This window comes from Hemiscyllium ocellatum, chromosome 23, assembly GCF_020745735.1.
Source record: "Hemiscyllium ocellatum isolate sHemOce1 chromosome 23, sHemOce1.pat.X.cur, whole genome shotgun sequence".
Taxonomy (NCBI): Eukaryota; Metazoa; Chordata; class Chondrichthyes; order Orectolobiformes; family Hemiscylliidae; genus Hemiscyllium; species Hemiscyllium ocellatum.
Genome location: NC_083423.1, coordinates 30,639,431 through 30,711,519, shown reverse-complemented (window position 1 = coordinate 30,711,519; position 72,089 = coordinate 30,639,431). Strand labels below are relative to the sequence as shown.

General features: G+C 41.8%; 1 protein-coding gene across 1 annotated transcript; it reads right to left on the bottom strand.

The window, feature by feature from the left end:
- Nucleotides 1–26,896: 26,896 nt before the first annotated feature.
- On the bottom strand, nt 26,897–57,831 carry LOC132826601 (traB domain-containing protein-like). Its single transcript, XM_060842557.1, has 9 exons — nt 57,778–57,831; nt 48,906–48,948; nt 46,512–46,675; nt 44,014–44,154; nt 40,653–40,763; nt 36,613–36,761; nt 34,835–35,007; nt 31,353–31,464; nt 26,897–27,017 (listed from the first exon to the last, which is right to left on the bottom strand). The coding sequence occupies exons 1-9, from the start codon at nt 57,778–57,780 to the stop codon at nt 26,897–26,899; spliced, it is 1,017 nt and encodes a 338-aa protein (XP_060698540.1). The 5' UTR covers nt 57,781–57,831.
- Between the last annotated feature and the right edge of the window lie 14,258 nt (nt 57,832–72,089).

Here is a 72,089-nt window from a genome sequence, read left to right as displayed (position 1 = left end):
ATTGTATGTTTGGCTTACTCGTATACTGCTGTGAAGTCAATTAAACTTCTGTAGTACTGAAAAAATTGATGTAAAACACTCTAAACTAAAGTTTAAGGCCAGGGACATCCTCAGCAAGTTTAAAGAAAGTCTGTTCCAAAAAGGTCAACAATGAATAACGTGACTATAAGATTCAATTAATTAATTGTAAATCATCAAAAGAAAAATACAGGCACAGCTACAGTAATTAAAATGATAACTAAGCTGCTGACCAAACTTTTAAAAACACTGAACATAAATCCAAAACCCCCATTTTAGATGGCACTTGAGAACATAGAAAAGATGAAGCTTAAAGAAATCCTTCTATATTCAAGATAAATAATGAATTAAACAAAGTTGTAAACTAGAAGCAAACAATATTCAACAAATTTAACAATGCATACAACATGGAAATTCTTTGAGAAATGTGACACTGCAACTTACTAAAAAGATAAATCATAAACTATACAATGAACATTTACTAACAAAACAAGACTTTTGCAACAGAGATACCAATTGACATCAAGTTTTATCCTGAAATGTGAAACAAACCACTCAAACAAATTAGAACTAGTACATTAAACAAATAAATGGACTGAGCTTTTCATTATAAAAGTGTACCATTATTAATGAGATTATTATCACTAACTGCTGCAATAGGCCTGATTTAAGTTCTGTAAGTGAATGTGGTTTTGAGTGAGTTAAACTCACTTCTGTCACAATCTCAGACGTGTAATTAAATAACAGATTTCCTCCCAAAATTGCCACACTAATGTACCAATGAGTTAAACCCTGAGCAACCTTGTTTCAACTTTATTGAAGTTAATCTGAACATGACAGATGCAGAATACATATAGGAATTTGGGCCTAATTTGATAGTAATAAAAATTGTCCAGAAGACTACAGAAGTGGCCTTACCAACCTATTCCTATTTATTTTTGTAAATCACAAGAATTAGGTCCCCATTATAATGTGTTTAATGAAGTGAAAGTTGCTGTCTTACCTTTATAGAGATTTTGGTCTGCATCCTGTGACAATGGTTCTAGAGATACTTCCAGTACTGCTTGTTATTTGTCTATCCAGTTAAGTTCATCAACAGATAATGAAATGGTAACCATTATTCAACAAACAATAATTTTTCAGTTTTTCGCAGTTGGTATTTTATGAAAGAAAATAATAATGACAGAAAGTTGCATATAGGTATGTGCTTAATGGTCACCATTGTAAGCTATTCAATGATTGTGCACTTAAAATTGCACTGATATGAAAATATAATCTGTTGCATTAACAATCTGTACTTTGTATTAAATTAGGAACCATTATTAATTCTCAATGTTTATTATTAGCTAAATCTAATTACAAAAATAATAATGTTCCTTTACATACATAGACTGTAATTTATTGCCATTTGGATTGGTAAATGTGTCGTATTTTATTCTCGGGCCCTTTGAATGTCAATACTGAAACTGTAATATCTGTGTGTCAGATTATGTTATTTTGCAACAATGATAGGCTCTGGCTTTTGCTGAAGGAAACTATATGTAGAGTAGTTCAGGTTTATCAATGCAACAGAGTTAATTCAGGTCATTCTCAACACATGCTTGAGAGTAACCATTTAAAGAAAATATATATGGTTTTCTTTGTTTTTAATTTCCAGTGAACATGATTAGAAATGTTATACAACTTGAATTAAAAAATGAGGTCTGCAGATGCTGGAGATCACAGCTGCAAATGTGTTGCTGGTCAAAGCACAGCAGGTTAGGCAGCATCTCAGGAATAGAGAATTCGACGTTTCGAGCATAAGCCTGATGAAGGGCTTATGCTCGAAACGTCGAATTCTCTATTCCTGAGATGCTGCCTAACCTGCTGTGCTTTGACCAGCAACACATTTGCAGCTACAACTTGAATTAACCAATCAGTAAATAATTTGTATATGTAGATAACAGTTTAGTTATCAACGCAATTATAACTTCAGTCATGTTAATTAGTATTTACAAATTGCTGATCAGGAGTATCAAATGAAGATCACATAAATTTGCTTTGCATCTATATTTTGTCACAAGCCCAGATTAAAATTCTAGAATAGGTGATTTCTGATGAATCTTATCACATTCCAAAACAAAAATCTCAGCATCAGTACTTTCTTTGACCCTAAACCTTGTTTGCTGCAGTGAAATTACTCTGGTGTTGCCAGGAAATGTGTTAATTGAAATCTCCTCTTCCCTACAATGTAACTATATCAATTTAAAATTCTTTGATACTTGATTTCCCAAATAAACGGTGGCCCAAGTTGCAATTGTTTAACCAATGAGATGAAATTTCTTTTTCAGCTTTTCTCATCTTTAAAGTACATCATTAGTGAGAAAAGCAAAAGCAGCAAATTATTTGAAATTGAAGTATACTATAGGGAGGATATTAAAATAGGTGACAGAGGTTGCGATTGGAAAATTTAAATTGAAGTCCAAAGGTTTAGCAAAGAATAAGGGAACAGAAAGAATTATGGGATTAAAAAGGTAAAATTACCATCGTCCTACCTGAATATATGGCTAGTCTCCCATTACAGAGAGAGGTAGTGAGTTTAACCTGAGGGTCACCATGCCTTGAGTGAGGGAAGAGGTTAAGAAGGAGGGTCCTTCATGGCTGGTGTAGATATTAAACCCATGCACTTGATTAGATTACTTACAGTGTGGAAACAGGCCCTTCAGCCCAACAAGTCCACACCGACCCGCCGAAGCGCAACCCACCCATACCCCTACATTTACCCCTTACCTAACACTACGGGCAATTTAGCATGGCCAATTCACCTGACCCGCACATCTTTGGACTGGGAGGAAACCAGAGCACCCGGAGGAAACCCACGCAGATACGGGGACAACGTGCAAACTCCACACAGTCAGTCGCCTGAGTCGGGAATTGAACCCGGGTCTCAGACGCTGTGAGGCAGCAGTGCTAACCACTGTGCCACCGTGCCGCCCACTTGTTCTTAAATCTGCATTGCATTGCAGCATTCCAGCCAACTGAGCTAACCAACTCCCTCTGAGGGCATGAAGCATAAAGTTAAACTTCAATTTAATATTAATAGACTTGCCTCGGTATGACAATAATAAAATTATTCCAGATCATCTTGTTATAATATTAATGTTAGTGGCCTTGCAGAATAGGAGTTGAAAATTTACTAAATCATATGGCCAGACTGTAGGATTAAAAATAACCAGGTACATGGTATTACAATAAACTTCTTTTAATCACATTCCTCTTTGTTACTGGAATACTTTTCTCTTAAGTGGAATTAATAGAGATTCCAGTGGTGATTGATTCCTTAAAATGAAAATCAAAGGACTTTTCTTTCTTAACAAGATGCTTTTCTGTAACTTCCCTAATATACCCTCCACAACTGGATTGATTTTAAATACATTTCAACTTCCGTTTAACCATAACTGATTTGTAGAGACTAAAGCAACCTGAAACAAATCATAGCTTTATAAATATATAGAAATCACAAAGCTAAAAGTTTTCTGGACTTCAAAAGCCTTCGTTAAGGCTACGGAAAATGCTTTAGAATTTAGTGCACTGCAGGTTACTGTGAAACTTACTCCATGCTTACATGTTGGGCCAGTGCCTAGCATATGATGTCTGCTGTCTGAGAATGTTTAATTATGTAGCAGAGTTTTATGACTCCCAACAACCAGAGCATTAATTCAAAGTAAATTGAAAAAAAAACTTTGATTAGGCAAAATGTTCCAAATTGCATGAGCAAAAAGCAAAACTATTGAATGACATTAAGAAGAAAGAAAACACCTAATTGGATATCTTACAAACACATTTTGCACCTTTAACAGTGTGCATGGTTAACTGAAAAAAGGGAAGTTGCTGACTGTCATATCTGCATGATTGGCATAATCTTTTTTCTGCATTCTACCATACTGTAACCTCTAGGACTATTATGCCAAACATCATTATAGCCAGTAGAGTTAAAATTAAAGAAGCCAGAAAAAAAGTGCAAATAGCTTGAGCATCTAATAAAAGCTGTAAAGTTTATATCTTAATATTTTATGCTACCTCTGCTGACCTGTTCAGACAGGAAATGTCTTATAAAGCTTGCAGATTAAATAAAGGTGCATGTCTTCATGTACTTACACTGAACTATAAATACATAAGTGTCATTAATGAATGTTGGAATACAAAAATAATAGTATGGAATTTTAAATAAATATATTATATCAATGTATTAGCACTTTTCAAACTACACATATGTGGAATCACCTTGTCACTAAGGAAAATAATATACATTATTAATACTATAGCATATTATTTTAGTAAAATAATGACCTGCTATGATGCCTTTTAAAAGAATAAACAAAAGATTAAAAAGAAACTGTTTTTTCTTGTTTAGCGTAATTAATTTAAATAGATTGATTTCATTTATTTGGTGTGAAATTGCTGACTACGTCATCTGATTTAAGATTTCAGGCTTCAAAACCAGGAGGAATATAATTAAATCCCAAGTAGACTAATTCTCCTATGAACTGAAACCTGCTCCCTATATCAACAACGAGTAGAATACTGTTCTGCATAATCTCCAAAGCAGCATAGGTTATCAACAAATGTAATGTTTAATCCCAAGACATGCTATTCCATTCACGGAATGCTTGGAGTAAAGTTTTACCTTCATCAAAACCCAGAACTGCTTCTAAAAACTGTCGATGTGCCCTGAGACTAAAATAAGAATGAGCAGAGGAAAACTAGAAATTAGCACCAGCTCGCACTGTTCAGCCTTGCATTTGGTTAAGTATTCCTAATTATGGAGGAGTGATAGAATATCTTTGTTTGCTAGTTAAGGTGATGGCCAGAAGGAGGCAACTAGTTTGCAAAAGACACCTTCCTGTGCAATTTAGTTTGTGATCTTGGCAGATAACAGCTTGGACTTTTTGATGCCCTTAATAATCTAAGCTAGAACATTCCATGAACAAAGAAATCTTCCCAGTTCTGATGAAGGATCTCTGGCCTCAAAATGTCAAAACTGCTTTCTCTCCACAGATGCTGCCAGACCCGCTGAATTTCTCCAACTATTTCAGTTTTTGTTGCAATCTTGCCCGCATCAAGGCAAACATTAACAACTCAACCGAAAAAAAAACTGCTCATAAGTCACATTGGTGTTTGTGGTTTGGGCTGCAATAATTGTGACCTCTCCCCTCTGGCCATAGGAGTATCCTGAAGAACAATGATAACTCCTGATGTTGTTCTTGTACCACCCACTACCTGTTTACATTCTTCTTACTATCCAATGTAGCTCTACTGTTAAGGTGCAGGTAACTTAGTTGACTGCATATCTGGTTTATAATGCACAGTGATGCTGACATTATGGGCTCAATTCCTATACAGGCTGAAGTTACACAGAACAAAGAACAAAGACAAAGAAAATTTACAGCACAGGAACAGGCGCTTCAGTCCTCCAAGACTGAGCCGATCCAAATGTACTGTCTAAACCTGTCGGTCAATTCCTAAGCATCTGTATCCCTCTTCTCCCCACCTACTCATTTATTCAGACGCATTTTAAATGAGTCTACCGTGCCTGCCTCTACCACCTCTGCTAGCAACGCATTCCAATCGCCCACCATCCTCTGTGTGAAGTACTTGCTGGGTGTATCCCCCTTAAACTTTCCACCTCTCACCTTGAAAGCATGACCTCTTGTTATTGTTATTTCCTTCACCCTGGGGAAAAGCTTGTCTCTATTCACCCTGTCTCTACACTTCATGATTTTGTAAACCTCAATCAGGTCCCCCCTCAATATCCTTTTTTTCTCATGAAAATAAACCTAACCTACTCAACCTTTCTTCATAGCTAGCACCTTCCATACCAGGCAACATGAGGGATTCACCTTCTCAACCTCTCCTCTCATGTCAGGTATGGTCACCCCCAAGTTAAACTCATCCCTCTCAATTTTACATTAATTCTAATGTTACCTTTGGATGTATATCTGAGCAAGCTATCATTTTAAATGCTTTAATTGTTTCCCTGAAGTCTTTGCTTTTTCAAAATAAAGCTCTAAACAGCCATCCTTCAAAATGCTCAACTTGAAATGATTTTAAAGGAGGGCTTATGAGTTACTAAGCGAGGTGGACAATGGATATAAGTGAAGGTACCAGTTCTAGAGGACCACGCTCCCATTAGAGTGAGATGACTAGTGGTGAGTTAAACCTGAGGGTCTGTACACCTCAGGCAAGGGATTAGGTTGAGAAGACAGGAATTGAACACATGCTGTTGACAGTACTCTGTGTCACAAACCAACCATCCATTCAACTGAAAGTCACGGTATCTGCCACTCCAACTACATTTTTTACTTTATTCATTCATGGGATGTAGGTATCCCTGACTAAGCCCATTGCTACTTACCCTGGCGAAGGTGGTGGTATTTCTGCAGTCCTTTGGTGTTGGCACACTCAAGAATGTATTAGGGAGGGATTTCCAGGATTAATCCAGCAACACAGGAGCAACAGCAGCATAATTCCAAATCAGGATGAGGTCCTTCCTGCTCTCCAGCAGTTACACACACAATACACTTTCCCCAATGCAGCAGCTGGAATTGTAGCACTTCTTTGAGCCCAGCCAGCACAGCAATAGAGGCAAGCCAATGAAACTCCATCTGGACTGGAGCAGCCACACCCTTTGCCCATCCCCTCACTCTGAGTCCAGAAAAGCCCCAGTAGCTCCACCATCCTGCCCACCAACTATGACACAAGCCTAGCTACAATCCTACAGCCTGTTTGACACCAGGTGGGGAGGAAGACCAAGGCTCCGCAGCCAGTTAAAAGGTGTAGCCCCACCATGTGATGTCTGAGTGGACCCTGGAGGTGAAGATGGCACCAAGAAGATGTCACCAGACAGCAGCCATGAAATAACCATAGACAAGCGATAATTCAGCACGTGTCCTGGAACTCGATGAGCAAAAAGCCCCAAACCCCCAGTGCAAACCTTGGGCAACATCCCCCCTTCTCCATACTTGGAAGGCCCACTATATGAGGTCCAGTGGTAGGACATCATATTTTTCTTTAATGTTTTGAAGTAAAGTGAATTATAGAAATTTGAATATACATATGGACACATTCAAGAACAGTTTATACTCCCTATTTTCAGACTTTTGAACATTTAATCTCTCTCTCTGTCTGTCTGTCTCTCTCTCTGCACCTTCTCTCTGGCTGTAAGACTGTGTTCTACACTCTGTTCTGCTACCCTGATGTATTTGTATGGTACGATCTGTCTGCATAGCATACAAAAAAATACTTTTCATTGTATCTCGGTACAGATGACAAAAATAAATCAAACTCAAACTCACACAAACTTAAACACTTACTTCATTTACCAATGTGGAAATGTAGCCATTTAAAGTACTGTGCTATAACTTACACCTGTCATCTCAACCTGTTGCAACACGAGATTTTTTTGAATTTAAATGCATACCAGGATATACTACAAAGAAAATATAGAATAAGCAGTTTAATTTTAGTGCTTTATAAATCTTAAACTAAGTACATATACTTATTTATTTGTCCTTTACTCATCAATTCTCAGTAACTGCACATTATCTGCTCATGCCTTGGAAGCCTGGTTTGTGTTTTGAGTATGCTAGTTGTATACAGTGCATCAGATGAGTTTCTAAGAGGTGGGTGTGATACTTGGACTTGATAGTCATTATTTGGGAGAATGCTATCACACAGAGATGTGTGGAGCCAAAGCAAGTTTTTACTTAATGAAAAAAGAAAGTATTTTTCTCTATTTGTGAATCCTCAGAAATCAATGTCCCTTGATTTGACTTCTGGCATTATATCATTTTGCATAGTAACTATCTCCGTATCAACTCCACTGCTTTGTAAATCAATCTTCTGATGGAATTTCCAACCCACCAATGTCTCCTTGAAGGAATGGATTTGAGAAAAACAGATTTATTCCATCAATCTAATTCCTGAAGTTGCCTGTTGAATTCCTCTGCTAACTTCCTGAGATATGCACAGAAGTTTTCTGGATAGAACCACCTCTCTTTGTCTTTGCTTTATTTTCTAGTATTTTCTCCAAACTCAAAAATGTTATACCATTTTATCTATTGATTGAAAGGACAACGAACCCAGTTTCACTTTGAATGCATTCATGGCATTGACCATTTGTGCTAAGTCACTATCATTCCCTTGCAATTCACAGTTCAACTCATACAGTTTTAACCTTATGTCTATAAGGAACCTAAAGTGAAACAACGACACATTGTCTGACAGCTTACTGCACACCTCATTCATTAATTTAAGAGAAGTGAGGATGTCCAGTATCGGCAGGACCTTCCCTCAAGTTAGCCACTTCAGATTAGAATGGAGGATTAGTTCACTGTAAATAGCATCAATTTAATTGAGTAAGGATTTAAACAAATAATGCTGAAGAGATCTTGCTTGAATTGAGATTACAGTCTTACCAATAACTTTCATTACAAGAGGAAAGTCCGTCATTAATATTTGGTGGTGAATTATACAGTAGTTATTAACAAAAGAGGGGAAATCAGGATTATTTCTGCAAACTCCAAAAAAGTCCATTTTTGTACCAAGCATGGTTGGTGCACCACCAGTTCTGATGGAAACCAGTTTCAAATTGGGATTTTACTTCTAATAAATGGATTTTTAATTTGTTGAATATATATTCACTCCTTATTCTCTCTTTAAGGAGCAAAAGGATGAGAAGATCCTCTTCAGTTGTTGTGTCTTTAAAAACAATGTACACAAAAACAATCAACTGTATTTGTCATGTCGATGGATTCACCAAACCACAGTGGGAAGCATTCACAGTCTTTCAGGACTTGCTACAGTTGTCGATAGACAACCTTGGACAAAGATTCCATTCATCTTGCTACTGCACGAAGCACCGACATGATCTGATTTCTACTATCATTTCTCCTTTGTTCTTAAAATCTTTGAATACAATCATCTGCAAAATGTCATCAGCAAAAATTTCCATATGCCCTGAATCATGTGACTTGCCAAAGATAATCCTTCATTCTTTCTCATGCAGCAATTCCTATGTTCAGGAACCAACTGGATTTAAAATTGAACTTTATAGGTTTTGTAAATTATTCAAATTATTATTGCACCATCAGCCTCAGTAAAACAAATGAGCTGGAATTAACAGATTGGGATATGTCCTGTATTAAATTACTAACTTTAAAAGATGGCTTATATCAGCAAGAATCTGCACAGATGCCTTGATCCTCTCATTCAAATGATGCACTGAACACAGGCTATGTTTTTAGAGGTAACAGTCCGTCCATTTGCCACAGGCTAATACAGAGTACTTCCACTAAAATAAAAGAGAATAGAATTTCGGATGAACAGATTTACAGTGCATAATTGTTCTGCAATAACGTTTGACTATGAGTTCAAGGGGTCAAAATCTGCCTGTTTTAAGTTAGAATTACTTTAAGACCATAAGGAGAATTTAACATTAAATACAAAATTTACAGTTCAGTAGTATCAGTACCTATACAACCTCAGATGTATTAAGGAGACTTTACAGATCATCAAGGGATGGGTTGATGACAATTGTCAATCCAAAGTCTGTGAGGCCACTGGCACCCTCCAGACTGAGGTTGTTAATGTTGATGGAACGTGGAATTTCTAAATCCTGGTTGATAACTTTGACTGTCCTGATATAGATTGTCAATCCAAATTCTTTGCAGACCCAAAAGAATCAATCTGCAAGTTGCTGTGAGTGAACATCAGGGTGGGATGCTGCTTGGAAGCATCAGTAAACAGTAGCTCACAAACTAGGATATTATCTACTTGGACCCTAGTGTGCAGCCTTATCAAGTTGAACAGCTTGCAATCAGCTCTGGCATGCAAGTAGACACCTCAATCTTAGTCACCAAAAATGTTCAAGAGGATTGTGGAGAAAGATTATGCAAGCTAGACGCCTTTACCTTAAGTCAACAATTACCAGCAATCTGTCAGCGTAGAGCCTGAAATCAGCATGAAGTTTGCCAAGTCTGCATCTGTCATGTCAAGTTTGGATCAACAGTAAATTAGCTTCCTAAACTAAGTCTCCATGTGCATCAGACTTATATTCTTATCATCATCTTTTGTTGTAATGAAGCATGATCAAGAGAAACAACTGATCTGCTTCCACCTCCACTGCCTTAGATGAATATCAGACATCTCCTTGCAGGATAAAGTGCTAAACACAGGTGCATGCCTGTGTGCAGGGATCCCCAGCCTGTATGCTCCCTTGACTTAGCAGTGACTCTGTTGCTGGGTCACGTGAGCCAACTGGATGATGGCTGTGTCCCCATGGACACGCTGCACTTGGTGCTTGCTTTGTGCATGAGGCCAAATGGTCCTCCACTCACCGAGACAAGGATGCACATCGGTGAGACAAGAATGTCTCTGCGTGAGACCTCAAATTGACAGGCACTGGAGCTGACCAATGTACCTGGAAACAAGCAGCTAGGAATGGTGTGGACAAAGTAGAAAGAAGTCAAATGACCATCCAAGGAAAAGAGAGCTCAGTAGAAGGAACCATTGACTTTAGGCCAAAGCTATTCATTTGGTCTAACTGCAGAGGAGATTGTCAGTCAATATCAGCCACAATAACTGATGTTCAATCCAAAAGTAATATACAACTGATGGATTATAATTTATATATATGTGGGGTGTTGCATTTTGGAAAGGCAAATCAGAGTAGGACTTATTCACTTAGTGGTAAGGTCCTGGGGAGTGTTGCTGAACAAGGAGAACTTGGAGTGCAGGTTCATAGTTTGTTGAAAGCAGAGTTGCAGGTAGATAGGATAGTGAAGAGGCATTTGGTATGCTTTCCTTTATTGGTCAGAGCATTGAATTGGATGGTCACTTTGCAGCTGTACAGGACATTGGTTAGGCCACTTTGGAATATTATATGTAATTCTAGTCTCCCTCCTATCGGAATAATGTTGTGAAACTTGAAAGGATTCAGAGAAGATTTACAAGGATGTTACCAGGGTTAGATGATTTGAGCTATGGGGAGAGACTGAATAGGCTGGTGCTGTTTTTGTTGGAGCGTCAGAGGCTGAGGGGTGACTCTATAGTGGATATTTTCTCTGGGGTGGGGGAATGCAGAACTAGAGAGCAAAGGTTTAGTGTGAGAGGGGAAACATTTAAAGGAGACCTAAGGGGCAACGCTTTCACACAGAGGGTGGTGCGTGTATGGAATGGGCTGCCAGTGCAAGTTATAGAACCCTACAGTGTAGAAACAGGCCCAACAAATCCATACCAACCCATTCTCCTACCTTTATGCTCTGCATTTCCACTGACTAATATGCCTAACCTACACATAGCTAAAAGCTATGAACAATTTAGCATGGTCAATCCAACTAACCTGCACATCTTTGGACTATGGGAGGAAACCGGAACATCCAGAGGAAACCCATGCAGACATGGGGAGAATGTATAAACTCCACAGACTGGCACCAGAAGCTGTAATCAAACCCAGTTACCTGGTACTGTGAGGCAGCAGTACTGACCACTGAGCCACCATGCTGCACTCCACTAAGCCACTGTGGTAGCTGCTGGTAAAATTACAACATTTAAAAGGCATCTGGATGGATATATGAATGGGAAGGATTTAGAGGGATATGGGCCAAGTGCTGGCAAGTGGGATTAGATTAGGTTAGGATATGTGATTGATACGAGCAAGTTGGACTAAAGGGTTTGTTTCCATGCTGTACATCGCTATGTCACAATGGCTCTATAAGTGACGGTCCATATGGAAACTGATAGATGCAATCATCTCGATATAAATAACAAATAACTTAATAGAACTCAGCTATTTTTATAACATGCTTTTTTTCATTGTGAGCTTTATATGTCATTGAAAGGCATTATAATAGAACACATCATACTGCAGTCAATGTCTTTAAACATTAACTTTAGCTCCTGATAAATAAAACTTTCTGACAGGATTTTATTTCAACCAAGTGTGGTTGAATTTATTGAAAAAACCACCAGAGGGCAATAAAGGCCAAAACTCTTCCAGCATTTTATCCATTTGAATGTATCACACAAAACTAACACTTACTTGTACTGTTAATCATTTAATAATTATCATATTCGATACTGGTTATTCTTTGATAGGATTTAATCAATCTGAATAAAAATATAATAGCATTTTCCATTTTAATTAAGATATTCAGCATCTGAAATATTTCACTTTTACATTAATTTGAGTTCCTGTCAATGTAAACAATCCAATGATACTTTCATTTTGATGAACAGAGATTTCTCTCAGTGTCCTTACCAATTTTTAATTCTGAATAAACACCTAAAATGTGGACTGCACGGTCACGTAACTACTGCCAGTGAGATCTTTCTGTGAATCACCATTGTGTGTATGAAGCAACATATTGAAAATAATATCAAGGCTAATCAAGGACTTTGAGATATCCTCAGTATGGGAAACATATAATGGCAAAAATTCCACCTCAGAGATGGTGAGGACAGTGGTGAGCATGTTGGTAAAGATGGTGGTGAGCATGTTGGTGAGGATGGTAGTGAGCAAGTTGGTGAGGACAATGGTGAGCATGTTGGTTCGGACAGTGGTGAGCATGTTGGTGAGGATGGTGGTGAGCAAGTTGGTAAGGATCGTGGTGAGCATGTTGATGAGGATGGTGGTGAGCAAGTTGGTAAGGGTCGTGGTGAGCATGTTTGTGAGGATGGTGGTGAGGATGGTGGTGAGCAAGTTGGTAAGGGTCGTGGTGAGCATGTTGGTGAGGATGGTGGTGAGGATGGTGGTGAGCAAGTTGGTAAGGGTCATGGTGAGCATGTTGATGAGGATGGTGGTGAGCATGTTGGTGAGAATGGTGGTGAGCATGTTGGTGAGGGTGGCAGTGAGCATGTTGGTGAGGATCGTGGTGAGCATGTTGGTGAGGATGGTGGTGAGCATGTTGGTGAGAATGGTGGTGAGCATTTTGGTGAGGACAGTGGTGAGCATGTTGATGAGGATGGTGGTGAGCATGTTGGTGAGAATGGTGGTGAGCATATTGGTGAGGATGGTGGTGAGCACGTTGGTGAGAATGGTGGTGAACATGTTGGTGAGGATGGTGGTGAGCACGTTGGTGAGGATGGTGGTGAGCATGTTGGTGAGGATGGTGGTGAGACTGTTGGTTAGGACAGTGTTGAGCATGTTGGTGAAAATGGTGGTGAGCATATTCGTGAGGATGGTGGTGAGCATGTTGGTGAGGATGGTGGTGAGCATGTTGGTTAGGACAGTGGTGCACATGGTGGTGAGGATGGTGGTGAGCCTGTTGGTGAGGATATTGGTGAGGACAGTGGTGGGTATGTTGGTGAGGATGGTGATGAGCATATTGGTGAGCATGGTGTTGAGGATGTTGATGAGGTCTGTGGTGAGCATATTGGTGAGGATGTTTGTGAGAATGTTGGTGAGGATGATGGTGAGAGTGTTGGTGAGGATGGAGGTGAGCATATTCGTGAGGATGGTGGTGAGCATGTTGGTGAGGATTATGGTGAGCACGTTGGTGAAGACGGAGGTGAGCCTGTTGGTGGGGACAGTGGTGAGCATGTTGGTGAGGATGGTGGGGAGCATGTGTGTGAGGGAGTGGCAAGCATGTTGGTGAGGATTGTGATGAGCATGTTGGTGAGGGTGGTGGTGAGAATGTTTGTGAGGGAGATGGTGAGCATGTTGATGAGGACGGTGGTGACCATTTTGGTGAGGATGGTAGTGAGCATATTGGTGAGGATGGTGGTGAGTATGTTGGTGTGGGCAGTGGTGAGCATGTTGGTGAGGATGGTGATGAGCATGTTGGTGAGGTTGGCGGTGAGCACGTCGGTGAGGACAGTGATGAGCAAGTTGGTGAGGATGGTGGTGAGCATGTCGGTGAGGAAGGTGGCGAGCATGTTGGTGAGTGTGGTGACAAGCATGTTGGTGAGAATGGTGGTGAGCATGTTGGTGAGGATGGTGTTGAGCATGTTGGTGAGAATGGTGTTGAGCATGTTATTGAGGACGGTGGGGAGCATGTTGGTGAGGACAGGAGGGAGTGTGTTGGTGAGGATGGTGGTGAGGATGGTGTTGAGCATGTTGGTGAGGACAGTGGGGAGCATGATAGCGAGGGTGGTGGTGAGCTTATTGGTGAGAATAATGGTGAGTATGTTGGTGAGGGCTGCAGTGAGTATATTGGTGAGGATGGTGATGAGCATGTTTGTGAGGACAGTGGTGAGCATGTTGGTGAGGACAGGAGGGAGTGTGTTGGTGAGGATGGTGGTGAGCATGTTGATGAGGATGATGGTGAGCATGTTGGTGAGGACAGTGGTAGTGAGCATGTTGGTGAGGACGGTCGCGTGCATGTTGATGAGGATGGTGGTGAGCATGTTGGTAACGATGGTGGTGAACATGTTGGTGAGGACAGGAGGGAGTGTATTGGTGAGGACCGTGGTGAGCATGTTGTTGAGGACAGTGGTGAGCATGTTGTTGAGGACAGTGGTGAGCATGTTGGTGAGGACAGTGGTGAGCATGTTGGTGAGGACAGAGGTGAGCATGTCGGTGAGGTTGTTGGTGAGCATATTGCTGAGGATGGTGGTGAGCATGTTGGTGAGGACAGTGGTGATCATGTTGGTGAGGACAGTGGTGAGCATGTTGGTGAGGACAGTGGTGAGCATGTCGGTGAGGTTGTTGGTGAGCATGTTGGTGAGGACAGTGGTGAGCATGTTGGTGAGGACAGTGGTGATCATGTTGGTGAGGACAGTGGTGAGCATGTTGGTGAGGGTGGTGGTGAGCATGTTGTTGAGGACAGTGGTGAGCATGCTGGTAAGGATGGTGGTGAGCATGTGTCGAGAATAGTGGTGAGCAGGTTGGTGAGGATTGAGGTGGGCATGTTGTTGAGGACAGTGGTGAGCATGTTGGTGAGGACAGTAGTGAGCATGTTGGTGAGGATAGTGGTGAGCCTGTTGCTGAGGATGGTGGTGAGCATGTTGCTGAGGATGGTGGTGAGCATGTTGGTGAGGTTGTTGGTGAGCCTGTTGATGAGGATGGGGTTGAGCATGTTGATGAGGGTGGTGGTGAGCATGTTGGTGAGGGCAGAGGTATGCATTGAGCTTATAGTACAGTGTTTGGTTGCAAATATTCATGTGACTATAACGTCATGCTTCAATTTAAGATGGAGAACTTTAGGTCACATGTTGTGATATGGTGATACTATCATGTCTCTAAAGGTATACTGCACATTAGTTGTGAGACATACCACATTAAAGAGGTGACCAATGAGCCTCTCTGTGTAGCACAGGCTTTGACCTTGGAGTTCTGCCTTGCCAGAAACTATCAGCCAATCTGCTGTTCTGACTCTGAGAAATTGCCACGGGAGGGTCAGTTTTCAAGGCATCCAAACACTGTACTATAAGCTCAAGGTCCCCCAGACTAGAAGCCTTATCTCAGCTTCTTTAAAAAATAATGAACCAACAGGCTGCTTTACTATTGAAAACAGCCATCAAAGGTTATTCTCAGTTTGAATACAGAGTCCTCAGGGGTGGCACGGTGGCACAGTGGTTAGCACTACTGCCTCACAGCGCCAGAGACACGCGTTCAGTTCCCGCCTCAGGCAACTCTCTGTGTGGAGTTTGCGCATTCTCCCTGTGTCTGTGTGGGTTTCCTCCGGGTGCTCTGATTTCCTCCCACGGTCCTAAAAAAAATGTGCAGGCTAGGTGAATTGGCCATGCTAAATTGCTTGTAATGTTAGGTGTAGGGGAATGGGTCTGGGTGGGTTGCCTTTTAGGGGATCGGTGTGGACTTGTTGGGCCGAAGGGTCTGTTTCCACACTTTAAGTAATCAAAAAAAGATACAGCTTCTAAAAGATGAAAAAAACTCTTTTCTAATCGAAGACAATTTACTTGAGTTCAGAGATCAGTTGGTTGCTCTGCCTTGTCTCTTCAATTCACTGCCTTTTCAATTCAATACTCATCACTATATATGTTATTTGACTTGGATGTCAGCTATGTAGTGGTAGAAACCTTGTACTACAAGGGTCTCATAGGAACCATACCAAAATATTCCAAAATCACTCAAGAGGGAAAAGAAAAATAAAGCAAAATAAATAAAAGAAAGAAACAAACAGTGCATCTTTTAGTGATTGTAAAGATGTTGGCCAATTAGACCTCATAAAATATAAGTTACTTGACTGGGGCTTTTAGTCTGGTCTGATTAGGAAGCCCTAAAAAGGGTGTGTGCGGGAGTTACTAACACCCTCGTGCCTGACCTTGAATGAGGCAATACTATAGTCAAGGACTGTTCATGTATAAATCAGGGGTGACTTCATGATGGGATACCTGTCGTAATGGAGTTACTTTGCATTCTACTTCGAAAAGAAAACACTAATAAGCAACATTTCATGGAAGGCAAACATTTCCTTCTGCTTCATGTAATGAATGGTATCTTTACTAAATTACAGCAAATCAAGAAACATACACAGCTTTACTTTGCAGATCAAATGATAAACAATTCCAGGATGAAACTTCTGAAAATCTTACTTAATAATGGCATGGAAATGCTTCAAGGAAAACACTCAACCTTTTCATGGATGATTTTAAAAATCCAGAAAATATCTGTTGACTATTCAAAGGGGGCTGAGATAAAAGGTAGGGAGGAGGGACTAGGGGGAGGGGCGATGGAGGTGGGATAGGTGGAAGGAGGTCAAGGTGAGGGTGATAGGCCAGAGTGGGGTGGGGGCGGAGAGGTCAGGAAGAGGATTGCAGGTTAGGAGGGCGGTGCTGAGTTGAGGGAACCGACTGAGACAAGGTGGGGGGAGGGGAAATGAGGAAGCTGGAGAAATCTGAATTCATACCTTGTGGTTGGAGGGTTCCCAGGCGGAAGATGAGGCGCTCCTCCTCCAGCCGTCGTGTAGTTGTGTTCTGCCGGTGGAGGAGTCCAAGGACCTGCATGTCCTCGGTGGAGTGGGAGGGGGAGTTAAAGTGTTGCGCCACGGGGTGATTGGGTTCGTTGGTTCGGGCGGCCCAGAGGTGTTCCCTGAAGCGTTCCGCAAGTAAGCGGCCTGTCTCACCAATATAGAGGAGGCCACATCGGGTGCAGCGGATGCAATAGATGATGTGTGTGGAGGTACAGGTGAACTTGTGGCGGATATGGAAGGATCCCTTGGGGCCTTGGAGGGAAGTGAGTGTGGAGGTGTGGGCGCAAGTTTTACATTTCCTGCGGTTGCAGGGGAAGGTGCCGGGGGTGGAGGTTGGGTTGGTGGGGGGTGTGGATCTGACAAGGGAGTCACGAAGGGAGTGGTCCTTGCGGAACGCTGATAGGGGAGGGGAGGGAAATATATCCTTGGTGGTGGGGTCCGTTTGGAGGTGGCGGAAATGGCGGCGGATGATATGTTGTATGCACAGGTTGGTGGGGTGGTAAGTGAGAACCAGTGGGGTTCTGTCTTGGTGGCGGTTGGAGGAGCGGGGCTCAAGGACGGAGGAGCGGGAAGTGGAGGAGATGTGGTGGAGGGCATCGTCGATCACGTCTGGGGGGAATCTGCGGTCCTTGAAGAAGGAGGCCATCTGGGCTGTGCGGTGTTGGAATTGGTGGCCATCTGGGCTGTGCGGTGTTGGAATTCTCTATTCCTGAGATGCTGCCTAACCTGCTGTGCTTTGACCAGCAACACATTTGCAGCTGTGATCTCCAGCATCTGCAGACCTCATTTTTTACTTGACTATTCAAAGACCAACACATGGTAAGAATTCAGTTAATTTCCTTTAACCACTTTCCCAAGTAAAATGTTCACTGTTTGAACAAAACTTTTTTTTCAAGACAAGTTTCTTTTAAGTTGTTAAACTTTGTTATTTTGCGGGAAAATGAACTAGTTGTTTTTATTGACGTCAAAACATGCAAATTGGGATTTCCTTCCTGCTATGTTGCTCTGGCGACATTACGAGCAAGAATTTTCCAACTTTGACTCTGTAGAAACCAAGCAAATTTGTCCAAGCTTAAGGTTATTCTCAGCATAAAAAGGAAGGGAAGCCTTGTTGCATAGATCTTGAGTGCGGGTTCCATCTTGAGAAATGGAGTTTTGACAAATGATATAGTACCTTTAACTTTCATAAATTACCTGCATAGAGAATGGTCCATGTACGCCAGACCTTATGAAACATGAACCAATTTGCCTATTAATCCAACAGAATCAACCCTATCCCCTTTTTATGCTTGCATTTTAATTAACAGCAGTGACCGTGGTGTAAATGAACTGCAAAATTCACAATTTATTCATTCCTGTTTCTCACTAATAATAAAAGCAATCTGAATAATAAGCTCAGTTTTATAAATTCACAATAACTCAACGTCACTTAACAGCCTTCTCTAGAAATTTCAACAGAATATTATGGCACATCAAGCAAATTTCATTTTTTATTGATTATTCAGTTAGCACTGGGTTTTATCAGCTTTCAGTTGTGATTCACTTGGGTGCTGAATATTATTGAAGCAGAAAGACATCATGTTTGGGCTCCACGTGGCCAATAGTTTCCATACTATAGGTGCTGGTCACGGTTAAAATGGACTTAATGCTGCTCGCAAACACTTCCTGTACAAATCATGTCATCTGTCAATGTAAGAGCATGGGCTTTATATGCATTTAAGGAACGTACACAGATTGGACAGTGTGCAATGTTGATTTGATGCCCAACCCGTCATTTTGGGCCTCACCGCTCCAGTTAACACCCTCTCTTAAACACTCACATCTGAGTATGTGGTTTCACTGCACAAAGGATTCCACTCTCTCACAACAAACTCCTGCCAAACCTCCCACACCCACACTCCAGCAAAAGTCCCATTGGAGCAAGCTGTCAATCATGGCCTTTATTATGGAAAAGGTGAATGGCAGGGGTCTTTTCACCAGGGTGGGGGACTTCAAGACTGGGGCAATATTTTTAAGGTGAGGGGAGAAAAATTTTAAAAAGACATGAGAGGCAATTTCTTTTACAGAGAAAGTGGTTCCTGTAAGGAATGAGCTTTCAGCGAAAGTGGTGGATGTTGAAGTTGCAATGTTAAAGATACGTTTGGATAAGTACATGTTTGGAGGGATATAAGCCAAGTGCAGGCAGGTGAGATTAGTTTAGCTTGAGATTATGGTCAACGTGGACTGGTTGAACCAAAGTGTCTGTTTCTGTACGCTATGACTCTATAAACTCATGTGATTTGATTTTAAAAGACGATCTCAAGTTGCAGAATGGCTTAACTCTGGCTAAAATAACTGAATGACCTCAAATGGTAAAATATTTTGCCTGTAATACTTCATTAATCGCAATTCCAGTGCATCACAATGGCAGTTCAACTTTTCTTTATTTTAGCAGTTCTCTTGCTAAGTGAAAGAGCCTTCCTTGGGCCTAACTCACTGACTGGCTTAAATTGAGCCTTGGCTTTGTGTTGCACTACACCCCCACCCCCCTCCCCAACCACTCACACTCCACCTATCCATTATGACATGCCTTGGGCCCAGCCTGCCTTACACAAGTCAGGAGTAAATGGTGAGAGTTCATCATGTAGGCTTCTGTGATACAGTGGTAGCATCCCTACCTCTGGGTCAGAAGGCCCAGTTTCAAATCCCATCTCCTCCAGAAGTATACCATTACATACCTGAGCATGTTACTAAAAGCTTGAGAGTTCATCAAAACTCATCACTACACCCAAGCTGTCTGACCTTTCTCTCTCCAAGCCTCTTCATCTTTCTATCTACTTCTCTCTCTTCAAGACTGCATTAACATCCACCACAAACACAAAGAATGCTAGAGAAGCTCAAACATTTGGCAGCAAATGTGGAGAGACAAAACAGAGTTAAGAAGTGGCTGAATATGAAAGGAAAACATCAAGGTTTATTAAAAACACTACGTATGCTGGGTACACAGATATCAACTTTAACTGTTGTCCCTAAATCTCCATGGTGTACATATGGATCACTAAATCTCCATGGTGTACATATGGATCACCAAATCTCCATGGTGTACATATGGATCACAAAAGCCCAAAGCTTAGCCATCGCTGGTATGAGGATGAATCACATGATCATTACAATTTGAATCTCTTTGAACTGTTATCATCTTGAATCATAATTCAAGTGTCAAAAGATTAATGTATAATGAAGAATTTTCAAAGTTTAAGTTCATAACCAGGGTTAGAGATTTGAGCGGACATTATCCACATTGATCTTCATTACTACTACTGCAAAGTGAAGAGTTAAAAAATACATTTGCAATATTGCATGAATAAAGCAGCCTGGGCTTTTCCAATTTTGAAGTAATTTTGGTGTAAATTTGGCGCTGTTGTGGACATCCACAGTTTGAAAAGGAAGACTACATCAAGCCCAATCATTTACTAGCATCTCTACCTCCCTTGCTGGCTTTATCCATAGGGACCATCACCCCTAAATCTATGCTATAGACATAAGACACAGGAGCAGAAGTGAGCCATTCAGCCCATTGCGTCTGCTATGCTATTCAATTAGGTCATTGTAGATCTGAGAATCCTCAACTACACTTTCCTGCCTTACTCCAAAAAACCTTGTCACCTTTACTGGCTAGAAATTTGTCTGTATCACCCAAGTATATCCTTGATGATACACCCTTAACAGCCCTATAGTTCCACAGATTTACTATACTCACGGAGCAGAAATTCTTCCTTTTTCTCTCTTAAATAAACGACCGCATACAATAGTGCCCTCTGGTCCTAGACTCTCTCACAGAAAAACAACCTCTCTGCACCTACCCTGGCAAACCCCTAAGAATCTTATATGATTTTATAAGGTTATAATTAAATTATAAAATATATGATTTTAGAAGGTTTTTACCTCATTCTTTTAAACTCCAATGACTAACATCATCAAACGCCTTATAACACAATCCCTCAACTTAGTGAATCTTCTGTGGACTGCCTTCAATGCCAATAAATCTTTTCATTTATAAGGAGTTCAAAACTGTTCACATCATTATAGGTATGGCATTATTAGTGTCTTATGTGGGTTAGCAAGACTTCCCCATTTCTATATTTCATTCCCTTTGAAATAAAAGTCAACATTCCATTTGCCTTCCCATTACCTACTGAATGAGTACATTAATTTTTGGAGATTCGTAAACAAGACTCCCAAATTCATTCCTCTTTGCTGTAGCTTTCTACAATATTCCTCCATTTGGCTAATTTTCAATTCCTCCATTCTTCCTGCCAATGTGCAAAACTTCCATATTTTCCCAGATAATATTGCATGAGTAAAGTTATTATGCACTTGTTTCATCCCTTCATATCCCTCTCTAGATTCTTATATTATTTTTGGCTAAGTCCAAGTTGCATTGCATTGTTTGGAGGAATTCTTGACACAAGGTCCACTGGAATTTCTTACTGTCTCTTAACAAACTCACCACATGAACTACCCATAATGCTCTATGCTGTCCCTCACTTTCAATTCTATTCTTATCTTATCATGGGGCATTCCTGGAATAACCAGTCACTCACTGGATACCTATTGATTGACCAACATTCCTTGTGCCCATCTCACCTTTAATAGCTCATTGTCAAACATTGCCAGTCTGGAGCGGTCATTATTACGATAATGCAAGTGTTTGTGGACATGCAGTACATGTAGCTAGCGCCCATGGAGTTTGTCTTGAGATGCTGGCTGGTTGGAGCGAGCAGCGAGCTATTGTCGTTCTAAGGTGGTGGTAGTGGTGAATTACGCAGCATCTGGGCTCCTCAGCCCAGGGCTCATCCATTCTGTCTGATTTTATTCCTTCTTTTTCTTTTCTCCTTCTTCCTCTCTCTTTTATTTTAAGTTTTTTTAGTGTTTTTGAAAAACTCACCTTGGAGCAGCGATGCAGAACGGGGTGGAGGCCTGGAGTGGAGTGGGGCTGAAGGCTTGAACAGAGCAAGGACAGACAGTGGGGCTGGAGGCACAGGCAGAGCAGGAGTGGACAGTGGGGCTGGTGACCCAGACGAAGCAAGAATGGACAGTGGGGCTGGTGGCCCAGGTGAAGTGGGACTGGGCAGTGGGGCTGGTGGCCCGAGGGAGCAGGAATGGGCAGTGGGGCTGGTGGCCCGAGAGAGCAGGAATGAACAGTGGGGCTGGTGGCCCAGGCGGAATGGGAATAGACAGTGGGGCTGGAAGCCCAGGGGAGTGGGAATGGACAATGGGGCTGGAGGCCCAGGAGTGTGGGAATGGACAATGGGGCTGGGAGCCCAGGGGAGCAGGAATGGACAGGAGGGCTGGAGGCACAGGGGAGCAGGGATAGACAGTGGGGCTGGAGGCATGGGGAGCAGGACTGGACAATGGGGCTGGAGGCCCAGGGGAGCAGGAATGGACAGTGGAACTGGAGGCCCAGGTGAGCAGGAATGGACAGTGGAACTGGAGGCCCAGGGGAGCAGGAATGGACAATGGGGCTGGTGGCTGGGAGGAGCAGGAATGAGCAATGGGCTGCAGGCCCGGGGAGCAGGAATGGACAGTGGAGCTGTAGGCCCAGGTGGAACAGGAATGGGCAGTGGGGCTGGTGGCTGGGAGGAGCGGGAATGGGCGGTGGGGCTGGTGGCCTGGGGAAGCAGGAATGGACAGTGGGGCTGGTGGCCTGGGAGAGCAGGAATGGGCGGTGAGGCTGGTGGCCCAGGCATACAGGTGACAGTAGTTGAACTGGGGACTGGGGACAGACAGTGTTTTGTGAGCCCAGTCAGACCACATGTGGAAGCCCCCAGCATTGATCTACTGCAAACCATTTGTAGAAAGACTATAATATTTATCTCTTTTAACTTCATTTCTTAGTTTTCTAACTTATACTATGAATAACTATAAGGTAGGGTAACATCTTTGCTTTTTTCCCCTTTATTTCTCCATTTTGTGTCTAAGATCTGTACCTAAGATGGTGTCATGTGGGGGTGGCATTGTAAACCTTTCATTGTACTCTTGTACTTCTGTACTTGAGTATATGTGAGAATAAAGGATATTCTATTCTAGTCACCAGGTACCTACTTTGATTTCCATCTCACTTGTTTGGCACATTTAGGAAGCTGAATATTAATGAGATGAGGTGTGTCATTAAAAAGGTATTTAACAAGTTTTTTTTTAATTGGCAACCAGCCACTACCTAGCAAGAAATTTGGAAAGCCATTCAGCGTGGCATAAAAGATAGAGTAGGATGCACTCAGTATCAAGATAGGCCTGATTGGACTCCTTGTTCAATTCTGTCACAAATCTCACTGTAGCCCACATTGCTCAAGCCCCTCTAAGATTATGCTCCTCAAAGATTTTGGAGTCAGTTGCAAAGAAAAATGTTAATATACATCAACTCTGAGAAAAAAAACAATGAAATGCAGCATGCAACGTACACAAAAACATAGATATGAAGTTTAAAAACCTTCTGGTTTAGAACAACAGGGAAGTTTTTAAAAATACACTATTAAAAATATTTGGAGTCTTTGAAGTGTTATACTTGAACCTGAGACCATGACTGTTTAGTTGATGTTATGTATTCTCATTAGCAGTGAAATAGAACATAGAACATAGAACAGTACAGCACAGTACAGGCCCTTCAGCCTACAATGTTGTGTCGAGCACTTAATTTAAGATCAAACTAACCTACACACCCCTCAATTTACTGCTTTCCATGTGCTTGTCCAGCAGTTGCTTAAATGTCCCTAATGTCTCTGACTCTGCTACCACTGCTGACAGTACATTCCACACACACAGCACTCCTCTGAGATCTCCCTTATACTTTCCTTCAATCACTTTAAAATTATGACCCCTCATGACAGCCATTTCTGCCCTGGGGAAAAGTCTCTGGCTATCTACAGAGGAACCGCGATTATTTGAATGTGATGAGCGGGCACTATTTCGTTTGGATAATCGATTATTCGGTTAATCGATTAAATGCCTTTCCTCTGGGACTCGGAGTTTTAAAGTCTGCTCCCCGTTCAGGAGACAAGGCAGCAGCACACCGCAAGTGGAACCCCCGTTTCCCTCCCCCCCCCATCTAACACTGCCACCACCCACCCCCCTACCCTCGTCCAACTCTGCCCCTGCCTGCCCCCTACGCCCATCCAACTCTGCCCCCACTCACCCCTAAACCTGTCCATTACCATCCCTTCCCTGTCCAACACCGCCCTCCCCGCCCTCAACCCCACCCCATCCAACACCATCACCCCGACCCGCCCACCCACCCTGTCCAACACTGCCCCCCTCCCATCACCACCCCTCACCCCGTAGGCACCCACCCCCGTCTACCTTGCCCCCTCTCTGGGGCAGCCAGACTGGACACCAACAACAAGACTGCTGCTGCTGCCTTCATGCACACACGCGTGTGCACACACACACTTGTGTGTCAAGTGGCCAACTAAGGGCTCAGCAGCCATCTTGTATGTCCATGTGCCGAGTGTCACCCTGACCTGGGCTATCTCCCACGTCACTGTATGTCCGAATCGTTGATTTTTCTGCTCCTCGGATGCTGCCTGACTTCTGTGCTTTCCCAGTACTACCCTAATCTTGACTGGAATCTGCTTCACAGCTCCTCGTGCCCTTGGTGCCTCAATTCCCACTTCAAATCCCAACCTTCGCGTGGGGGCTACCCCTCTTAACAACAGGTTTAGGGCAGGGTCTTTGAGACAGGCACTACCTTGTCCTCTGGCTGTTTCAGCACAAGCAGCAGGTTCTTACAACAGTTAATACAGTTAACACTTTTTCTCCACAGACAAGCACTTAAAAAAATTTTAACTCAATAGTGCTCTCACTCTAGCTCCTTGATAGTGGCCTTCGACCAAGGCACCAGGAATATGAACCCTGCTCGCCATGCCAATTGTTGTGGGGAAAGTCACTAGCCTCAGAGTCAGGGTCGGGGTTCAATGACAGAGTTTATTGTACAAGGAAATACCGGACACCAACAGCACACTGGTCAGCTGCGATTCTTCTCTCAACCTGGAGCACATGTCAAGATATTTTTATATGTGTTGTGATATAATAGGTCAGTGATGAGATTATTGTCTTTGTAACATAGTGTTTTTGTTGTAAACATTGCAGTATCGTTGATAGTTTTGATACAGTCATTGTCAGTTCCAATGTAGCCTTTGTCAATTTTGGCGCAGTCATTTTCAGTTTCAGCGCAGACATCATTAGTTTCAATGTCTGCCCGGAAGTCTATTGCAATAGTAATGGGCGCTAATCGCTCTTCCTGAGGACATTTACTGCAGCCCTGGTTATTAGCACTTTGTATTGAGTCTGTATCAAACTGCTGGATCCAGACACCTCGGCGGGCAGTATACGCTACTTATGTGTATTCTCAGGTTGTGAGTGCATTATGCTGGCATTCTGGTGGCCCCAGGCAACATCTGTGTTTGCTCTGGTATCTCTCTCCATATTCTGGTCTGGTGACCATCTTGTGTGTCAAATGGCCAACTAAGGGTTCAGCGGCCATCTTGTGAGCCCGTGTGCCTCGTGTCACCCTGCCCTGTACCATCTCCCACTTCAGAAATGTCTCACTATCCTTTACTTTCACTGGATCAGATTCTTTAACTCACTTCTTAGCAGCACTGTGTGTGTACCTACACTTGGTGGGTTGCAGCAGTCCAAGAAGGCAGCTCACCATCACATTCATAAGGACAATTAGGAGTGGGTAGAAAATGCAGGACTTGCCACCAGTACACACTTCTCATGACAGAATTTGAAAAGTAAGGTGGACAATAGCATGTAGTAGCCTAAATTATAAAACCCATATTATAGAGAGTTCCAAATATATCCAACACTGTGAACCAACATCTAGACATGTATAAAGAGGGATGTGTATGCCATATAATGATGATTTATCTTCTTTCCATTCTCTCCTTGCAGAGTGCCTTAGATTGCTGTCTCACACCCCACTTAACAACTTAGCTAAGATCAGTACCTGCATTTCACAAGAAGGAAGAAATGTACATACATAATCATTCTCCATCATAGTTCAGGAATGATTTACAGCCATCAGGCCACAAATCTGTCCAGAATATTTTCAGTGTTGTGACTCAATTCTTAATCAAAGAATTTACATTAATTAAAATAATTCAAAACAATCAAACATTTATTTTGATTAAATTTAGGATCAGCAAAATTTTACATGCTGTTAAAAAATGGATGCATTACTGCATAAAGTAGAGTGAGAAGAAACCATATTGCAGAACCCAGAATCACATGGGAATAAAAATTGCAGATAATCACAGTCTTACATCTCATATTTGAATAACAGTTGTTTCCATAGTGCAAATGAATTATAAACAAGAATAGAAATCACTAGAAAAGCTCAGCTTCTGAGGAAGGGTCACTGGACCTGAAACATTAACTCTGATTTCTCTCCACAGATGCTGTCATACCTGCTGAGCTTTTCCAGCAATTTCTGTTTTTGTTTCTGATTTCCAGCATTTACAGTTCTTTTGATTTTTCCAAGTACTCATAAGTCACAATAGCAATTTCTCTACCTAACTGCCCACATTTCTCATCACGCATGATTAGAAGTTGAAATTTTTTACTGCTAAATAACTGAATAATTTTAACATTGGTCCATCACTAAATTTCCCTGTCTAACACATGGTACAGCATCATATTGAAATTTGTGGAACTTTTCTTAGAAAAGTATGTATTATCTTGTAGGAAAGAAATCAAATTCATATTTCCATGCTTTTTGTTTTCCAGTCACTGCCCCAGTAACAAATTAGGTTCTGATGAAACAGAATAAAGTCCTATTCCACTTCAACATTATAAACTAGATAGAGTGATAAATCAGTAATTTGTTATAAAGTAAAGGATTTTGCAATCAAAAAGTCAGCATTGGTCTTATGATTCACAAAGTTATACAGTTACAGCGAACATTGTTAAAATAAATCAATCATCTATGTTTAATAAAATAACCAAAGCAATGTTTGTGCTATTTTGTAATAAAAGATCATCTTCAGGCCATATATGGTAACAATAAAAGCCACCTGCAAAACCCTTGTAGACAGAGAAGGATTTGGCAACCTGTAAATGAGAAGAGCAACCATTAGATTGAGTAGAGAATGATACAGACACAAGACTGGAATTTACATTTTTATCTTTATGACGAACTGGCTTTTGTTTATGCTTTGGGAAGATTCTGATTTGGGTTCAATTGGTAACCTGTGGAAAATTGTGCTCAGAACAGTTTTTCAAAATGAATTTGTTGCTCAAATTTCCAGGTCTGTTCATTTATCATCAACAAATGATTCGGGCGGTTGTAACCAACAAAAAATTAAAACATTCATTGATGTATTTAAGGTAACCTTGTGTGATTTCATAAGACAGATTTTGCATGTTGTAATAATGGTGAAACTGTGAATGTTCATCATTACCACATCTGTGAAATTGCACTGTCCAATGTGCACAGTAAAACTGGAAATGAAAAAAAAATTACTATTAGCGGTTCCCTGCTCCTCCACAGGGAATACTGTAAAGCCTCTATAAACAACAACCTTTAGAAACCATTAACTGACAATGATTATCTTACATTGAAAAGGAAAAACAGCTTCCTTTGCCACTCCTGTAAGGAAGAAATGAAATTCACATTTCTATAAATGTTTAGATTACAACCATTGCCTCAGTATAAATTAAATGCTGACCAAACAAGAGAAAAGTCACATTCACTTTAGCATAATGAACTAGACTAACAAAACAGTAACTAAACTCCATATAAAGAATTAGATTCTAAAATAATGCATCACTTTCATGATTAGATTACTTATAGTGTGGAAACAGGCTCTTCAGCCCAACAAGTCCACACCGACCCTCCGAAGATCAACCCACCCAGACCCATTCCCATACACCTAACACTAAGGGCAATCTAGCATGGCCAGTTCACCTAACCTGCACATTTTTGGACTGTGGGTGGAAACCGGAGCACCCAGAGGAAATCCACGCAGACACTGGGAGAATGTGCATACTCCATACAGACAGTTGCCTGAGGCAGGAATTGAACCAGGGTCTCTGGCACTGTGAGGCAGCAGTGCTAACCACCATGCCATCAAAAGGTGATCCATTTGCAATAATTATGTCAAAAATAAATCAATTAGTCATACTTAAGCAAACAATCAAATCAATTTTTATGCTATGTTCCTCTGAAATATCACTGTTTAAAATCCCTGAAAATGTTATGCATTGCTAATGATATATAATTGAGTTTTTAATGATATACTAAGGCATAACCACTGCTGAACTACACCCCGATACATAAAAACTGATGTTATATTTTCAAAATGTTTCATTATAATACAAAAGTCATAGTCTGTTGTTATATCATTTTTACGAAAATAAAACTTTCTTAGAAATCTTTATGTCAATCTTTATACAGTTCATAAAACATGGAAGCTAATGCAATTTGCTGTCTGATCCATAGTCTATGAGCATTCTTCAATGTAATTGGCTGTTTAGGCTTTCTGATGATATCACTGTTGTTGGATATTTGGAGATCCCCTTGACTTGGCACCAGATTCAATTTAACTTTGGGGAAGTGAAATGGGAAGTTTTCTTCAAGGTTGGTTGGAGCACCAGTGCTGACTGGAAAATCCTGTGAGTAACCCAATCTTAAAGAATTGAACATGACTTTAAAAATCATTACAGAACCACTAGTTGCATCTCTAAAAAGCTATGTTTCCCAAACATTTTCCCTCTGTGACACTATTTCAGAAAGTATTGTGACCCCTCAATGAGAACTGTTAAAGCAGGAGTACAGAGCAATATTTGGTCAGAGCTCCGTGATGGTCATTACTGCCTCAGAGCTCATCACCTCTCACTTTCAGAAGCATTACCATTAAGTATTCTTATTACTTTTTTTGTAGATTGAAATTATAAGATTTTTAAAAAGACTTTTAGTTCCCCTGCAACTAACAACACAGCTTAATTTTATTTCATTGATATTGTGCTTTTTGAAGGACACGATTAGAAGAAACTCACAAAAGTCTTTAATCAGTTTTAAGTGTCTTGACCAATTGTATGAATGGGAGACGTTTTCTCAATGGTGTGTAATACTTTTTGAATCAGTGCAATACATCATTAACCTCATTAAAGATAGTTTTATTCCATTTTCTGACCAACAGTTCAGCTAACAGAGATAGAGATCACCAGGTACATGCTATACCAATTGAAAGGTTCAGGGACTTGTTGTTGGGAAGAGGGGTGTACCTTGAAATGCAGCAGCAAGGAGGGAGGAAGAATTTATGGGGGTGCGGAGATGTTATAATGAGGCAGCGATGAGTTCATTAGAAAGCTTAGGGGAGAACTCATAGTAGGTGAGCACAGGGGAGAGACCATAACTTGGAGAGTTTGGATTACATGACAGAGATCAAAGCATGGAGAGAGAGAGAGAGAGAGAGAGAGATTGGACTGCAGATCAGAGGTCATGGGAATACGATCAAATTGCAGCAGAAGATAGCAGGAGAGGAAAACAGAATGGGGAGAGAGGTCAGAGGGAGAAATCAGATCACAGAGGTGATTGAGGGGGTATTATCAGATTCTGTTGAGAGATTGCAGGGGAGATATCACAATGGGAAAGATTGTGGGAAGACAGGTTGGATTGTGCTAATGGAAAATCACATTGCAGGAAGAAGATTTTTCCAGGGATAGGGATTATAGCAGGTTAACCTGAAGACCCTGGGATCAAATACTCCTGTTCTTTTGAAACTACATACAGTGCTGTAAAATCATTTACCTGCTGGATCTGGCTAATACTGTCTCTCTTTAGCTGCAAAACCTTCCAAACCCTGGAAAACCTGTCTTACAGGCATTCAATCGAAATAACAGGTTTTGAGAAGATTTGTAGCTCAGGTTGAGGTTCTGGATGTAGGTTTGCTCACTGAGCTGGAAGGTCCATTTTCAGACGTTTCATCACCATACTAGGTAACATCTTCAGTGAGCCTCCGGATGAAGCATTGGTGGTATAGCCCACTTTCTATTTGTGTGTTTGGGTTTCCTTGGGTTGGTGGTGTCATTTCCTCTGGCGACATCATTTCCTCTGGTGATGTTATTTCCTGTTTTTTTTTTCCTCAGGGGGTGGTAAATGGGACCCCCAAACCTTCCAGCTCATTGAGCAAACCTACATCCATTCAATTGAAATGGCTCCCAGAGTCTTAGGAACAGATTCTCAATAACATATTAATCACTAGTCTGCTAGTCCATTGGGTTTCATCTAGAAGTAAGTACATTCACAACACAGTTGAGTCTGTTCTCACACTTTGACCAATCTAATCCAACACCCCTTGAGCTAGCCCACTCCTGGCTGGTGTTAGAGAGGGCTGGCAGTAATAAGGTGTGGTTACAGTTCCTCTCAAGATTCAATGAGAAAGTAAGTGCATGGTTTGCATAATGATATGCAATTTTTATATTTTCAGACAGTTAAGCAGTTTTTTTTCAAACTTCCTGACATGAACATCCGAACAACATCCGTTCAATATCACCCAGTGTGACATCAAATAGCCAGGCCATTCTGTGACTCAGGCCTCATTAAGGTGGGTTGCAAGCAACAAAGTAACGGGTTGGCTTCTAAAATGAGCCATTCGGCAGCGTGGGCATGGGAAAGTGGACAGGGAAGAAATTCCAGTCTCTGGAGCATCCTTCGGGTTGGTGTAGGACATTTTGTTCCTCCTCAACGAATCAGAAATGAAAATGAAAGTTTCCTGAGCCGTAATTTTGAGCATCTGTCATCAGACCTCTCAAGGCTACTCAATGCCTGGTGCAAATGACAAGATGGCCAGGGCACAAAAATCTCAAACTGGTATCCGAAAATTGCATTCTGGGCTCTTGCAATTTACACTGGACTCATTTTTACTTATTTGAACAGTCTCGCCCATTTCAGGTGAGCAGAAAGCTTACCTTCCAGCAGGCCTGCCTAAACACTGCACCGAGATTGCCTCAGATGTTCATGAGGCAAGTGAAGTGTTTCCCCGAGTACCTGACGGCCCTCTCCCCCACCATAGCCCATATTTTTTAGTTTGTAGCTGCCTCCTTTTTTTAAATGAGAAGCTGGTGGTCAATATTTGAAAATCAGACTCTACAATTTACAGAACATAACGTCTCTATTGTTGTAAGCAGTTTTATTTGTCTCCAGTTAGAAGTGTTCTAAGTGAGTATGTATAATCATAAGTAATACTAGGGGGAAATCAACCTGATAGCAACTGGTAGCAGAACACAAGCCTGAAGGTAGGTTTCCCGCTCAACTTCGTGGTGCACAGGATATGAAGAAAAGAGAAAGATAATTGACAAATAATATAAAAATGAAACATGGAATAATAAATAAGAAAATTTAAACTACAAAATTTCAGAGAACAGAAGTGCAAAATATGTTACCGGAGCAATTCCTGAGTGTTAAATTGCTTGTTCCAGTTCTTCTTAATTCCAGCCACATGGCCAATTCCAACCACTCCGACCACAACTGATGGTATAACCTTCTGAGCGTCAGCTGTTAACAGGAACGGTAAGTAAGTTTTTCAATAATTGAAAAGTTTTTTTAAAAAGTAGAGTTTGGTCAATTTACTTCAAAGAATGGACATGTGATGTTCTCAAACCTATACACTAAATGTGACAAGTGTTTTAATACCACAATCATAGAATCTTAGAATCACTACATTGTGAAAGCAGGCCATTCAGCCCATCAAGTGCACACCAACCCTCCAAATAGTATCGCATCCAAACTTACCCTCTACCCTATCCCTATATAATGCTGCATTCCCATGGCCAATCCACCTAACCTACACATCTTTGGACTGTTGGAGGAAACCAGAGTACCCAAAGGAAACCCACACAGACATGGGGAGAATGTGCAATGTCAATTAGTTAAAGTAGGTTTTGTGGTGTCAATGAATAAAAGCACCCACAGAACTGAATCTGGTTTAATTGTCCAGGTAACATGGATAGTTTGGGCGTTCAAGCTAAAAGATATAGAGAAGGAGGCATACAATTGTGTAGGAGATAGGATGTTAGTGTTATCTATATGCATACATTAAATTATAATGCAGAAGAAAAAATAAAATCCAGAAGAAAAATGAACAATAACTATCATGATCAAGAGCTTTTGATCATAGAAATTCATTCATGGGTTTCTTAAACAATGCTTAGCTTCCTCCTTCATATATGGTTTGCCATTTCAATGTATTTTTCACAGAGAAATGCATGCTTTTCTTTCAGTTTAACTTATTAAGGAGGTAGTCTGCTGTTTCTTTTCATATTTGGCTTTCCTCATCGCAGCAAGAAAAGAGTATGCTTGAATTAGACATTTACTTATGATTCTTTATCATCCAGAGAGACAATAGCATAAGGAATGAATGTCCAAATAAAACACCATTCACATCAAATAATGGGCATGATAGCTGAATGGGAATTAGGAGTTCTTTTGGAGTCAATAGAAAGGACAAAAAATACTATAACTTGATTAATGTATAAGTCTCAGCCTGCTCCTGCCCCACCGAACTCATCTCCCAATACCTCGACACGGTCCTGTCCCCTTTAGTCCAAGAACTCCCCACCTACGTTCGGGACACCACCCATGCCCTCCACCTCCTCCAGGATTTTCGCTTCCCCGGTCCCCAACGCCTTATTTTCACTATGGACATCCAGTCCCTGTACACCTCCATCCCCCATCACGAAGGACTCAAAGCCCTCCGCTTCTTCCTTTCCCGCCGCACCAACCAGTACCCTTCCACTGACACCCTCCTTCGACTGACTGAACTGGTCCTCACCCTGAATAACTTCTCTTTTCAATCCTCCCACTTCCTCCAAACTAAAGGAGTTGCCATGGGCACCCGCATGGGCCCCAGCTATGCCTGCCTCTTCGTAGGATATGTGGAACAGTCCATCTTCCGCAACTACACTGGCACCACCCCCCACCTTTTCCTCCGCTACATCGATGACTGTATTGGCGCTGCCTCGTGCTCCCACGAGGAGGTTGAACAGTTCATCAACTTTACTAACACCTTCCATCCCGACCTGAAATTCACCTGGACTGTCTCAGACTCCTCCCTCCCCTTCCTAGACCTTTCCATTTCTATCTCGGGCGACCGACTCAACACAGACATCTATTATAAACCGACTGACTCCCACAGCTACCTGGACTACACCTCCTCCCACCCTGCCCCCTGTAAAAACGCCATCCCATATTCCCAATTCCTTCGTCTCCGCCGCATCTGCTCCCAGGAGGACCAATTCCAACACCGCACAGCCCAGATGGCCTCCTTCTTCAAGGACCGCAGATTCCCCCCAGACGTGATCAACGATGCCTTCCACCGCATCTCCTCCACTTCCCGCTCCTCCGCCCTTGAGCCCCGCTCCTCCAACCGCCACCAAGACAGAACCCCACTGGTTCTCACCTACCACCCCACCAACCTGCGCATACAACGTATTATCCGCCGCCATTTCCGCCACCTCCAAACGGACCCCACCACCAAGGATATATTTCCCTCCCCTCCCCTATCAGCGTTCCGCAAGGACCACTCCCTTCGTGACTCCCTTGTCAGATCCACACCCCCCACCAACCCAACCTCCACCCCCGGCACCTTCCCCTGCAACCGCAGGAAATGTAAAACTTGCGCCCACACCTCCACACTCGCTTCCCTCCAAGGCCCCAAGGGATCCTTCCATATCCGCCACAAGTTCACCTGTACCTCCACACACATCATCTATTGCATCCGCTGCACCCGATGTGGCCTCCTCTATATTGGTGAGACAGGCCGCTTACTTGCGGAACGCTTCAGAGAACACCTCTGGGCCGCCCGAACCAACCAACCCAATCACCCCGTGGCTCAACACTTTAACTCCCCCTCCCACTCCACCGAGGACATGCAGGTCCTTGGACTCCTCCACCGGCAGAACACAACTACACGACGGCTGGAGGAGGAGCGCCTCATCTTCCGCCTGGGAACCCTCCAACCACAAGGTATGAATTCAGATTTCTCCAGCTTCCTCATTTCCCCTCCCCCCACCTTGTCTCAGTCGGTTCCCTCAACTCAGCACCGCCCTCCTAACCTGCAATCCTCTTCCTGACCTCTCCGCCCGCACCCCACTCCGGCCTATCACCCTCACCTTGACCTCCTTCCACCTATCCCACCTCCATCGCCCCTCCCCCTAGTCCCTCCTCCCTACCTTTTATCTCAGCCTGCTTGGCTCTCTCTCTTATTCCTGATGAAGGGCTTATGCTCGAAACGTCGAATTCTCTATTCCTGAGATGCTGCCTAACCTGCTGTGCTTTGACCAGCAACACATTTGCAGCTGTGATCTCCAGCATCTGCAGACCTCATTTTTTACTCTAATGTATAAGGGCCCAACTTACATACATGTCATTTGAGGTAATTAAAAATCAATGTCTTTAGTATAGTAGGTCTGTTGCCCAATTTGCCAAATTTCCTGACAGTCACACTTCACCCAACAAATAACATGTTGCCATATTATGACTGATTTCCTCCACACAGTTGAGCCTTGTCCTAATGGAGATCCTTCTGAATCAATTGACTTTCAGTTTCCTGCAATTCCAATACTGCACAACAAGATAAACAGTTTTAGAAATTATTTTATGACTTAAGGAGGTTCTTTAATATGTTGAGAATACAATGAATAACATCTTAGGCAAGTCCCGCTCAGACAAGTTTCTGGTCCAGATGTAAATTAAACTCCGTTGAATGATCAGTTCAAATCAATGCCATTGAAATTATAAGGGAGATGACTTGCACCAAAGAAGGATCAAATGTTATCATTGTTTTGCTAGTAATTTAATGGTTTTATATTCAAACTCATATAGTCAGAGCCTAATGATGAACAACCAAAATATTCCATAAACTTACATCGTAAAATTTTAGGTAGTACTATAGGCTTTGCTGCTTGCTTCAGTGACTGTGTTAAATAGGCATCCCGTTCTGTTATTAAAACACGATACAACCCAGGAACTTCCTTCATTGTAATTTGGATTTCTTCCTCCAGCCTATCCTTTTGTTTCAGCTCCTTCATAATCATTTTGCTAAAATACAGGAGCACCTGCAGTTAAAACTTGATTAAATTATAGTTTAATGAAAAATGTTACAAAAATAAACAAAGATTTCTTCAAAAATCACCCAGAAAAGATGTTATATATTATAAAGCAACAAATACAATCTATTTCAGACATTCATTGGCTTGGTTCTTTTTGAATTATGAAATTATATTTGAAAATTATAAGGAATATCTAAACATAAATATCATAGATTAGACTGATGTGTATTTTGATTATAGGAAATCATCAGATTCCTCCAATGAACACGGCATTCATTCATCTCAACACAGAGACCACAACCAAGAGAAGACATAGCACTTTTGTATACTTTGCTATTGACATCATTAAGATCACTGACTGTCAGACTGATCATCTGTATTGTTAAATAAATCTTTGTCATATTTGTGACTAATAATGATTGAATTTTTTTTTCAAAAGCAATTTGTCTTATAAATTGTGCAGGTTTGTAAGTTATTAAAACATAACTCTATCTGGATTCTGAGATTTTATTTTAAAAATTTCTTCCCATTTAAAATTAAATTCCAGAATGGCTATATGTGACATTGTCCTATTTATCATGGATATCGTGTTCAATAATTACACTTTATGCATGTGTGAGCTACCCCCTCCAGAAGAAAATATGTTGTTTACACTCGGGGACAAAGTTCACATGTAAATCACAGAAACATTGGAAGAAACCTAGACCCCATCAAACCGCATCTGAGCAAGAGGGGACATCTTCAGTTAGGAAAGGAATAGAAGGGATCAGAAGTGAAAAATTTGGCAATGGTTAAAATGCTTTGAAATCAATTTTTAGAGTTTACATAAATTATCAATTGATTCTAATGTCCAAGTACTTAGATAGTAAATAAAGAATTTTTTTATCTTTTTTTGTCGCTGGCTCAAAATCATGCTTTATTCTTTATGATATTAATACATGATGAAAATGAGAATATGCAGGGATGATAAATTTGCAGATGACACAAAGATTGGCTGGGTGGTTGACAGTGAGGAGGAAGGTCTTGGGGTACAGGAGGATAAGAATGGATTGGTCAGATGGACAGAGCTGTGGCAGATGAAATTTAATGTGAGGTAATGCACTTTGGAAGAAAGAACATGACAGAAGCAAGAATACTTCCTTTCAATCTATACTGAATGGGAAACAAGATGCTAACTCCTGACAGTACGTTCAAAAGAAAAGTTTTACTTGATTTTATTCTAAATATATGCGGAGTGTTGAAATTGCTATTGTCGTCTTTAGGTAGCCCACCTCTTTAGATAACAATGTTCCCCTTGTGCTTTTTTCAATGTTGAGTTGGTGCCGATGTTGGACAGGGGTGTACAAAGCTAAAAGTCACACAACACCAGGTTATAGTCCAACAGGTTTATTTGGAAGTATTAGCCTTTGGTGTGCTGCTCCTTCATCAGATAGCAGTGGTCCAAAGGCTAGTACTTCCAAATATACCTGTTGGACTATAACCTGGTGTTGTGTGATTTTTAACTTTTTCAATGTGACAGTGTTCCAACAACTAGCTGTAAATAATGTCATTAAAGCTACAGTGACGATTTAATGAAGCAAAGATTTATTCATACCCAACTGGAACAGTATTGTATTTGATGTAAACAAAGCCTATAAATGCCTTCACCAGGTCCCAGAAGGAAAGCACAGCAGCAAGTCTTCGGAAAGTAATGAAGATTGACTGGTCCCCCAAATAAACATCACAAAATGGTATTTTCTGAGCCTAGAGGAGATTATTAAAAATATATGACAGCAATAGCATGGGATTTATTTATTCACCATACAATTAGGTTACGATAAATTTTCTTTGGATTTTTAACTTTTGATCTTTGGCTGCTAGTTATTGTTTATGAACTTGGGCTGAATTTTCCATTTGGAGATAATGTTCTGACCAATGAGATTAATGGTGCCTGGTCCTTTATGAATGATATTTCTCATGTAATCTTCTGCTCTTCATCTCTTTAATGATCTTATCTGAGCTCAATGGTGCTCTTCTCACAGAATCGCATTGAAAATTGACAGAGTGAAAGATTTTTCCATTGACAATCTCTGCAGGTTAGTAATAGAGTCCTCTCAAAAGCAATATGGGTGATGTCTATAACATCCCGTATTTGGAAGGAGCTAGCAATGGTGGAAAATCCATTGCCTCAGCAACTTGACTCCTTTTGTCACTGGGAGCAGATATGAACAGATGTGATTTACTGTAAATAGCATCAAATTTCAGGACAGATGTAACTTTGTGAGCCACCAGGATGGGAATGCCATCCACTGCTGACATGACAAAGAGACAATTAGTGCAAATAACATAATGGCCTTGATTGCTTGAAGCTACAATTTGTACCGTGCATTCTTGGACAATGAATCATATGCCAATGAGTGTAATTTCACAGAATCACAAAATTGTTCTAATACAGACGGGAAACCATTAGGCTCATCATATTGGCATTGGCTGTCTGAATGAACATTTTGATTTTGTGCCATTCTCCTGCCTTTTCCCCATAACCCTGAATATTATTCCTGTTTCTATACATATGGGAGATTTTCTTGAAAAGGGGTAGAATTTAAGTAATAGGGTTAATGATAAAAGTTAGCGATTCATATTACTTTCGTGTTATTGGTTAAAAAAAAATTATAATAAATAGTGATTTTTCGATTCCTGATAAAAAGCCTGGTGTGCAATTCTTGTATATTGAATGAATCAGTTAGGTAAAATTGGACAACTTTATTTCGTAACATTTTCATAATTGTGATGGTTCTTGGAATAGTAGGGCTTGACTTCTAGTGTACGACTAGGGAACTGTGACACCATGTCGAGACCAAAGTGATCATGACTTGAGAGAAACTCCAGAATCTACAGCCTCCCTTTCCCTCCTCTGTACTCTGAAATCCTGCTGTTCTGAATTGAATTGCTCTCTTTTAAATCATTATTCTTTTTAGAACACTGTGCAATGAACCCCAATCCAGACTTGAGATTCCCACTTTCCCAAGGACTGCGCAGACTAGCTCCCTGATAAACCATTGATCATGACTACCCCCAGGGCAAGACCATGCCCACCCCCCAGACTGAATGGGCAAGACCAGGCCAAAGTTGCAAACTGGGCAGTAAACTTTACCAACACAGTTGGCCTCCTCAGGTGCAGGGTGCTGTAGACTGTGCACAAATTGCATTAACAGCACCATACCATAACATGGCTGACTTCATCAACAGAAAAGGGTTCCATTCCATCACTGAACAAGGTTTCTATGAGCACCAGTATCACATCGTAGAAGACTACAGATACCCTCAAAGCTGTCATAATATCTATGTCCTTGACATTTTTTTTTAGATTAGATTAGATTACTTACAGTGTGGAAACAGGCCCTTCGGCCCAACAAGTCCACACCGACCCGTCGAAGCGCAACCCACCCATACCCCTACATTTACCCCTTACCTAACACTACGGGCAATTTAGCATGGCCAATTCACCTGACCTGCACATCTTTGGACTGTGGGAGGAAACCGGAGATCCCGGAGGAAACCCACGCAGACACGGGGAGAACGTGCAAATTCCACACAGTCTGTCGCCTGAGTCAGGAATTGAACCCGGGTCTCAGGCGCTGTGAGGCAGCAGTGCTAACCACTGTACCACCGTGCCACCCACGGACATCTCCTATGTTCCTCTTTATTGCAAGAGCTGGATGCCATGCAAAATTGATTACTCGGATCAAGGGTTTCCTTCCTCAATCATTACTGCTACTGCATTATTTATTCCCTGACTGAGGCTAAGCAAAGATACAATGCAACATATTCTTCCACTATGGCCATTGTGGAGCAGTTGATAGGCCTCCTGAAGAGAAGGTTCTTTTGTTTGGATCTGTCTGGAGGGGTTTTGCGGTACTCACTACAGACAGAATGAGATGAATAATCCATGCTTGCTGTGCCCTACATAACTGAAGCAGGCAGAGACTGCATGTGATGGATGATGAAGAGCTGGAAAAGAAATAGCATTCTTCTGAGGAGGAAGATGTAGATGTTTTGCAGGAGGAACATCAGTTACTGTGTGATAGAATACATCAGCAATGGACATGACAAGTGTAGGCTTGGGCAACTCAGTGGTAAGCACTGCTGCCCCGCAGCACCAGGGACCAAGGTTTGATTCTGCCCTGGGTTTGATTCTGCGTATTCTCTCCATGTCTGCGTGAGTTTCCTTCTGGTGCTCCAATTTCTTCCCCCAGTCCAAAGTTGTGCAAGTTCAGTGGACTTGCCATGCTAAATTACCCATAGTGTCCAGGGATGTTTAGGTTAGGTGGATTAGCCATGAGGAATGAGGGTTGATAGGGAAAGGACATGGTTTGTGTCTGGGTGGAATGCTCTTCAGAGGGTTGCTGTGAAATCAATGGGCTGAATGGACTGCTTCCACACTGTAGGGATTCTACGAAACTGAACAGGCATTAATTGCCGCCTGGTTCCAATCGATGTGAATTGGGTGTAGTGTTTTTTAATGACTATAAATTTGTGGTTACTCAAAGCAAGCAGCACCATTTATTCACAGAAGCAAATGCAGTTTTGTTTCACTTATGTTTTTTCTTTGCATTGCCTTTTGTTCAATTAAAAACTAACATTTTCAATTGCTTGAAGGTTCTCCAACATGTAATACTCCCACACTGAACCACGACAAAATGTTGTGTTGCGTTGGGAGTTAAGGAAAGAATAGCACTCCCTTTCTCAGGATTTGAACATGGTACAGTGTTACGGATAGGTTACCTGCCCAACTTGATTCTTGTAGCTTCAGTTACAATGACAGTCAGTCAGACAGATGTTAGTGTAAAATAGCAATTCCTTTTTTTTAGATTAGATTCCCTACAATGTGGAAACAGGCCATTTGGCCCAACAAGTCCACACCAAATTCATGAATATGAACTTTTATTTGCAATGCACCATTGCCTCCTAAATGTTCCAGAAGCAGGTTCTTTATCATTTCCTCCTACTATATGTACTGTGAAGGGCTATTTGTGATTGGCTGCAATTAACTTGCTGCGCAGCCTTGTGTTGCTGGAGGCAGAAAGCCTAGAAGATCCAGACAGTGTCGAGCACTTTTACCACTGGTTTGCAGACAATAGTGTGAGTGTGACACCATAGAAGTGTGAGGCACACATCATGAGTAGATCAGAACAAAATTGCATGAAATAATTCACTAGAGTTCTTGCTGGAACCCTCCATGAAACTCCCAGAAATCAACACAGCCATTTTTTGCTCAACTTCAGTTCAGTATTTGGCTACTGCTTTGAGTGCTATAAACTAGTTGAACATTTACATCATTAATACATAATAAGACATTCAGTAATTGTTGGTATATATACATTTAGCACTCTGGTGGATTTGGTTTCAATTTTATCTTAAGTGATTTAATTTTCTGGGATATCACCAATGGCATAATTCCAAGTGCCAACAACATCAGAATTTGTAACAATTAAAATGGAGCATGTGTTAAAAACAAGCATTGCAATTTTAATAACCTCGATCAGCTTTGGAGTCAGATTGAAGCAAATATTTTGGTGAAGCCAACTTGTAAGTTATCTACACTTGCAATTTTTAAAAATCAATATTACAGCAGAGTAATGTTGGAATTCTTACCTCTCTGAAAGCTTTCCTGAATTCCCCACCTGGGGCCATGCCTAGCTCCTCAATCAGATAAGCTGAAATTCTCAGGAACAGCATTGACCACAATGTCTGCATCAATCCAAACTACAAGAAGCAACCAAAAGGTACAGATTAGCATCAGACACTGAGGATAACCTTATAGAGGTTTTTAAAATAATGAGGGGGCATGAATAGGGTAAATAGGCAAGGTCTTTTCCCTGAGATGAGGGAGTCCAGAACTAAACGACATAGCTTTAGGATGAGAAGGGAAAGTTTTAAAAGGGATCAAAGGGGCAACATTTTCATGCAAAGGGTGGTGCATGTATGGAATGATCTGCCAGAAGAAGTGGTAGAGGCTGGTACAATTACAACATTTAAAAGTCATCTGGATGGGTTTGAATAGGAAGGGTTAAGAGGGATATGGGGCAAGTGGTGGCAAATGGGATTACATTAATTGAGGAAATCTGGTAGGCATGGACAAGTTGGATCGAAGGGTCTGTTTCCGTGCTGTACATCTCTATGACTCTATGACCAGTTTGAGTGCAGGGAAAAGCAACATAATTACCTTAAAAATTAATGATTCCTGTCTAAAATCAGATTCCAAAAAGAAAAGAGATAGAAAAGAGACAGAGACAAGGGCTGGATTTTGGCTTTGGATGTTGGAAACGGGAGTTGGGATTGCTTCTAGCACCAGAACCCACCACCTCAGGGAAAGAAGCAATTTGAAATAATTCTTCAGATGCTGGTATTTCATGTCCCGACACCTTTTATTTACAAATGCATAGTCTTTGACAATAACACTGACTGTCACTGAGTCAGACATACAGCGTCTCAACCTCTCTAACATTCTTCCTTTGATATCAGACAGGCCTCCCTGGTTGGACCAGATTAACAGCTCCAGTCAGGGAACTCATATTCTATGAGGTCCAAGCTGGCTGACCTTGTTACAATCAGTACAGACTGACCTGGAGTTGGAGCCAATGCACTGACCCAGCTGGCATGAACCAGTTTTTTTGTCCATATAATGAACAGTGGGTAGGCTCTTAAAGCTGGATGGCATATCAGAGACCTTCTGGCTTCAGAGGAGCACTCAGCTCCTGTGCAATGTAAGTAAGGGGTGGCATGGTGACTCAGTGGTTAGCACTGCTGCCTCACAGCACCAGGGTCCCAAGTTCGATTCCAATCTTGGGAGACTGCCTGTGTGGAGTTTGCACATTCTCCCCGTGTCTGTGTGGGTTTCCTCCCACAGTCTAAAGGTGAATTAGCCATGCTGAATTGCCCATAGTCATAGGTGCATTAGTCAGAGGGAAATGGGTCTGGGTGGGTTACTCTTCGGAGGGTCGGTGTGGACTTGTTGGGCTGAAGGGCCTATTTCCAAACTGTAGGGAGTCTAAAAGTGCAGTGCACTGCAACAAAATGTTATATTAAAAGTACAGAAAGCAGTCAGGTTATTACTGCACTCTGATCCAGCCAGGAAGGACGGGTTTCCAGGTCTGTCTTGAGGATTGGCCTGCCATCCTAGCACCAGATGCCATCCTCCAAACAAGTAAATTGCCCCGTCACATCAAGGAAGTAAAAGATGACCAGAAAGTCCAAAGTGGCCTTCTTAAAATTACCCTTAATAAAGGCTCTTAATGCTAGAGCCTGAAGCCACATCACCTGAAATATACGTATGATATATTCATGCACATGAATGTCATGCTATCCATTGTCTGCCCATTGCATGATTAAAAAAACTTTGTTGAGTGGCAAGAGAAACAAAAATAAATGTGGTTTAATTGAGATCAGCAACAAAATGGGGCAAATTAGGTGGGGAAAAGATGAGCATAAGAATACAATTGAAGAAAAACAGTAAGGATCAGAAATGAGAAGAAAGAAAAAGATAGCAAGAGTATCTACTTAGATACGCTATTGTGACTTACGGGCATTATCACTTAAATCAAAATCATTTCTACATACATGAAATAAGGATAAATAAAAACCTTATGTCAGAAATGTCAGGAAGAGTTTCACCGGAAATCTGACAAAAGCCTAATTTAGCCACATCAATGTTACAACTGCAGATACAACCGTAGAGCAGGAGCAAGTTTGAGTAAATTCCCAGCTTTCATTGAGGAGGAGACATATTCAATTTGAAATGTTATTTGTCTGTCCACAGATGCTGCCAGACTAGTTGAATACTTCCAGCACTTCGTTTTCATTTTCAGATTTTCAGCATCTGCAGAATTTTGCTCTTATTTCAAGACACTCTGTTTAACTTTCTTATCATTGACTGCATGTAATATTGAAACCTGGAATTATTACTGGGACTTTCCAACAGGTGATTGGTGAAATCCCCTGAGAAATTCCATTAATGATTCATTGTGTCACTTCTCTGGAACTTAAGTTAATAATTTTTTGAAGATATGCCAGGTCGTTGACAGAACTGTGGAGATTTAAGCCCTCTGTCTTCTTAACATCAGGGTGGTATGGTGACTCAGTGGTCAGCATCGCTGTGTCACAACATCAGAGACTTGGGTTTGATTCCACCCTTGGGTGACTGTGTGGAGTTTGCACATTCTCCTCATGTCTGTGCGTGTTTCCTCTGGGTGGTCCAGTTTCCTTTCACAGTTCAAAGATGTGCAGGTTAGGTGGATTGCCAATGCTAATTTGCCCATTATGTCTAGGGATGTGCAGGCCTGGTGGATTAACCATGGGAAATGCAGGGTTACAAGGATAGGGGAGGTGGTACCTCTGGGTGTGATGCTGTTTAGAGAGTCAGTATGGATCTGATAGGCCAAATGGCCTGTTGCCACACTGTAGGAATTCTATGATGATAAGGAATTGTAATACCAACTCCCTTATCTCTTATAATTAAAAACATAGCTGCCAGGACAGCAGAACTCTAAACACAGGAGTAAACACACTTGCGCTGATTTCTTTTCTGTCAGTAGAGTCTGAGATCCAAGGGGCACAGATAGCAATATAACTCAAGCTCTTCACATTCTATAGTCACAGAGCAATGTTGCCATGTTTTAATGCTCAATTTCTAGAATTCAGTTGTAAAACTTCCAGGCCAGCTGGTATCTAGGAACTGAAAATAATGGAAGATTTATTGCAAAAATAACATGGCCATTGCGCACATGTTTTATTGGTATTATATAATTCCAACTAAAATCACACAATCATAATTTGTATTCTCTGCTATAAAATAAAGCTTGAGTAAAAAAAAATCAGAAGACCATTGGACCATAACATATGCGATGCCTAAATGTCTGTATCCCATTTTAACATGTGCTAGCCAGGAACTTAAATAATGAAAGCAAAATAAGCATTAATGTAACAATAATTAACAACTTAGTGAAAATAACAGTACCTGCTTCATTGATTGCAGCATTGTGCAGGTGTCAAATGTCTTGTTTCCATTTAATAATAACTGTTCATCTAATGTTAAAAGTTGTTCTCTATATTGGCAAACTTCCAACACCACAGCATCTGGTTGCACTTCCCGGATAATCTAGAAAAAAAACGCTCATCATATCAGTTCAACAAATACTGAAACATTGTGCTGTATAGATTCAGACTTGGAGTCAATCACAGCAACATCATTCAAATAAATTTTTCATTGAAACTTACAATGAAATGTTGGACTATACATTTATCACTTTCTTGATACCATTTGGTCCCCATTTATGAATAGATTTTCAGAAGTTTAGATTCTTGCTTGAAAGATTCTCTCGGATAGTATTAGTTATTTCTGTAACAGCACCTGAGAAAAATTCTGTTCAGAACTTCACCGAACTTTACAGCATTTAATGACAAAATCATTAATCTAAGGCTGGATCTGTAGTATTTCCTTGCGGCCTGAAGTAGATAATATGGTTTTTGCACATGAGCTCCTCCGATACTTTTGGAAAGAATAAGAAAGTGGGCGGCACGGTGCCTCACAGCGCCTGAGACCCGGGTTCAATTCCCGACTCAGACGACTGACTGTGTGGAGTTTGCACGTTCTCCCCATGTCTGCGTGGGTTTCCTCCGGGTGCTCCAGTTTCCTCCCACAGTCCAAAGATGTGCGGGTCAGGTGAATTGGCCATGCTAAATTGCCCGTAGTGTTAGGTAAGAGGTAAATGTAGGGGTATGGGTGGGTTGCGCTTCGGCAGGTTGGTGTGAACTTGTTGGGCCGAAGGGCCTGTTTCCACACTGTAAGTAATCTAATCTAATCTAAACAAAGCACTTGCTAAGTTGGGGTCATATCTAATGCATGTGAACACTTACACAATGCTAAACAATTTAACAGTCCATTACCTGTCGGGGTCAGAGACCAACATCAATCACTGTACTGAAAACATATAAAATAAAATTGTACACTTTAATGATATTTGAGGTAGGCAAGTCCTTTAAACTTATGTGTCAAAGGGCTTTTGACTCCACAGCAGGCTTCCCCGAAGATTCACAAACTGACTTACCCATATCTTCAGGAACCTGAACACCTTAAATACCAATGCTATGGAAAATCGGATTTAAATTGCAGCCCCAAGTCACCAGAAGGGGTGATCACTGCTGGGACTGCACCCAGTCTCTATTGAACATCATTGTTGGAGCCCAGAGGAGAGGTGAGTTGGGGTCAATTCCACAACATCAGGACAGAAAGGCCTAGTGAAGGGAATGAGGATATGGGGGGGTCACAGTGGTCCAAGATGGGGAAGGGGAAACATAGAGCAGCCAGACATTTAGAGGGATCTCTGATGAGCGCAGAGTGCCTGTAAAGGAGATACCTGCCCTTCTCTGCCTACACACATGAGTGCAACCTAGTGGGTTCCAACCAGCCAATCTCCTCTTCCAACCTCACGAAAAAATTGCAACAGGACATAAAAGACCTATGAGTCCACTTATTAGCCTCAATTAGATGAAGGGATGGTAGGCTGCCAAACACCATTCTCTCTTGAATAAAATTGCAGTTTAGTTGGCTGGGAGGTTGGCAGCTCCTGGGAATGGCAGTCACAGCATCATGCGGAATTTTTCAACTCCCTTCCCCTCCTTACCCAGTCTGTCTACCAACAGATTGTAAATTCAGCTCTAAATATTGCAGCTGATTTTAGATTTTCCTCAGATCTTTTGAAAGTGTATTCATCTGTACTGTACAGCACATTCAACCAGTAGTGTCAGAAATGTTTTAACCAGGTCTTCCCAATCTAATCAAATTGTGTTTGTTGCAATTCATGAGCAGAAGTTACCGTTACATCTTCACTCATGGAGGGGACAGCAAAGTAACAACGTCCCTGGAAACTTCCACCCACTTGTCAAAAAGTTAAAATAGTATAATTCAAAAAATAATCTAAGATAAAGTACTATCATAGAAGCATGCTTTCTAAATAAAACTCTGTTTTTATTTTGCTTTTAATTGGTTTTATTTTAAATGTGTTTATCTGTACCATGCAGTACCTTCAATCAGCAGTGGCAGAAAAACTTCACTCAGGCCTTAACAATTCCAACTTCATGAGTGCAACAAGTTCAATGGGATCCATGCACAATAGAACCAGCTGCCTGAAGCCCTTACTTCAAAAACCATAACTAATGAATTAATTTTTTTCATAAGGATTTAATTTAGGAACCATTGGTTTCTATTATATGGTGTTTGTTTTTCTAATAATGCTTAGAGAGAATTTGTTGTTAATATTAGTTTTACATGTAATACTTTTCTTTGTTGTGAAAGCTGAAGGCAGGAAATACTTCACAGAATATTAGATCATATGAAAAATATGTGTTTACTGCAGTTTATGAATAGATGTTACCTTTGCATCTTCACTGATGCAGAGGAGCAGCAGACCAGTATTTTAAATTCACCACAGAATTTCTCTGTCATTTTCATTTTACCTGTTGTACATCTTTGATGCTTTGCTTACTGAAGTGAGTTGTGCCAACCAGGTAGACTTTGCAACCATCTTCAGTGACAAGCTCACTTATATTGCTTTTCATTTCTGGGTTCTTCTGACGCTTTGCAATCTTTGACATCAGAGTCATAGTCATTTCTTCGTAAGCTGAAGGTAAACATATTGCAAATAACTTAACAATTTCAAATATATGAGAGACTTATACAATACTTGCTCTATAACAGATGAAATAATAAATGAACTTGATTATTTATGAATGTTTTATCAACAAAATAGAAATATGCTTCAAAATGAAAAGTCCTCAATAATCAATTTAAAATTCTAAATTATGAACAAGTATGATTAACAAGTAATATATCATGATCTACAATAAGACCATTCTCTTTGAAACAATTATGAAAGAAGCATAATTTAAGATTGGGATAGCTCTGAGGTTAGTTAGGACTTCATCTGTATATTGATGATATCAAAGGGGAAGTCATTCAATGCAAAACAGAGCTATAGGAGGCGAGGTACAAGGCACTACATAATTAATGTTATAAAAGGGGATTAATCTTGATGAAAAGGATGTCAAACAAATGTTCTATTAATTATTTATAAACATTTAGTCTAACAACGTGAATCGCTGCATGAATGCATCAGATCACTTGTACACAACATAATCATAATGGAAACAGATGTATTAATGCATTGATACTTTCATTCGGGCTCTCTCTTTTACACCCTTTGCTGTTCCACCAACTCTCCATCTCTATCACCTTCCCCATTCAGCCTGAAAGAACAGCTTCCAAACACTTTTCAAAATAATGATTGGTCTTTTAATTTTTTTAAACCGTTTTAATTAAAGCTAACAATGAATTAAAGAAAGCATTTTAAGCGATGCCCAGAAATGTTGCAAGTGGGACTCATGGATAATTCATTCAAAATGTGAATTTTCAAAATAGAAAGTGGCAAAATTAACTGTGAATTATGAGTGTATTTAATTAAATGCTCCTCTATTCTCCAAAGAGTTTAAGTTGCACATGATACAGATTGTGTTTTGTTCTATTATGACAAAGAAAATGTAATTAAATTTATTTCAGCTTGTGGAATTTAATCAGGGATTATATGAATGCAAAAGTATAAATTAAACAAAGATTATCTTTCTTTTTGTTGAAGAAAGTTCTCGAGACTTGGACCTTGCAAACTGATTAGTTTATTACACGATATATCATGGGGAATTCACCATCCTAACTGTGGCTCGGTGTTATTCTGAAATACATCAGGATACTACAGAATTATATAGAGAAAGCAGATAGGAGCTGATTGTTAATTATATAGTTTGGTATGCTTACAAGTTGGTACTAAATTAGGTTAGTCATTAAGTTCAAAACTAAAGCACTATTATGCATTCTACAAGTGGACAGATCAAATGGTATCACCACCTGCTCTAGATACACAGATTGCTAATACTAAGCAGAGATATCCCTAATTGGTTGAATGACTGTGAAGAGGCAATAACTAGAGAAGGGAAGGGAGACTAACTGGAAAGTCTATGTCAGCTTGACTGGTTCTACAGTCTGCGCTGATCATTCAGCAAAGGGAGGAGACACTATCTTGAGAAGGAAGATAAGGACAACCTTTCACATTACCTCACAGTAAGGAATGCATAGCCAGCAAAGGTCTGGCTGGGGACACAAAATGGAACTCTCAGCCGAATCAGGAAAATGGCTTCCAGGCAAATAATGTTAACTTTTCCCCAACACTTTTCCACAAAATCTACTCAAATCTTTTCCCACTTCCTCTTCTCTAAGGAGCAGACCTCCACCCTATATAGTATATCCATACAACTGAAGCCCCTCATTCTGAGAACCAATCTCATAAATCTTTTCTGTATCCTTTGTCTATTCTTCACATCGTTCCCAAACTATAATGCCCTGAATGGACACAATTCTCTTGTTGAACCCAAACCATTGTTTTAAAACTAATTCTTCTTTATTGTACTCAATGTCTCTATTCATAAAGGACAATTTCCTGTTTGGCCTTTTTAACCACTTTGTCAATCTGTATATATATGTGTTCAAGTCACTCTATTTTATCAACTCCTTTATATTTGTGCCTGTTATTTTGCATTGTCACTTTCACTCCTCCTATCAGAATTCATCACATCAAATTTCACCATATTAATTTTCATCTGCCACCGTGTCGACCCATTCCACCAACTTGTCCATATCTGTTTGAAATCTATCACGATCCTCTTCATAGTTACAATTCCACGATTTGTGTCATCTGCAAGTTTTGAAATTGTGCCCTGTGCACCCAACTGTTGGTCAGAAATATGTTACAAGAAAAAAAAGTGATACTAATACCAGTCCCTCTACATTTATATAGAACTCACATATACTCGACCAATCAAATTTCAGCATCTTTCCAACAAGTGCCTGTAAAAGCAGATACATTTATATTAATATTAAATAACTATTCCCACATATCAATCATTAATGGCACCAAACCTCATTTAACTAGTCAATCAGTACTATTGACAGTACTTAGACTCATGATATCAAGTTCCACAATTTTACCAGAAGAATGAAATGTAATGTCACAACCAGGGAAACTAGGGATATGGAATGGGAATGAACAAGGCAAGTAATTGTGCATATCTTTAATCAATCAAACTGAAAGATTCTTAAATGAGCATCATAAGATCTGAACTAGGAAATATAAGATAGAAAGGTGAATTCACTATCAAAGCAGTACAGAAGCAGAAATAGTAAGAGGAAAAGTTAAGATTAGCTAAAGAAACAGAGAAAAAGATTGAAAGAAATAAAAATGTTGAGATTTTTAAAATCTCTAAACAATGACTAAAAGTGCTGAAGGAATGAGAGCTTAAACTTGTACTTTCTAGACCAGGGAAGGTGACTGTCAGTAATTAACATTTATCATATTGTTAAAGAATATTTAGAATTCAAATGACTTACCTTATTGTAGAAGGTTTATTTTATATCTGCTATGCAAGTACAGGAACTTTATGCTGCTGAATACATTTCAATAGGGAGCCAGAAAAATGATATTTTCACAAACACCAGAGCCATTCATCTCAAATACAGAAACTTTGTATTTTCACATTTGCTTTCACATCTGCACTGAACTGAAAGCTGATGTGGTGTTTGAACTTAAATATCAACAAGGGCTATTAACTCACTGATATTTTGAAAGTAATTTGTCCCCACTTATGCCCTTAAACAGAAAACTTTAAGACACTTTAAAAGAATTTTGAAAAGAGATAATAATTTCAAGTCTAAGTGGCCTGTTAATGAGAAGATAAGTGGTAACCACTTACAGCCAACCTCTCAAGCTCTGAAAGTGACCATTGTGCCAGTGCTGGCTGTTCTTTCTTCATTGCGCTGCAAATGTTTCCACTTCAGGTATTTATTCAATTCCTTTTACAAAGTTATTATTAAGTCCATTGCCACCACCATTTCAGGCAGTGCATTTCAGATTATAAAATCTTGGTCCTGAATTCTCCTCTCCTGATTTTAAGTCAACTCACATTGGGAGACCCAAGGTGGAGGCACTGCAATTTCATTCTTACCAGCTGATTCCCAGCAGACACTGACTTCCTCTGGGCTTGAAGTATAGCTACTTGCACTCCAGTAAAGGGACAACAGGTTTACAATTTCAACGGTTGCTGCAAATTCCATTTACCCTGGCACTGGAGCTATCACGGTGGCAGGTGGGTTTCTGAAGACTGTGGGTACCATGTCAAATAAGCTGATACATAAACCCTGGAGAAGTCTACTGAAGAATTGAAAATGTTTTGACAGTTATGCTTAAAAGATTTTGCTAGCTTTGATTGTCTTCGTAGAATGTCATGATTTAGCTATGTTTGCAACAAATGATTGATCATTGGAATTTATCCTTAAAAGGAAAATGACCAATACAATGACGAGCAACGTGTAAGTGTTCACGTGTTAGAGTGCTTTATCTGGATATGGTTGACTTCTGCATTCAACATGTGATATTGTGATCATCTGGAAACTGTGTTTTGAGTATTATAACAATTAAAGCCCAAGGATCTTTTCAAGCTTTGAGAAAAACGGAACAGTTGGCAAACTTCAAAGATAGAAACTCCACTGAGCATTGGAAAAATCAGTGCAGATGGACTGAACTTCTGATTAGACAATTTCAATCTACATATTATATTGAACTCTGTAGGGTTTTTTTCTATTCAACTTCATAGCAATTGCATTATGAATGTACCTAACTCCAATAATGGATATAGTACAGAGTTACTTACATGGCTGTGAGAGGATTGTTTATTTGACTGAAAGTTTTATGAGTAGTTAATAGAATTAAATGTTTTGAAGTGGCTTTTGAATGGCTATTTGTATGCTTTCACAGATTAATGAACATGTGAGAAAAGATTACTTTTTCAAGAAGGTTTCAGTGGTTACATGTTTTGATTGATAATTGTATGAGCCTTTAGGAGGGATGATTTTTCAAAAGAGGAAAATGTGCTGGATGTCTTTAAACAGTTAAAAGTGGATAAATCCCTAGGATTTGATCAGATGTGCCCGAGAACTCTGTAGAAAGCTGGAGAAGTGATTGCTGGGCCTTTTGCTGAGATATTTGTATCATCGATAGTCACAGGTGAGGTGCCAGAAGACTGGAGGTTGGCAAACATAGGGCCACTATATAAGAAGGGTGGTAAAGACAAGCCATGGAACTATAGACCAGTGAGCCTGACCTCAGTGATGGGCAAGTTGTTTGAGGGAATCCTGACGGACAGGATGTACATGTATTTGGAAAGGCAAGGACTGATTCAGGATAATCAACATGGCTTTGTGCGTGAGAAATCATGTCTCACAAACTTTATTGAGTTTTTGGAAGAAGTAACAAAGAAGATTGATGAGGGCAGAGCAGTAGATGTGATCTATATGGACTTCAGTAAGGTGTTTGACAAGGTTCCCCATGGGAGACTGATTAGCAAGGTTAGATCTCATGGAATACAGGGAGAACTAGCCATTTGGATACAGAACTAGCTCAAAGGTAGAAGACAGAGGGTGGTGGTGGAGGGTTGCTTTTCGGACTGGAGGCCTGTGACCAGTGGAGTGCCACAAGGGTCGCTGCTGGGCCCTCTACTTTTTGTCATTTACATACATGATCTGGATGCGAGCATAAGTTTTCAGATGGCACCAAAATTGGAGGTGTAGTGGACAGAAAAGAGGGTTACCTCAGATTACAACAGGATCTGGACTCGATGGGCCAATGGACTGAGAAGTGGCAGATGGAGTTTAATTCTGATAAATGCGAGGTGCTGCATTTTGGGAAAGCAAATCTTAGCAGGACTTATACACTTAATGGTAAGGTCCTAGGGAGTGTTGCTGAATGAAGAGACCTTGGAGTGCAGGTTCATAGCTCCTTGAAAATGGAGTCACAGGTAAATAGGCTAGTGAAGAAGGCATTTGGTATCCTTTCCTTTATTGGTCAGAATATTGAGTACAGGAGTTGGGAGGTCATGTTGGGGCTGTACAGGACATTGGTTAGGCCACTGTTGGAATATTGTGTGCAATTCTGGTCTCCTTCCTATCGGAAAGATGTTGTGAAACTTGAAAGGGTTCAGAAAAGATTTACAAGGACGTTGCCAGGGTTGGAGAATCTGAGCTACAGGGAGAGGCTGAAAGGCTGGGGCTGTTTTCCCTGGAGTGTTGGAGGCTGAGGAGTGACCTTAGTAGAGGTTTACAAAATTATGAGGGGCATGGATAGGATAAATAGGCAAAGTCTTTTCCCTGGCATTGGGGAGTCCAAAATTAGAGGGCATAGGTTTAGGGTGAGAGGAGAAAGATATAAAAGAGACCTAAGGAGCAACTTTTTCACACAGAGGATGGTATGTGTATGGAATGAGCTGCCAGAGGATGTGGTGGAGGCTGTGCTTGGGAAATCATGTCTCACAAACTTGATTGAGACTTTTTGCTACTTGAAAAAGTAACAAAGAAGATTGATGAGGGCAGAGCAATATATGTGATCTGTATGGACTTCAGTCATTTGGAGGAGGCATTTGGATGGGTATATGAATAGGAAGGTTTTGGAGGGATATGGGCCGGGTGCTGGCCGGTGGGACTAGATTGGGTTGGGATATCTGGTCAGCATGGATGGGTTGGACCGAAGGGTCTGTTTCCATGCTGTACATCTCTATGACTCTATAACTCTAAATTTGAAAGATTAGTCATTTATTTTAAATGTCTCAGCATTTCAAGGACTTCCCAATGTTATTATATAGCTCATGAGTTATATAATTATTTAATACCAGATGTGTGGGCATGATGGTTTGGAGGTGGCATGGGAGAAATTAAGGTTGTGCCAATGGTTTAGGAATAATGGGCAATATCAGAGATATGAAAGGGTCTTGGAGGTTACACAGCAGTTGAGTGAAGGGAAAAGTGAGTGAGGTGCAAGAATTAGAAGGTCGATTAACCAGTTAGATAATTAACCTTCAGGAATCAGAATATGCATGTCTCTGTGCCTGTCTTAGATTGCATTCCGAAGCAACATCCACAATTCTAGCTTTTCCACAACTCTGGAAGATGAAAATTCTGGAGCAATTAGCTGAGGATCATAAATTGGAAGAGCAATATCAGGAATTGACCCAACTCGTGCTTCCTAGCTTGATGACAAAAATGGATTCTTTTAACAGTATGAGAGATATGGGCTACAGTGAGATTAGTGGCGCAATCACTTGAGAAGCTCTGCAAGGCCTATCTCAACATCAGAAGCATTGTGTTGTAACTCTTATGCATATGTTTGGCACTGAGGATAAATTCTTGCTAGGTAGCAGCAATCTGTTAATTAAAAGGATTATAGCTTGTTAATAGACTTTGAAGCATAATGTTGGGACAATTGAGATCTATTGCCTTCAAAGCTTATATTATGTGAGACCTCCTGGATATTCTTTGGTTCCAGTCACTTAAAGTGAGCTTGAGCAGCAGTTGCAATTCAATGTTATGAAGATAACACAAACATAAAACTAAAGGCCCCTTATCTGAATGCATGAAGCATTCATAATAAAGAAATTGATAGTGCACACGGAAGTAAATAAATAGGATCTGATAACCTGTCATGGTTGTAGGATGACAAGGATTGGGTCTCAAGATTGAGCGGTATATTACATTCAAGAAAAGTAGGAGGTTAGGTAAGGGTCAAGGGGCAGCATATTGATCAAGGAAGGAATTTTTGCAATAGTTAGAGATGATCTTGCTTCAAGAGATCAGGCTGTACAATCAATTTGGATAGAGATGAATGATAAGAAATCACTAGTGTGAGTGGCTTACATGCCTCCAATTAGTAACCACAATGTCAGGCAAAATATACAAGAAGAAATGTTGGGTTCTTGTGATGAGGGGATGGTAAGAATCCTGGATGACTTTAATGTATATATAAACTGGAAAAATCAGATCAGCCTGGATGAGAAGTTCAAAAAATGCTTTTGAGCTTGTTTCCAAGAGTAGCATTTCTGAGAATCTTGGAACCAACCTGAGAGCGGGATGTATTAGATTTGGTATTATGCATTGAGATAAGATTAATTAAAGACCTTACACAGAAGGGAAATCTACATAGCAATGAATACAGCTTGATTGAATTTTACATCCATTTTGAAAGGGAGAAGATTGGGTCTCAGACTACTATTTTAACCCTAAATGAGGACAACATGCGGATTTGAAAACTGAACTAGCTGAAATAATTGGGCATTTAAGGTAACAGGAAAAAATCGACAGAGATAGACACAGAAGGGAATATTTCAGAATACACAAAATAAGGGAGGACCCACCATTCAAGGTTAACTGAAGAATTTAGGGAAACCATCAAATTTAAAAGAACATATAACTACAGAAAGATGAATGGCACAGAGGATGATTGACAAAGAATGGTAGAAAATGACTGAAAGGTTAATTACGAGGAAGAAATTGGAGCATGAGAGGAAACCAGTTAAAAATATTTTTAAAATTTTGTCAGTGTTTCCACAGGCATTTAAAAAAGATAAAGGTAAGTAGAGTGAAGATTGATCTTCTAGAAAGTGAAAATGTGATTCAAAAAAGAGGAAAAGGAAGTAGTGCATTAAGTGAACATATATTTTGTTATTGTCTACACTGTCAAGGATACAAAAACATTCCAGTAATAGCTGTAAATCAGAATGTGGAAATTTAGCAAAATTATAATCACAATGAAAGTGATACTAATGAACCTGATGGAGCTGTAGCTGGGTAAATCCCTAGGGCCAGATGGACTTCTTCCTCGGGTGGTAAATGAGGTAGTAGATCTGTGGGTGTTAAATTTCCAAACTTCCCTCGATTCTGGAGAGATTCCATCGGACTGGAAAATAGCAAACATAACCTCTCTTTTTAAGATGGGAGGGAGGCAGAAAGCAAGAAATTATTAACCATTTAGGTTGACATTTGTTGTGAAGAAGATGTCAGAAAAAAGTTGTTCGAAAGATTATAGCTGCATACTTAGAAAAACTCAAGGTAATCAGGAAGAGTCAACATGGTTTCAGCAAAGGGAAAGCATGTTTAATTAATTTATTGGAATTCTTTAAAGGAGTAATATGTACTGTGGATAATGTGCCTGCAGGAGTATTGTGTTTGGATATCCACAAGTGGTAAGGTTATTGCGGAAAATAAAAGCTCATGGCCTGGAAGATAATTGACTTTCATGCACAGAAGATTGGCTGGCTAACAGAAAACAGGGAGTATGCATAAATGGATCTTTGCCTGGTTGGCAGGATGTAGCAAATGGAATCCCACAGGGATCTGTCATGCATCTCCTTTTCTTTTCAATTTAGTGACCCAGATGAGAGGAATGAAGGCTATGATAGCTAAATTGAAGAACAAAAGAAGAAACAAGGCACGAAAGTATGTCTTAGAACGTTCCAGACAGATATAGATAGGTGAATAAGTGAGTGAGCAAAATCTTTGGTAGATGGAGCATAACTTATTAAAATGTGAAGTTTTTTTTCACTTTGGCAGGAAGAATAAAGAAAAACAAAATATTACATGAACGGAATACATTGTGGGACTCCTAGTGCATGAGTCACAAAAAGTTAGCATGCAGATACAACACTTTATCAGAAATGTTGCGGCAATGTTATCCTTTAGTATGAGAAGAATTGAATATATAAAAGCAAAGATGTTGTGCTTCAATTATGCAGGGCATTGCGTCTCAATTACTGTGTATCATTTTGGTCTTTGTATTTAAGGAAAGGTGTAAATTTGGAGGTGAGTCAGATGATGTCTACTAGATTGAAACCTAGAATGAGGATTTTTTTAAATGAGAAAATGTTGGCGATATTGATCTTGATTCCACTGGAGTTGAGAATAGTGAAGGGTAATTTGATTGAAGTTTTTAAGATCCTGAATAGTCTTGACCAGGTAAATGTAGAAACAACATTTTCTATTTATGGGTTTGTCCAGAACTAGAGGGCACTGTTTTAAAATTAAGGATGGGCCTTTAGAACAGTTATGAGGAGAATTTATTTCTGAGGGTTGTGTGACTTTGGAACTCTCTGTATCAGAAGGCAGTGGAGACAGGGTTATTGCAGATTTTTAAGATAGATACGGACAGATTTTTGTTAGTCAGGGGAATCAAGAGTTATCGGAGGTAAGTAGGAATTCAGAATTTGAAACACAAACAGATCTGCCATTGCAATGTTAATAATCTTCCATTGCAGTACATTCCAATAATCCACAAGACCCACATTATGATCTAGTTAAACTTCAAAGTCAGTTAAAATTCTGCTTAATTCTCAGTCGTTCTTTAAAACAAAACCTACTCCGAATCCAAGAGCTTTATCAGTTTTGAGGAAAAGAAGAAGTTTAAAAATTAATCTGTGGGAACTCATAGTCTTAATACTCATTGAACTGCTTAACACATAAACAGACTACAGCAATAATATAAAACAAAGCAGAACAAAGAACTACGGATACTGGAGAGCTGAAACAAAAACTGAAAGTGCTGGAGAGATTCAGCAGGTTTTCCAACATCTATGAGGAGAAAGCAGAATTAAAGTTTCAAGTCCAGCGCCTCTTCATCAGAAGCAACTGTTGATGTTCTGATGAAGTGTCACTGGCCTCGAAACCTTAACTTTAGATTAGACTTACAGTGTGGAAACAGGCCCTTCGGCCCAACAAGTCCACACCGACCCGCCGAAGCGCAATCCACCCATACCCCTACATTTACCCCTTACCTAACACTATGGGCAATTTAGCTCGGCCAATTCACCTGACCCGCACATCTTTGTGACTGTGGGAGGAAACCGGAGCACCCGGAGGAAACCCACGCAGACACGGGGAGAACGTGCAAACTCCACACAGTCAGTTGCCTGAGTCGGGAATTGAACCCGGGTCTACAGGCGCTGTGAGGCAGCAGTGCTAACCACTGTGCCACCGTGCCGCCCATCACTTTCTCCCTAAACAGGTTGCCAGATCTGCTGAATTTCTCCAGCAATTTCTGTTGTGTATAAGATAGTGTCCCACGTAAACAAATTTGTTAAATGAAGATTGGCTATCTGGTGTTGATATTTTCCTGTGCGAAGCAGCATGAATCATATTTTCATTTAAATAATATAAACCTCTATCCTTTTATATGCACCACCCTGCTGCAGCTAGGAGATTCGGTTGACTAGATCAAGGCTCTATTATTGCTTATTTTGTTTTGCTAGCTATGAGGAGAATGTGAGCCCAACTCCACACAGTCCCCTCAATTTACTCTCCTTTCATTTGTAGAGAAGCTGTCCTTGCATGTTTTGGTCTCTGACTGAACGCAAATGAGAAATGAGCAGGATCTACTCCACTCAATTTGTGGAAGAAAAGTTCAATAATCCATTGTGCTTCACCATTTACATAATTTAGAATGTAAACCTCATAATTAAACACAAAATGTCTGCTCTGTTATAGTAAGCATTTAATAGTGAATTAAAATGTATTCAAAGACAATGAACAGAAAATCAAGAATTTGCCAGCCTGTAAAAATAGGTATTGTAATATGGACAGAAAGAAAAGTAGGAAAAAAAAGGAAATAGAGTAAGTAAAATATTCAGAAAATATAATTAAAAAATACATAAAGGGTGGTGCAGGGACAGACTTGAATTGAGAATAATACTCCTGTGATAAACCAGAAGATTTCAAATTCAAACTCTTATAATTTGGTGACTACATGATTCCATTCGTAAAAGTTTCAATCCTGAAAAGTTTGTTAAAAAGCTAAGTATTACTCACCATTGTCTTATCCTGAAAAATAGCAAATAAACAGAGCAACAAGTGATCCCTCTGTGACTCTGTACAAAGTGAAACTAAACAAAAAGTCCCTTTAAATTTATTGCGTTTGCAGCTCCCTCAAACTTTCTTTCACTTTCAGTATTTCCTACAGTACTTCCTTTCCAATGCACCTAACTAATCATTGGTTGGTTTGTTGTTTACTTAGCTGAAAATGTGTTGCTGGTTAAAGCACAGCAGGTCATGCAGCATCCAAGGAACAGGAAATTCGACGTTTCGGGCCAGAGCCCTTCATCAGGAATGAGGAGAGGGTGCCAGGCAGGCTAAGATAAACGGTAGGGAGGAGGGACTTGGGGGAGGGGCGATGGAGATGTGATAGGTGGAAGGAGGTCAAGGTGAGGGTGATAGGCAGGAGTGGGGTGGGGGCGGAGAGGTCAGGAAGAGGATTGCAGGTTAGGAGGGCGGTGCTGAGTTCAAGGGAATCGACTGAGACAAGGTGGGGGGAGGGGAAATAAGGAAACTGGAGAAATCTGAGTTCATCCCTTGTGGCTGGAGGGTTCCCAGGCGGAAGATGAGGCGCTCTTCCTCCAACCGTCGTGTTGTTATGTTCTGGCGATGGAGGAGTCCAAGGACCTGCATGTCTTCGGTGGAGTGGGAGGGAGAGTTAAAGTGTTGAGCCACGGGGTGGTTGGGTTGGTTGGTCAGGGCGTCCCAGAGGTGTTCCCTGAAACGTTCTGCAAGTAGGCGGCCTGTCTCCCCAATATAGAGGAGGCCACATCGGGTGCAGCGGATGCAATAGATGATGTGTGTGGAGGTGCAGGTGAATTTGTGGCGGATATGGAAGGATCCCTTGGGGCCTTGGAGAGAAGTAAGGGAGGAGGTGTGGGCGCAAGTTTTACATTTCCTGCTGTTGAGTTGGTCGCCCGAGATAGAAATGGAAAGGTCTAGGATATTGGTACATCCGCAATCTCATTAGATTTGATTTGTTGCTGTTTCACATGCATGACATTTGGGTATGGGATAATCAGATCAGTTACGTAGCAATGTGAGCAGCCAGCAGTTGCATCACTCACAATGATGGTTTAGCATAATCCTGAATACAGTGGGACATGGAGGACCCTGACATAAAGTGCCATGAAATACCTCATATTGCTCATTGACATAGGGAAGCCTACTATTCTGATATGTGCTACACAAGCCATGCCACACAAATATAGTGTCAGATTTCAATACTATATGATTACTGATAGCTTGAACCCCCGTCTTTGCCCACCTCCTCACCCATGGAAGACACCATTGAGTATAAGAGCAATGCCGAACACTTAAACTGCACGATCAGCACCCTCTCTCCCCCAGCACCCCACCTCGATACTATTGTGTGAATACTGCCCCCTCCACACTTCAAGTCAGCTCTGATGAAGACTCATCTAGACTTGAAATGTTTGCTTGCTATTTTTCCACGGATGGCTCCTGACCCATTATGATTTCCAACATATTTTGTTTTCAGTATAGATTCCCGCATCTGTTGTAATTTTCTCCTAAGTTGAGTATAAGAGTATATTGATGAACACTCACAGTTCAAGTGAGAGGAAATCAGCTATGAAATTTTAGTTTGTCTTTGTGATTTGTGTGGAGACTTTTAAGGTCAGCTAAGATATTCATAGAAATCATATGATCCTACAATATGGAAGAAGGCCATCAAGTCCATATTGACCGTCCAAAGAGCATCCCACCCAGACCTACCCCATCTCTGTAATCCAGCATTTTCCTGGACACTATGGGCAATCCACCTAACCTGCACATCTTTCGACTGTGGGAAGAAACCAGAGCATCTGGAGGAAACCCATGCAGAAATGGGGAGAATGTGCAAATTCCACACAGACAGTTGGCTGAGGGTGGAATTGAACCCAGGTCCCTGTTGCTGTGAGGCAGCAGTGTAACCACTGAGCCAGCATGCCACCACAGAGTCACAGAATTGTTAAGGCACAGAAAGAGGTCATTTGGTCCATTATGCCTGCACCAATTATAATACCTAGTCCCAATGCCTGGATTTTCCCACATCCTTGCACACCATTTCTATCTAAATTATCATACAATGAGCTCTTGAATGCCTCAACTGAACATGCCTCCACCATATTTTCAGATAGTGCATTCCATACTCTAATTATTCGCTGCATGCGAAAGTTTTTTCTCACATCACTAATGCTTCATTTGTAAATCACTTAAACGATTACTTCAGCTTGACAGTTAGGAATGAAAGATTATGGGATACCTTTGTTAACATGTCATAGAGTCATAGAGACGTATAGCACGAAAACAGACCCTTTGGTCCAGCTTATCCATGTCGACCAGATATCCCAACCTAATCTGGTCCCACCTGCCAGCACCCAGTCCATATCCCTCCAAACCCTTCCTATTCATATACCCATCCAGATGCCTTTTAACATTGCAATTATACTAGCCTCCACCACTTCCTCTGGCAGCTCATTCCATACATGTACCACCCTCTGTGTGAAAAAGTTGCCCTGTAGGTCTCTTTTATATCTTTCTCCTCTCACCCTAAACCTATGCCCTCTAGTTCTGGACTCCCCAACCCCAGGGAAAAGACTTTGCCTATTTACCCTATCCATGCCCCTCATAATTTTGTGAACCTCTATAAGGTCACCCCTCAGCCTGTGATGCTCCAGGGAAAACAGCCCCAGCCCATTCAACTTCTCCCCATAGTTCAAATCCTCCAACCCTGGTAACATCCTTGTAATTCTTTTCTGAACCCTTTCAAGTTTCACAACATCCTTCTGATAGAAGGAGACCAGAAGTGCACGCAGTATTCCAATAGTGGCCTAACCAGTGTCCTGTGCAGCTCTAACATGACCTCCCAACCCCTGTACTTTTAACAGAAAAAGAGGGTACAGAATTTCAATTTTGTTGTTACTAAAATAAAAAAAACTCACCTAAAAGTGGAAAATAAAGCTATTTATACAGAATAATCATTGGAAACCTCCCCATATAGTTATGAAACATTGGCCTTATTAACGTAATGTTGTGGAAGACTAATGAGAACAATGTCTTCAATAGATCTATTTGCATCATGATGGATTTTGCTCACAAGAAGAATAAATTGGATCCAAACTGCCTTAAAAATAATTCCTGCATTTTGTAAATAATTGGTAGGGAACAATTTCATAATAGGAACTTGAGGAAACAATATACAGACTAAGTAAACAACAATTCCATCGCCCCTCCCCCAAGTCCCTCCTCCCTACCTTTTATCTTAGCCTGCCTGGCACCCTCTCCTCTGGCCCGAAACGTCGAATTTCCTGTTCCTTGGATGCTGCCTGATCTGCTGTGCTTTAACCAGCAACACATTTTCAGCTCTGATCTCCAGCATCTGCAGACCTCACTTTTTACTCGAAGATTTTAACCTACTGCGAATCCTCTTGCAAGGATGCCTTCCTTGAAGAAGCTCTCTTCCTCTCTCTACAAGGATTTCAGTGAGTCTCTCTCTCTCTCACTGCACCTCCCAGGTCATCTCCTCTGCACAGAAGCCCTCGGATTAATGAGTTCAACACGCGGCGAGATATTGAACAATTCTTCTGCCGCCTTCGCCTCCGTGCCTACTTTTACAACCAAGACTCCCGCCCACCCTCTGACGACCCCTTCTCCTGCCTCCAACACACCCCATCCACCTGGACACCCCGTGCTGGCCTCTTACCCGCCCTCGATCTATTTATAGCCAACTGCCGCCGCGACATTAACCGACTCGACCTGTCCACCCTTCTTACCCACTCCAACCTCTCACCCTCAGAACGTGCAGCCCTCCACTCCCTCCGCTCCAATCCCAACCTCACCATCAAACCGGCAGACAAGGGAGGCGCGGTAGTAGTTTGGTGCACCGACCTTTATATCGCTGAGGCCAAACGCCAGCTCGCGGACGCCTCCTCCTATTGCCCCCTTGACCATGACCCCACCTCCCACCACCAAACCATCATCTCCCAGACCATCCAGGACCTCATCACCTCAGGGGATCTCCCATCCACCGCCTCCAACCTCATAGTCCCACAACCCCGCACCGCCCGTTTCTACCTCCTGCCCAAAATCCACAAACCTGCCTGCCCCGGCCGACCCATTGTCTCAGCCTGCTCCTGCTCCACCGAACTCATCTCCGCGTACCTCGACACGGTTGTGTCCCCTTTAGTCCAAGAACTCCCCACCTACGTTCGGGACACCACCCACGCCCTCCACCTCCTCCATGATTTTCGCTTCCCCGGTCCCCAACGCCTTATCTTCACGATGGACATCCAGTCCCTGTACACCTCCATCCCCCATCACGGAGGACTCAAAGCCCTCCGCTTCTTCCTTTCCCGCCGATCCAACCAGTACCCTTCCACTGACACCCTCCTTCGACTGACTGAACTGGTCCTCACCCTGAATAACTTCTCTTTCCAATCCTTCCACTTCCCCCAAACTAAAGGAGTTGCCATGGGCACCCGCATGGGCCCCAGCTATGCCTGCCTCTTCGTAGGATATGTGGAACAGTCCATCTTCCGCAACTACACTGGCACCAACCCCCATCTTTTCCTCCGCTACATTGATGACTGTATCGGCGCTGCCTCATGCTCCCACGAGGAGGTTGAACAGTTCATCAACTTTACCAACACCTTCCATCCCGACCTCAAATTCACCTGGACTGTCTCAGACTCCTCCCTCCCCTTTCTAGACCTTTCCATTTCTATCTCGGGCGACCGACTCAACCCAGACATCTATTATAAACCGACTGACTCCCACAGCTACCTGGACTACACCTCCTCCCACCCTGCCCCCTGTAAAAACTCCATCCCATATTCCCAATTCCTTCGTCTCCGCCGCCTCTGCTCCCAGGAGGACCAGTTCCAATACCGTACAAGCCCAGATGGCCTCCTTTTTCAAGGACCGCAGATTCTCCCCCAGACGTGATCAACGATGTCCTCCACCGCATCTCCTCCACTTCCTGCTCCTCCGCCCTTGAGCCCCGCCCCTCCAACCGCCACCAAGACAGAACCCCACTGGTTCTCACCTACCACCCCACCAACCTCCGTATACAACGTATCATCCGCCGTCATTTCCGCCAACTCCAAACGGACCCCACCACCAGGGATATATTTCCCTCCCCTCCCCTATCAGCGTTCCGCAAAGACCAGTCCCTTTGTGACTCCCTTGTCAGGTCCACACCCCTCACCAACCCAACCTCCACTCCCGGCACCTTCCCCTGCAACCGCAGGAAATGCAAAACTTGCGTCCACACCTCCTCCCTTACTTATCTCCAAGGCCCCAAGGGATCCTTCCATATCCGCCACAAATTCACCTGCACCTCCACACACATCATCTATTGCATCCGCTGCACCCGATGTGGCCTCCTCTATATTGGGGAGACGGGCCGCCTACTTGCGGAACGCTTCAGGGAACACCTCTGGGACGCCCGGACCAACCAACCCAACCACCCCGTGGCTCAACACTTTAACTCTCCCTCCCACTCCACCGAAGACATGCAGGTCCTTGGACTCCTCCATCGCCAGAACATAACAACACGACGGTTGGAGGAAGAGCGCCTCATCTTCCGCCTGGGAACCCTCCAGCCACAAGGGATGAACTCAGATTTCTCCAGTTTCCTCATTTCCCCTTCCCCCACCTTGTCTCAGTCGATTCCCTTGAACTCAGCACCGCCCTCCTAACCTGCAATCCTCTTCCTGACCTCTCCGCCCCCACCCCACTCCGGCCTATCACCCTCACCTTGACCTCCTTCCACCTATCGCATCTCCATCACCCCTCCCCCAAGTCCCTCCTCCCTACCTTTTATCTTAGCCTGCCTGGCACATTCTCCTCATTCCTGATGAAGGGTTCTGGCCCAAAACGTCGAATTTCCTGTTCCTTGGATGCTGCCTAACCTGCTGTGCTTTAACCAGCAACACATTTTCAGCTCTGATCTCCAGCATCTGCAGACCTCACTTTTTACTCTCCAGGTCAGTGTTGAGGTTTTTCTCTATGCAAACTCCTTCACTAAACAGGTACCTCTCAGACAGTTCTCACTAGCAGTCTACATCTGTAGGTCAGGTGGCAGTTCTCCTCCCAATTGTTCAATTTTCCTCAGGCTTATACCCCAAGGCATTGGATTGTGTCATCGGCTTTTAAGATTGTCAATATACTCAATTCAAACTTGATTGGAATGTGGTATTTTTCAGGGTATTATTTAAACTGATTGACCTAATTCCAATCGGTATTGTTTTTACCCCAGTAGCAGGACCATTTGTTACATTGTGTCTTATTGAGAACACTCGACGCTGTTGCTGCAAGCTTTTAATTCTCTTAAAAGTACAGTACACCCACATCTTCATAACACAGTAGAGGATGGCCTATTATTATAGGGAGCAAGAGTGAGTTAACCAGAGCAAAAAGGTCAGTGCCAGATACTGGCCAGTATTGAATGAAGACATAGCTGTGTTGGCGGGGCAGTGCCCAGAGTGCCAACAAAGACAAATATATCCTGTAGCAGCTACCCCACATTTGTGGAAATGGCCAGGTAAATTCTGGATTCATTTACACATTGACTAGGCAGGTCCTTTCATTGGCTCAATGTTCTTTGTCACTGTGGACAACCAACTAAACTGGCTAGACATGCATAGAAATCATTTGTCAAACAGGGGGACAACAATAGAAAGACTGCACGCATCCTTTGCCATACACGGACTCCAGGAAATGTTGGTCACAGATATCGGGTCATCATGGACCAGCAAGGAGTTTGAGTATTTCCTAAATTTGAACGGTATTCAACATATAAAGATAGATCCATAACATCCATTATCCAATGGTCTGGTAGAAAGAACAGTCCAAAGATTAAAACCTGGCTTAAAAAGCAGTGGTCAGCTTCATTAGATACCAAACTGCTCTGGTTCCTAGGAGAAAGTGAGGACTGCAGATGCTAGAGACCAGAGTTGAAAAGTGTGGTGCTGGAAAAACACAGAGGCCAGGCAGCATCCGAGGAGCAGGAGAATCGACATTTCAGGCCCAAAACGTCGATTTCTCCTGCTCCTCAGATGCTGCCTGGCCTGCTGTGTTTTTCTAGCACCACGCTTTTCAACTCTGCTCTGGTTCCTTTTTGATTATCGACCACCCCTCACACAACTACAGAGATAGCTCCAGTAGAGTTGATAACAGGAAGTAGACTCTGCATCAGGTTAAAGCTGATCTTCCTGGGCCTGGAAGAGAGGGTGAAATCGCATTTGCAAAACCAATGCCAAGCATAAGACTCTGCTAAGTGAGAGACAGAGAGACAGTTTACTTCAGGGGACAAAGTTTGGTCTAGAAATCATAGGAAGGGCCCTGCATGAGTAAGAGGCATGGTCAACACCAGGTCAGGTCTAGTCACATATAAAGTTCGGGTAGGTTGTGATAGACCTGAACAAGCACGTGGACCACATGAAAGCTATAAACCTGCTAGTGGTGCAGAAGCAAAATATGCCCAGCTCCTTGACAGTCTTTCAGACTATCCTGGATAGGATCTCCCTGTCTGTCAGGCATTGAGAGTGCCTTGGAATTTGAGATGGACATGGCAGATGTCGCTGACTTGGCACCTTCACAGCCTGAAGAAGAGAACGAATTTCTTTAGAGACACTACAGACACAAGAGGTAAACTATCATGCATTCCATGCTGCCTTTATCAGAGGCAGAGTTGGAGGGAACCTGGCCTGGTGATAAAATGCCCCAGGAGGAGTTTACAAAAGAAAAAGAGCTCAGTCTCAGAGGGTGAGGCTGTAGTGATTGTAATGAGGTCAGTCAGGTGTAGCATATCAGGGAGCCCTGGCTGACAGATAAAAACTGTTTGTTTTTTTGCCATATGCGACTGTACAGAACCTGTACTGTACACACCTGAACTACAAAAAGAGGAAGAAGAACACCTATACAAGGTATTCAACAAAAACAGATACCCATGCAATTTCATTAACAAATGCCTCAGGGAAAGACAACGAAATGAGGACATGCCACAACCCAAAGGACTGGCCACACTCCCACACATCAGCAGCATTTTTGAACTGACAGCCAGACTGCTGCGACCATTAGGACTCATAACAGCATACAAACCAACAGCCACTCTCAGACAACAACCCACCAGGACAAAGGACCCGATACCCAGCATGAGCAAAACCAACATGGTTTACAAAATCCCATGCAAGGACTGCATAAAACACTACATAGGACAAACAGGAAGACAGCTAACAACCCGCATCCATGAACACCAACTGGCCACGAAATGACACGACCAGCTATCCCTAGTAGCCACACACTCAGATGACAAACAACATGAATTCGATTGGGACAACACCACCATTATAGGACAGGCCAAACGGAGAACAGCCAGGGAATTCCTAGAAGCATGGCACTCATCCACGAATTCGATCAACAGACACATCAACATAGACCCTATATACCGACCACTGCAGCGGACAGCTACTGACAACCGGAAGCGGCGGATTCAAACCAGTATAAATGCCGGAGGAATCAGCACAGAAGCGCTTCACAGGAGGCTCCCAAGCACTGAAGATGTCACCTAGAAAGGGGACGAAACGTTTGCAAGAAAAACTCCCAGCTCGGCGAACAGAACCACAACAACGAGCACCCGAACTACAAATCTTCTCACAAACTTTGAAGAAATTTTTAATCAAATTACTTGTTCAAAGAAATTTCATTTCAGTTCTGAAGACTGAACTGGACTTCAAATGTTAACTCTGTTTTCTCTGCACTGCTGAGTTTCTCCAATAATTTTTGTTTTGTTTCAGATTTAATGTCATTTTTATAGGACGCTGCACTGTTTTGACATCCCGATGTCTGTAATCTGTCATTCAACAATTCACAAAGTCTGTGGGTAGGTCTAAGTGTAATGAACTGCAAATGCTTGTTATATAATGTTAGCAAAGGGGAAATAGTTAGAATGCTTCCATTCTCAACTGATGTCAGTAGCGTTTTACGCAATTGAGATTTGAAACAAAATAAAACCACCAAGATGTTTTTCCTGCAATAACGTATTTTTCAATATTTTAGTTACAATAGTTAAATTTTGCAATGGGTGAGTAACGTATGCAATACTTCCGTTCATCCAGACCACAATGACTTAACATCCATGATATCACGTTGCACATTTTCTTTTATAAATCTGTGAAAAAATGACACAACAACTTAATAATGATCCTTCACAGCTTTTATTGTATGCATCCAATATTTAATAGTTCTCCCCAAATATTTTCCCATTATGACCCAAATTTGATGCTTGAACGTTGTAAGGGGAAAGAAGGTGAGGAGGTCTTTACAAGCAAGAAGCAGGCTGTAAGCATGCGACATTGTCTAACTGAGCTGTTATAACTCAGCCAGTAAAACACGGCCGCCATTCGAGCTCATGACCGCAAAATTTAAATTCACAACCGCACTTGGGGTACCGACCTTAGGAAGTTCTGATTTAATAGGATCTGTTTAACTCCTTCCAACGCTACTTGTTGCACTCAGATAACTCTCGGAACATTTGGTTTTGGTTGGAGACATGGAATTCAAGGACAGGGTTTCATTCAAACTCAAAATCTGAATGCAGCAATTCCCCTAAATAACGAAACGGCCAAAATAACTTGCAGTGCAAACTGTAAAACAAGTGGAACTTTAATAGTAATAATTTTTAAGTGGATTTCATATTAGGAATGTGTGATTACCTAGATAGTTCAGGGTTTTGCTTATTTGAGTCGTCATACCTCTGTTGCACCTTGGACGACTCATTAAATGAAAGGCGCTATATGAACGAATTTTTTTATTGTTGATGCTTTTGTTTTGGTGGCCCTGCCTTTTGACGTGGTTTTAACAGCTGACTTCCATTGGCCGTGCCTGAAAAAAAGTTCTCGTTTTAAAATCATTGTTACTCTTGACTTTTTAGTTTCTGTTCCCAGTTGAAACCAATTATTTTATGTTCCACCAAAGCCACACGCGGGAGATTTTGGGATGGTTGACATGTTGTACATTGGCCATGTTGTCGGACAATTGCTCACGACGCACAACCCCTCCTGAATAAATCCCGTCTAATTTTTACCGAAGAAAGGGAGGACCTTTGGGAAACATTCCGACTTTCCAATAGATGGCTTGTTGCAGCCCGTTACCCTTGCAGCAAATTTTGTTGGTTAGTTATGCAAAAAAATAATTTTAGATCCTTAAAATATAGATTTTGAAGTACTGTTTAAACAATCCTCTATTTCTTGAGAAGTCTTGGGAACATTTAACATGAACACTTGAAACGCTGTACGTGACTGCTGGAGGACTACACCTCCTCCCACCCTGCTCCCTGTAAAAACGCCACCCCATATTCCCAATTCCTTCGTCTCCGCCGCATCTGCTCCAAGAGGAACAGTTCCAATACCGAACAGCAGAGATGGCCTCCTTCTTCAAAGACCACAATTTCCTCCCAGACGTGATCGACGATGCCCTCCACCGCAACTCCTCCACTTCCCGCTCCTCCGCCCTTGAGCCCCGCCCCTCCAATCGCCACCAGGACAGAACCCCACTGGTCCTCACCTACCACCCCACCAACCTCCATATACATCGTATCATCTGTTGTCATTTCCGCCACCTCCAAACGGACCCCACCACCAGGGATAAATTTCCCTCCCCTCCCCTATCAGCGTTCCGCAAGGACCACTCCCTCCGTGACTCCCTTGTCAGGTCCACACACCCCACTAATTCAACCTCCACTCCCGGCACCTTCCCCTGCAACCGCAAGAAATGCAAAACTTGCGCTCACACCACCCCCTTACTTCCCTCCAAGGCCCAAATGGATCCTTCCATATCCACCACAAATTCACCTGCACCTCCACACACAGCATTTACTGCATCTGCTGCACCCAATGTGGCCTCCTCTATATTGGGGAGACAGGCCGCCTACTTGCGGAATGTTTCAGAGAACACCTCTGGGACACCCGGACCAATCAACTCAACCACCCCGTGGCTCAGCACTTCAACTCCCCTTCCCACTCCACCAAGGACATGCAGGTCCTTGGACTCCTTCATCGCCAGACCATAGCAACACGACAGCTGGAGGAAGAGCACCTCATCTTCCGCCTAGGAACCCTCCAACCACAAAGGATGAACTCAGACTTCTCCAGTTTCCTCATTTCCCCTTCCCCCACCTTATCTCAGCCCCTACCCTCGAACTCAGCACCACCTTCCTAACCTGCAATCTTCCTCCTGACCTCTCTGCCCCCACCCCCACTCTGGCCTATCACCCTCACCTTGACCTCCTTCCACCTATCGCATTTCCAATGCTCCTCCATACCTTTTATCTTAGCCTACTTGGCACACCTTCCTCATTCCTGAAGGACTCCTGCCCGAAATGTCGACTCTCCTGCTCCTTGGATGCTGCCTGCCCTGCTGCACTTTTCCAGCAACATATTTTCAGCTGAGGAAGTCCTGCCCGGGCTTTGTGAGCCACAGGCGACCTCTCAGAGCGGGGCACCTCTCGTTTTTACTGAAGTTCGGACTCAGGAATTCTTGGAGGCGATAGACAACACAACAGCACTTGGACATGATTTGGAGATGCCGGTGTTGGACTGGGGTGTACAAAGTTAAAAATCACACAACACCTGTTGGACTATAACCTGGTGTTGTGTGATTTTTAATTTTGAGCACTTGGACAGTCGTCAGTCCTAACGCCCCGGCCAGCCTCTGAAACACGTTGTCCGTGAAAAAACTGTGAATGGGCTTGAAGCAGCCGCCCTTAGAGATGCCCCGGGCGTGGACAGTGCTGGCAATCTCTCCGCACAGTGTAGCTGCTCGGGGTCGGGGGGAACAGACTTGTTGCTGAGCTGCTGCCCAGCCCAGGGCGAGGAGCGCCAGTTCCTTGTAACTCCCTCTCCCTCGGCTGGCCAGCAACATGGGCTATAACGGTTTGTGACCAGTGACGGGTTTTGCCCAGATGCCGAGTGTGAACATGCTGAGGCCAGCCACCCTGAGGATGAAGCTGAAAACCATCAGGGACACTTTGACCAGGGACATCGCTCCCCTTTCCCCCTCCCCTTGTTTTTTTTAACATCTGATCTGCTCCCCACCCCTCTCCGGGTGGGGGATCCTGCTCTTCCTCCCTGTCTCTGGACAAGAATCCCACTGGCTGTCACTGGTTTCCCTGTAGTCTGGTAATCCACTCAATCTGTGGAGAGGTATAAAGCTTGGGATGTCACCCTGGGTTCTCCTGGAGGCGACAGTCTCCACAGCCCAGCTCCAGCGGATCCTGCATCCAAGGAACAGCAGAGTTGACATTTTGGGCACAAGCTCTTCATCAGGAATGAGGCCTCATTCCTGATGAAGGGCTTATGCCTGAAACGTCGACCATCCTGTGTCTCGGATGTTGCCTGATCGGCTGTGCTTTTCCAGCACCCCATTTTTCGAAAAGGTTTTGTCTGAACTGTATAATTCTATGAAATTTCTAGATCATTAATGTGTTTGAACTAAGAATATTAAATCTTAACATAACATCTTGGAAGTATTCAATGGATCAGTGCCATCTGTGAAAAATAGCTAGAACTTCAAATTAATAGACTTGCATGAAAGGTGGAAAAAGTTTTAAGCAAGTGCAAAGAATAAAGAAGGGTGGGAAGTGAAGCATTAAAAAATTAACACAAGGTCAATTTTTTACTTTAACTGTCTCTCTCACTAAATTATTGTCTGACACAGTGTTTTCAGCATATTCTGTTTAAAACTTTAATTCACTCATCCTGTTGCTGACTCAGCCAGGTTTTATTGACTATCACCAGATCATAGAATCCCTACAGTGTGGAAGAAGACCATTCAGCCCATTGCATCCACACCAACCCTTCAAAGAGCATTTCACTTAGACAGACTCTCTTATCCCTGTAACCCTGCATTTCCCATGGCCAATTTACCTAACCTACACATCTATGGACAATGGGAGGAAACCGGAGTACCCAGAGGTAATGGGGAGAACATGCAAACTCCACGCAAGCAGTTACCCAAGGGTGGAGTTGAATCCAAGTCCCTGATGCTAGGAGGCAGCAGGTCTAACCACTGATACACAGGGCCGAACTTAAGAAGATGGTGGTAAGGAGTTCTCTTCTTGAACCTCTGCAGTCTATTTGATGTAGGATTCCCACAAAACTTAGGGGGGATCTTAAGGTTATAATGTTCTCCTGTACATATTTTAGATAGTAGTGGTTATGCATTTGGGAGGTGTTATCAAAGGTGTTTGGGTGAATTTCTTCAGTGCATCATTTAGATGGTACAAAGTGGTGCTACTGAATGTCGGTTGCAGAGGAAGTAAATGTTCATGAATGTTGTGCCGATTTGTCCTGGATGATGTCAATCTTTTTGCTTAATTGGTCAGGTCAGAGTTGTCCTTTTTGTTGTGTAAGGACGTACATGGATAAGTTTTCATATTGTCGGGCAGATGCCAAAGTTGCAGCTGCACTGCAACATCTTGGCTAGGTGTACAGCAAGTTCTGAAGCACAAGGCATCAGTACTATTGCTGGAATTTTGTCAGGACATAGAGCCCCAATGCCCTCCAACTGTTTCTTTGTGGAAACCAGCAGGAGTTTTCATTGTCCATGTTTAACCTCATGTCGTGAGGCTTCATTGGTATGGAGTCAATATTGATGACTCCTAGGTCAACTCCCTGTTGACTGGAAACCCTTATGCTACTTTGTCTGTTGGGTCCAACCTACCAATGCAATGGTGATAGTGTTATCTAGAACATTGGCTGTAAGGTATGATTCCATGAGTATGATTATGTCAGTGTGTTTCTTGGCTCATCTGCAAATTTGGCTTCATTTCCCAGGTGGTTTAATGAGAATGAATTAGGTGCGTATGAGGGAGACATTGCTAAGGATGTCATTTTCAGTGCGTTAATGCCCAAAGTACCTTAATGTCCAGTTTCATTCCTTCTCTTAAACTTTCTAGCAGTAGATGCAACTGAGCTTGTTAGCTGTTTCAAAGAGCAGATGAGTGTCAAAGTAGACTGCAACTTTCTCTAATGCTCCTGGCTCATGGACTCTTCATTAAATCAGGATTAATCATTGTTAAACCCCTGGCTTGATGCTAATGGTGGAGTGGGGGTGTACATATATCACTGAACCATCAATTGCAGATTTTCATTGAATTGAAATTCCAACCTCTACCATAGTAGAATTTCCCCCAGAATAACACAGCAGCCTCTGGATTACTAGTCCAACAATATATCCACTAGGTGATCACCTCCCATTACAGGTTTAACATGAAAACAGGAAATAAATGTAAACCCTCACCTAGT

Excerpts from the sequence above, each read along its gene's own strand:
- LOC132826601 (XM_060842557.1), bottom strand. Across the intron at positions 46,676-48,905 it reads ATTTGATTGGTCGAGTATAT|CTTACGAAGAAATGACTATG; the intron begins GTGAGTTCTATA and ends GTTTACCTTCAG. Across the intron at positions 40,764-44,013 it reads TGCTGCAATCAATGAAGCAG|TTTGGATTGATGCAGACATT; the intron begins GTACTGTTATTT and ends TGCTTCTTGTAG.